This window comes from Metopolophium dirhodum, chromosome 4 (assembly GCF_019925205.1).
Source record: "Metopolophium dirhodum isolate CAU chromosome 4, ASM1992520v1, whole genome shotgun sequence".
Lineage (NCBI taxonomy): Eukaryota > Metazoa > Arthropoda > Insecta > Hemiptera > Aphididae > Metopolophium > Metopolophium dirhodum.
Window position 1 is genome coordinate 1,550,584 of NC_083563.1, and position 56,753 is coordinate 1,607,336.

The 56,753-nt window shown below is 28.9% G+C and overlaps 7 protein-coding genes across 9 annotated transcripts; 2 read left to right on the top strand and 5 right to left on the bottom strand.

Annotated features, from left to right (window-relative positions):
- Positions 1-9,516: 9,516 nt before the first annotated feature.
- On the bottom strand, positions 9,517-12,060 carry LOC132942786 (zinc finger protein 512B-like). Its single transcript, XM_061011424.1, has 3 exons — positions 11,174-12,060; positions 10,223-10,851; positions 9,517-10,161 (listed from the first exon to the last, which is right to left on the bottom strand). The coding sequence occupies exons 1-3, from the start codon at positions 11,759-11,761 to the stop codon at positions 9,873-9,875; spliced, it is 1,506 nt and encodes a 501-aa protein (XP_060867407.1). The 5' UTR covers positions 11,762-12,060; the 3' UTR covers positions 9,517-9,872.
- Positions 12,061-12,229: 169 nt separating this feature from the next.
- LOC132942382 (peptidyl-tRNA hydrolase 2, mitochondrial-like) lies at positions 12,230-14,390 on the top strand. Of its 2 annotated transcripts, XM_061010703.1 has the most exons (3): positions 12,230-12,760; positions 13,666-13,943; positions 14,103-14,390. In XM_061010703.1, exons 1-3 carry the CDS (start codon positions 12,521-12,523, stop codon positions 14,194-14,196), a joined length of 612 nt encoding a protein of 203 aa, XP_060866686.1. In that variant the 5' UTR covers positions 12,230-12,520; the 3' UTR covers positions 14,197-14,390. The 2 variants fall into 2 exon arrangements, with proteins under 2 accessions (XP_060866686.1, XP_060866687.1); XM_061010704.1 differs by lacking the exon at positions 13,666-13,943.
- Positions 14,391-14,427: 37 nt separating this feature from the next.
- LOC132942380 (transmembrane protein 161B) lies at positions 14,428-18,023 on the bottom strand. Its single transcript, XM_061010700.1, has 11 exons — positions 17,668-18,023; positions 16,736-16,839; positions 16,479-16,626; positions 16,205-16,398; positions 15,915-16,133; positions 15,730-15,846; positions 15,497-15,670; positions 15,249-15,423; positions 15,086-15,182; positions 14,897-15,012; positions 14,428-14,837 (listed from the first exon to the last, which is right to left on the bottom strand). The coding sequence occupies exons 1-11, from the start codon at positions 17,671-17,673 to the stop codon at positions 14,718-14,720; spliced, it is 1,470 nt and encodes a 489-aa protein (XP_060866683.1). The 5' UTR covers positions 17,674-18,023; the 3' UTR covers positions 14,428-14,717.
- Positions 18,024-18,183: 160 nt separating this feature from the next.
- On the top strand, positions 18,184-20,737 carry LOC132942383 (MKI67 FHA domain-interacting nucleolar phosphoprotein-like). Of its 2 annotated transcripts, none has more exons than XM_061010705.1 (6): positions 18,184-18,341; positions 18,533-18,694; positions 18,782-18,893; positions 18,960-19,177; positions 20,076-20,135; positions 20,581-20,737. In XM_061010705.1, the coding sequence occupies exons 1-5, from the start codon at positions 18,318-18,320 to the stop codon at positions 20,085-20,087; spliced, it is 528 nt and encodes a 175-aa protein (XP_060866688.1). In that variant the 5' UTR covers positions 18,184-18,317; the 3' UTR covers positions 20,088-20,135; positions 20,581-20,737. The 2 variants fall into 2 exon arrangements, with proteins under 2 accessions (XP_060866688.1, XP_060866689.1); XM_061010706.1 differs by having other exon boundaries at positions 20,076-20,130.
- Positions 20,738-21,766: 1,029 nt separating this feature from the next.
- LOC132942381 (uncharacterized) lies at positions 21,767-39,782 on the bottom strand. The gene is made up of 7 exons (XM_061010701.1): positions 39,543-39,782; positions 35,591-35,790; positions 28,656-28,748; positions 25,270-25,417; positions 25,058-25,191; positions 24,773-24,904; positions 21,767-22,240 (listed from the first exon to the last, which is right to left on the bottom strand). Exons 2-7 carry the CDS (start codon positions 35,769-35,771, stop codon positions 22,092-22,094), a joined length of 837 nt encoding a protein of 278 aa, XP_060866684.1. The 5' UTR covers positions 35,772-35,790; positions 39,543-39,782; the 3' UTR covers positions 21,767-22,091.
- A 1,767-nt stretch (positions 39,783-41,549) lies between these two features.
- LOC132942813 (thioredoxin domain-containing protein) lies at positions 41,550-44,234 on the bottom strand. Its single transcript, XM_061011463.1, has 6 exons — positions 43,715-44,234; positions 43,445-43,636; positions 43,244-43,382; positions 42,185-42,346; positions 41,978-42,103; positions 41,550-41,909 (listed from the first exon to the last, which is right to left on the bottom strand). Exons 1-6 carry the CDS (start codon positions 43,860-43,862, stop codon positions 41,729-41,731), a joined length of 948 nt encoding a protein of 315 aa, XP_060867446.1. The 5' UTR covers positions 43,863-44,234; the 3' UTR covers positions 41,550-41,728.
- Positions 44,235-49,828: 5,594 nt separating this feature from the next.
- Positions 49,829-54,449, bottom strand: LOC132943160 (uncharacterized). Its single transcript, XM_061012006.1, has 6 exons — positions 53,668-54,449; positions 51,840-51,936; positions 51,614-51,773; positions 51,371-51,526; positions 51,108-51,283; positions 49,829-51,037 (listed from the first exon to the last, which is right to left on the bottom strand). Exons 1-6 carry the CDS (start codon positions 53,802-53,804, stop codon positions 50,774-50,776), a joined length of 990 nt encoding a protein of 329 aa, XP_060867989.1. The 5' UTR covers positions 53,805-54,449; the 3' UTR covers positions 49,829-50,773.
- Between the last annotated feature and the right edge of the window lie 2,304 nt (positions 54,450-56,753).

The following is a 56,753-nucleotide window of genomic DNA, read 5'->3' on the forward strand; positions in this document are numbered from 1 at the left end:
CACTGCCCAAGAGTGGATGCGGGTACAGCCGTATAGGACGTATAGGACCCAGCCCACTGTCTCTGCAGATATTATAACGGTGGCCCTGTCTTAACTTTTTTAAATGTTATTATGTCAATTTCAGTTTATTACATACAGTACACACAAATAGATGCATACACGAAGGATATTAGGTTGGTATATTCCCCAAAAAATGTATACCTACTTGTAGTAGGTACTTAATAGAAATAGGCAGGAACTTTAGGGAAAATATAAGAATAAAAATAAAAATATTTCAGTTCAAGAGAATAAAATGGTTGTAAATGTAAATAGGTTCTCTGAGATTTAAAATCTTTTCTCTCTTTATTTACAAGGGTTATATAGGTAATTTGTCTCATTATAAATACCAATAACTACAGTTTCATATAAATTGTATTTATGACATCAATAATAGGTAGGTACTATAGGAGGTATAACTGTGTAGTGTGTACTAATATTTACCGTTAATACTTAATACCAACAAATAAAAATTATATTTTCATAATTAAATTTAATTATACTCTCGACTCTGATACACTGATTTGAAAGTAATTTTATAATAATATTACAATTGAATATTGTGTAAAATAATCGATATAAACGTAGATAAAACAAAAGTAGGAATATTACAGTAATTTAAGATTTTATTCTAAACTTATACTTATGATAGCAAACTGCAGGTTTCTAAAATTCTCGAATTTTTTTAATCAATTGGACAAAGTCGGGGGTTGCGGGAAGGTTAAATGCTAATACGTTGTATATAATATGTAAAATACGTAATATTTTATTGACTTTTTGTAAATTCTAAAAACCAATTTGCAAAAAATTGGCATATTTTTCGGATTGATTGATCGAAGTCAAGAAGACAACTTTACGGAAATGTATATCAGACTTTTTCTTCATAATATAACCGCATTGCAATATGCCTCATGCCTCCACGGTGTATATATTATGCTGTATAGCACATTAGATTTGACATTTTATCCATTACTATTCTATGATTACATTTTAAGGTAATTTACATAATATGGTCAAATTACAAGAATACCTACTTTATAGATATTATGTTATTATTATTATAGAAAATCCAGCATTTATATTAAAGATGTTGCTTGGGTCCTGCAGGTCGAGAGATTCTGCAGAGATGTGTCTGGGAGTTGGGACGATGTGTATGAGATATGTTCCAATTCTCTTCTCCTGGGATGCCATTTGATGGAGGTGGAAGCTGGCAGGGTGTGTTTATCTCTTGGTGCTCTTTTCTGTGTTTTATTGGCATACAATATTTACGAATTAAGCGCCGATAACCAATGGACAAAAGTTAAAATATAGGTATTGGGTGATGTGTAAACCAAAATGCGCATATATAGTACTAGCTATTACTACCAACGACCTACGCCATAATCTACCTACAAGGCTATAACCTAATGTACACCTAAAATATATTTTATCATAATATTATGTATTTATACATGCATTACAAAAGCCATTTCCAACCTGACCAGATATATCGTAGGTATAATAAAATTATGTATACTCATATATTATAATTTATAAGTACCTACCTATTATAAATATTGTAATACTATAATGTCGTTATTATATCTAGGTATAGTCACGCTGCTACGAAAACTGGCCAGCAATTTTTTTCCTTATATTTGAGTATATAATAATCATGATTATTTCAATGCAAATAATGTTTATTCAATTAGGTATAGGTATACCGATACAAATTTTTATACCTACGAACTACCACCACTAATCACTACACATATTCTAAAACGATTGTGTTGAACATTTTATCTCAATTATTTACTATTGCAAAATCATTATCTTCTTAAATATAAAAATATGAATACAAACATCAGTAACCCACTTCATGCGCAATGTGTGCTATGCGGAAACGTTAAAAGTATAGATAATAATATTTAATATTATAATATATTACATTACAATAATAATGCAAATATTTAAGTATTTTTTCTTATAACGAAAACAGAAAATTATATAGATACCAACCTACAAAATCTAACTAAAATCTTTAGACAAAAAAAATCATTATTTTCCGTCAAACATCCAATTTCGTCAAAATTTGAATTTAAAACTCTTTTAAGAAACTAGAAACTGTGCTAATGTATTTTCAATATTAATTTAATTTACACACACGTCTTCATATGCGTTCCATCGCACAATGATCATAACTGTAAACCCATACTTTTGTAAATGTCTAATTTTAAATTCAATTTTAATTAGAATAATTTCTAAATTCCTCCAAGAACAAACTTTTGAGAAGCCTTGTATTACATTTTCAAGCTTTTAGAACAAAAACCCATGTTTTGACAACATAAAAAATTTTAATTTAAAAAATGTTAAATGTCTATAAATAGGTAACTTAAAAGACCCAAAATATTTTGAAAATTATATGTATTTTTAATATTTTCCAACTGCTATTATTATAACTTTTTTTTTTTTTTTATTTTATTGAACAAAACATAATATTCACAATCTGTATTTACAAGTTATACAATAAGTAAATGTGATGGAAATTGATTTACAGGAGGGGGAAGTTGCCCATTGGCGACACCCCGTGGGAAAATTATTATAACTTAAATTCGAATTTCAGATAAAAGTATAGAAACATTTTGTACCTATTGATATTTAAAGAAAATAAATTTAAAAAATTTAAAATGTTTATAAATAATTCAAAACGAGTCAAAATTCTATAATACGAGTATATAGAAAATTATAAAATAAACAATTGGTAAAAATGACAAGTTATTCGTTTTTTAACTACGACAAAATATGATGAAAACGGTTGGATGAGAATTCGTTAGTTTACGGGAGAATATCCGTAATAAAACTTCAAACGCTCATAAAAAATCAATTTGACTTTCATGTAAACTTTTTTTTTTTTTGAAGAGTAAGAAAACTTATGGGGATATATTATGAATATTCAAATTTGAGATATACAATTTTTTACGTATTTCTACCTCAAAATAGTTTTTCACATTTTCATGATTTTGAGGAGTTTTATCAAAATACTTACTCTGCTGTACAATAGGTTAAATAAGTGGGTCTAGTGATGGGCAAATTCCCGGGAATATAGTTTCGGGAATTTCCCGTGAATATAATAAGTTTTTTAAATATTGATCATAGATTTCAGTTTTAAATTAAACTTATGGTTGTAAATGATCCGAATGACAGCTCTTTATTGATATTATGTCAGTTTAGATATTTATCCTTTATAGATAATTTAATTTTTTTAAAACTACTAAATGGTCAATGATCACAAAATAAACGATCTAACTTTCATTTATCTATATAGAAAAAATAAAAATAAACATACTGAAATTGAAATACTGAATAACTTTTACTTATACATATAATGAACAACATATATTTATACATAACTATAGGTACTTCAGTCTCTTTATTAATAAAAATAAAAGCAAAACTGTACTCTTAATTAATACTTTTATAATAATAATCTATTATGATTTATGAACTTATGGTAAAAAACTTAAAATATGATAAAAAAAATAATGTTAAAAAAAAGAAAACAATTAATAAAGTATCCAAACTACTACTTTGTATTGAAATACGTTGTGAAAATAAACATACCAACTAAATAACTTTTTATTTATACATGTAATGTATAAAATACAAATATAACTAGACTTCAGTCTTTTTGTTTAAATAACTTTAAAATAAAAGTAAAACAGTACTCTTAATTTATACTTTTGAACAAAATATACTAGTATAGACTGTTGTTCTATTCCAACTCGATTTTTATTTTTTTTTTTCAATATTCCCCAAGGAAATATCCTGAGAGGTTGGGGAATATTCCCAATGACACATCACTAAGTGAGTCACTTTAATGGATGAAATTTGAATTAAATTTGAATTCAATGTTATAATATCATTGTATACGAAAAACGATTCTTTAAGAAAATATAAACCTTATAATAAATATTATACAATAACATAATTTGTAACTTTAAAATTTTGAATAATTACAAATTGTGTGTTGGTGTATGAACTTGATCTAAAATTGTTTTAAGTAATATCACTGTATATAATACTAGTATTTATAATCAATGGTAATATGGTGGTGGGTGGCTTAGTGTGGGTCTTTCTGTCATTCAATTATTCAATATCGATACCTATATTATAATAAACATTACCGTACAAAATTACAAAACATAAGCTTAATATTTATTGTAGGAAATATAATAAGAGAATGCGAGTTATGACAGGACTAAAACAATATTAGTTTTAAAATATTAACCGATCGGGGCAATACCCCCCTCCCCTAAATACGGCCCTGAATTTATTCCTAATCCAAAACGTGATGACACAAAAAATAAAAAAATATACATTGTAAAATCAATTCATGCTACACTCCGTTCAGAATATAAAATGAAAACGATCAATGTCAATATTAAAAAATATTCAAGTGTGAAGTTTTTAATATTATGCTCTGTTATTTCAATGCCGATCTTGGATTAAATTATATTATTTTCGATTAGACTCGCCAATCACCCAATGTGTTTTAAAATACAATTGATAAGACCATGAGTACACAATAATTGTATGCAGCCTAAATGTCTAATATATTAATATGTAATATGTACACATTCGAACAAGTCGAATAAAATTGCGTAACAAAAATTATAATAATATATGTAGGTACCTACGTCTTACAATTTATCTCTGTCTTGCCTCGTGTCTGTTCATGCTAATATTTTTTTTCTTGGACATTTTTTTTATCTGTAGTTATTGATTGGTTGTATAATTTATCACAACTTTTAACCGTGTAAATTATTTATCCGGGAACCTATTTTCCTACCTAATTTTTCTAAGAGTAAAGCTAATTTACTTTTATTAAACTAATTTAATTTATTGAAAAAAAAGTGGGGCTAAAAGAAAATGCATAGTATTTTTCGAAATAATCTAGAAAAACAAACAAAAATTAGAAAAAAAACGGGAATATTTATACAAAACCAGTTTTTGATAAAATCAATTACAATAATTCTTATTGAAATTTATGAATTTATAAATATTCATATTACCATTTACTAGACATGATATAATTTTCAAAATATTTTGAATCATTTTTGGTATTTTTAGTTAATAAAAATTCGTGATCCTACCCAACGCACGTTTTTTTTAATTTTTAATTTTTACACCTAGGTAATGTTAGAAATTTCAACACAAGATTCCTCATAAAAGCCATAAGTTATTTCTAAAAATCATAACGTTAATATTTATAATTTGTAAAATGCATTGCAGTATTGAGAAATGAGAGTGGATAATTTTCTCTTTGTTAGTATAACCATACTATTGGCATTTTGCGCAACCATAGGTTAGGTTAGGTGCCAAGAGGATGTAAGTACCTATCTACTCTGAAGATAAATTATAAACCTACTTTGTTAAGCTAAATCTATTTGTTTTACTAATATTGTTTATATTTAAATAAAGTTAATAGGTACCATAGAAAAGTTATGCCTACATAGTACATATAAATAGCCTTAGCACCTATATAGGCACTTACATAAACATAAATATAGAATTTAAACATGTTGTTATTACTTATTATAACGAATATGAAAGATTGGGAGGGGGCAAAGCTCACTTGGACCTGTGAATTCTTCACAATTTGTCCACCCCAAAAATATTGATCAAAAAAAAAATTATTACACCCATGGTAACCATAAGTCGTAACTATACCTTTATTAATAACAAATAATTGCTAATAACACTTCTTATGTATAAGTAAGTAAATATATCATTTACTGGTACTTAAGAAAATATATCATTCATAGAAAAAAAGGTGGGTAAGTGGATGTCGCTCTGCTGTACAGTAGGTTACAAGTGGATCACTGTAATGGATGGTGTTAAATTTGAATACAATGATATAATATCATTGTATGAGAAAAACGATTCTGAGCGACAACCGTCAGTCAGCCTATGATATTACCAAGTATATTTGATAATATAATTGTGAATAAAGTAATTTATATATAACCTATTTACGTGGAGCCTAAGAGCCTTGTGTTCAATTTACAATCTTTAGCTATAAAAGTTGAAAATTTTATAAATTTTTAACTACAAAATAATTATTAAATTATAAATTTGATAAATGTTGTCAAAATTCGATCTTTAAATGCTTATAAAAAAAAATTGTGCCTATGTATTTTTAATATTTTTCAACTGATATTGTATTAATATATCAGGAGCCTTGTATTAAATTTTTACACTTTTTGGCCCAACAGATAAAACTTTATTGATATTTATTGAAAAAAAAACTAAAAAAAATTGAAAACTGAAAATGTCCGTAAACAACTCAAAAAGATTCAAAATATTTTCAAAATTGTATGGTGTATAGAAAATGCTAATATAAACATTCAGTGAAATTTTCAAGTATCTAAATTCGTTCGTTTTTGAATTACAACAAAATAAGGAAATCGCTACATGAGAAATCGAGTGAATATCCAATGTTGTAAAAATTTGAATTTCAAACACTCATAAAAATTTAATTTGACTTTCTTATAGACATTTTTTTTTGTTGATAAAGGTAGACAAACTTATGAGGAATCTTGTATTACATTTTAAAACCTTAGATTTAAAAAGAAAAAATTTTACGAATTTTTAAGTCAAAATAATTTGCTAATTTTCATGATTTTTCCATATTTTGTCAATTTATGAACTTTGAATGCTTAGAAAAAAAAACTGTGACTAAGGACTTTTAATATTTTTTATCTGCCTTTGAAACAATATACTAGGAGCCTTCTACTAAATTTTCAAGCTTTTTTAGCCAACAAATAAAATTTGATTGATATCTTTAGAAAAAAAAACTAAAAAAAAATGGAAAATGAAAATGTCCCTAAACAGTTCAAAATAAATCAAAATATTTAAAAATGTTATAGTGTATAGAAAATGCAAATATAAACAACCAGTGAAAATTTCAAGTATCTACGGTCATTTGTTTTAAAGTTACACCAAAAACCAAATTCAATTTTGTGAAAAATCAATTTTGTGTAAAAATTCCAGTTTTTCCTTAATTTTTCTTTTGTTTATCTTGTCGCTTGTGAAGACTATTGGGAAATTTTCACTTTTGACCCCCCAAAGTACCAACTAGATTCACTTTCCTATCAGAAGAGGTACTGTGGAAGAAAATTGAAGCATTTTTACTGCTCTAAAAGGTGTCCTCAGACACAAAAAAAATAAAAAAATAAAAAAAAAAAAAAAAAACACCCATCATTGTAAAATCGATACATTCATCGCTCCGCTCAGAATCTAAAAACTAAAAAAATTGAAAGTTGAAAATGTCCGTAAACAGTTCAAAACGAGTCAAAATATTTTGAAATGATAAAATAGATATTTGGTGTAAATTTCAAGTATCTATACGGTTAGGTATTAGTTTTTGAATAACAACAAAATAAGAAAATCGTTGTATGAGAGCTTGTTAATTTACGGTTGAATATTTAATATCTAACTTCAAACGCTCGTAAAATGTAATTTGATTTACCGGTAATTTTATATACGGTATTTAAAAAATATAACATTTTAAGTCTTAGATATCTATTAAAATTAAAAATGTTATGTAAGCAGGTACCTATTTTGAACTACAGTATAAAAAAATGCGTAACTGTATTTTCGATGTTTTATTTATTTCTGTAAAAATGTACAACATGGATCTTAGACCCACCACCTCCTTTATTTTTATTTCAGCCCTTGTATTTATTTTGTAGTACCTACAATCTACCTAGGTATGTATTTTTTAATAGATTTTTATAATTTAATAGGTACATGTTTTTATTACCTAGAAATGCGGCCATCAAGATTTGTTAAAAATAATAGGTGGCTCGCTGCCTAACAAGGTTAAAAACTCCTAACTCCAAAAAATGTGAATGTCAAATGACTTTAAATTTCTTAAAAATAGTGAAAATATCATGACAATTATATATTTATATCAACTCTAGAAATTTCTAATATACATGAATCGCGGAAAAAATACTCACAGAAAAACTACCAAAAAATATACAGTTCATTATTAGTTTAACAATACTCCATTTCATCCTGTATATTGGCTTAAAAACTTAAACTATATGAGCCTTACGTTTCTTTTTCGTTGTTCAAGTTGTATCATACCTATGTAATGGTTTTAAGTTTAGATATTAGATACAACTATACAAGTATATACATCACAACTCCATTGTACCAAATTAAGTAAACGTCTTTATTTTTCTCAAAATTTCAAAATATTTATCAATAGTTGGGTAATAAAAATAGTATAATTGTATGGTAGGTACTCACGTAAACTTTTATTTCAGTGGGCTATTTTACCAGGGTGTGTTTATTCATTGGAGTTTTTATTCTGTTCTGGTTTTTTTTGTTTTCCGTCAACCAATATAGGTAAATAATTGGTGAAAATTGCCTGACCCTAACTACACGATTTACAATTGTAGATAAAACGGCACCTAAAAAATAAATTGACATGCAATGCCACATGCTTTTCGTAGGGTAACATACCTAACAATTTCCAATTTGTGTAATGTCTGCATCAAATCAATTGTGTATGGACGACGGACGTTATTCTGTATGTGTAAAATTGTAAAAGCATATTTTTTGTATAAATACATCGAAGTGTTAAGATTATATTGTACATTACAAAATTACACTGGAAAGCTAGTCAGAGCACTATGTGGTGGACGGTGGTAGAAATATGATTTAACAAAATGATGTGTAATTTTTTCACTGATTATATAAATAAATAAGGTACTTTCGGTTATCGCGACCCATCCATTACCTATAGACCCATCAGTGTCACTTGCTCGGAAAATTTAAATTGAAAACATACCTCCACGGTAAGGTTAGGTTAATTTAGGTCATTATGAGACCTACTCAAAATGGTTTTATATCATAAGAAATTGAGGGATGTTTTCGATTTAAGTTGTCCGAACAACCGCAGTGAGCGAGTGACACAATATCCTGGTCTGTATGTACTATGGTTGGTAGCGACTATAACAAAAAAGTACCAATAAAAAAAATTTAAATAACCACATAACATAATATTGGTATTTATGAATTTTTTCAACAATGTTTAAATTAATGAAATTCAAATAACTATAGTAAAGAAAGCTCTTACACTACCATTGGTACCAAAAAACTTGTTTGTTTTTAGTATGATTTACTAGTTATCGTTGATTGTTTATTATTAACTTTTGTGTCATCTTATCGTGATCAAATTTAATTAATTTACACAAGAAATTATAAAATTAGATCAAAATTTACTGATTTATAAATTGTATACATTCTAAATAAAATTTTTATAATTTTTACAGAATTTTAGTATTATAAATTATTTATAATACAATATAATTATTATATTTTTTTTTAATATCACAAATTAACTGTGAAAATTATTGTAATAGGTTATACAAATTACTCTGAATTTATATAGAACAATACAAAATATTTATAAATACACACAAAATGTACAATACATATTTTATTAATATGGTTTCGATAATTACAAAAGTTATGTACTAAACGATTGGTTGAAGAAACTAACATGATTCCTAACAAACAGCATAATTAGACGATTGAAGCTATAAAAAAATTAAATATATAAATCATCAAAATCTGGTTTAGTTTTTGTTTTTGAGAAGCTACAAAACTGACAAAAAAAAAATTATAATAAAATACATCAAATTAATATAAATAAGTTTAATAGTAAAATAATGGTATAATATTGAACTTTTGGCCTATATGAGATTAAATTGAACACACAATGTGCATTTACAATCTTAATGTAGGTATGTGAGAATATCAAATTGGATCAAAATTAATACTTAAAAAATTTCTTCAATTTCTTCATCATCTTCAATATTTTCTTCATTGTTATCTACTAACAAGCTATCTATATTAGAAGTATCACTACTATTATGTGATACTAATTTATGGCCATCTAAATGTTTTATAGTTTTGAAATGTCCATTGCATGCATCACAGTAGTTTGCTACTCTGTCTTCTAAATTACGATCTTTAAATGACCAGTAAACACTATCTACATGTTCATCTGAATGCTGTTTCATTTCTAACATATCCAAAGCTAAATAACTGCAATCTGCAGCAGTGCATCTAACAAAAATAAATAAATTAAAATTATTGATACAATTGATAATATTGTTTAGGTACTTACCTTATAAATTTGTTACGTAGCAATTCATCACGCCATTTAGTTAAATGGTTATAGGGTATATCGTATGACTTTCGTTTGACAGAATGTTTTTCTTCATATTCATCATCTACCTCCTCAGTTTTACGTTTTTTAGGCTCTTTATTTTCAGACTGCAACTCCAGGCCATCTTCAGTTTCAACTAATTTAAAACCACACTCCTCCTCTGTTAAGTGTTTGTAACCTTCTTCATGATGGTGCAAAAGATGTGTTTTTAGTTTATTTGATGATGTGGTCTTACCTCCACAGATTGAACATTCAAATTCATCGTCAAGATATGGTTCAAAGCATGTAGCAAAATGATCATTCATATCGTCCACATCAAATGACATGTATTTGCAAGAATTGTGATTGCAATGTACATAACCATTTTTTAAACCTATTATCCATTCTTTAATTTGAGCATCAGTTGGATTGTTAACATTTACCTCGGAACAGATAGATTCTGTATCGGCTAAATCTTCTTGCATTTTCCATTGAGAATATGTTACTATTTTGCTAGCAGGATTTGTAGTACTTGCTGTTGGATGTCCATACTGACCCATTGGGTAAGATTTAATTTTATTATCTTCATCAAAATCATCTTTACTTTCCTAAAAATAAATAATAATAAATTTCACATAAGCATATTGGTACTTTTAGATTGATTACCGTCATAGTTATTTTAATTTCAAATACAGGGAATTTTTTTTAGAAATATTCAAATTAGGTAAATGTTAGATAATTTGATCTTACAAGCGAATAAAATATGAAACACATTTCAGATTCTTTATGTTGTAGACATTTCGGGAACTAAAATAAATAGGACTATAATTTAAATTGTTATTTTTTTATTAATAAGATTGTAAATAGGACATAGGTATGTCATGTTGTAGAAGGTAGGTTGATTATAGATTAAAAAATACACAATCCTACCTGTTTTATTGGAAACAGTAAATCTTTATGGTGATTGTTTTGATGGAATTGGAGAGCTTGTTGTGACGATGTATAACCTTTACAATGACGACATAAAAACTTAGACGATGTGTCTGGATCTTCACCCAGGCACTTTTCATAGTGTTGCTCAAGCTCAGAAATTTTATAACTAATGAAATGACAATCAGGCATGAGACATTGAGTGTATCCACGAGTCTTGATATCAGTTGACCACAATGTCAATTGTATCTCAGTGAGAGTGGGTTTTATAATAATTGACATTACATCAGAATCTTTATGATTGTTTCGTTTATGATAATCAAGTGCTTCTTGCGATGTTGTTTGACCACCACACGTCGGGCACACAAAATTTCCTGCTACTTCACCCCGACATGTTTTGAAATGCTCTCTCATGTCGTCTATGCAATAAGCTATGTATCGGCAATGCTGAAGATGACACCGGACAAACCCATTTTTGTTCAACATGATGGTCCATGATTTGATGTGCACGGGTCTACTGCTTCGTTTTCTGAACAAGCCTTGTTGAACTGGAGTTGTGGGAGCAGTGATCATTACTTCTTTGGACATATTGCTCTATCTAATTTATAATATCGTTAAAAATATGAGAAATTAGAATATTATTTTAAAAACTTTTTAATATTAAAATTATTGTATTGAATATTACAACACGTAAACTAAATTGTTAAACATTTTAAACTAAACTATTAGTTACGCTGGATTAACTAAAGTAATTTCAAAAAAAAAAATTTTATTTCGCGATTTGATTACTATTGGGTGTTTACTGTTTACTATAGTTAACTACTTTACTTGGAAGTTGGAATTTGGATATCCGATTTAGGATTTGGGAAATTTGGGATATCGTTATTGATGCATTGTTACCACCGTATACCACAGTAAAACCGCTTTGGTACTCCTCCCGAGACAAGTATTATAGTATATATGTATATAAGTCTTCAAGAATATCAAACTATTTATTATTTAAGGTTATATTCTTCTGTGATAATAATGATAAATACTATCATCATAATTTTATCAACAATCGAATAATAATCACCTTTGAATTTTTGAATTTTTATAGGTTCCTAGTTCCTACCTATAATAGTTCTATGTACCTATTATTTGTATTATTGGGCGACAGCGACTAAATAATATAATTTATAATGTTCTCAACTTCTCGTTCATTTCTACATAGTTTACATTTCACGTATAATATTATTCGGTATATACTGTAGAAAAATTGAATGATATTAATAAATTATACTTAAAAAAGTTTCATATATTTACTTTAAATAAAAGTACAGGTGATATTTTTTTACTGTCTTTAAAATGACTTTTACAACTGATAAAATGTATGATGGATTAATCGTTGGTCTACTGATTGGTCTGGCTCTTAATGCGATCATTAATTATGCTTTTAAAACTAAATGTACAAGTCAAGATGCAGAAAGTGTGGGTAAAAGTCATCAACAAGAACCCAAATCGAAACCAAATATTAAAGGAGAATTCAAAATGGCATTATTGGTTCGTCACGATTTGAAAATGGGCAAAGGCAAAGTTGCAGCACAAGTGAGACAATTTGAATTAAAATATATTGTAGAATACAAGTTTTAAATTTTGTTTAAAATATATGCATTTTACTCTAATTTAGGGGGTTGTTTCTGGGGGGAGACAAATTTTGTTTTATTGTAAATTATATATAAGTAATTATTTTTTCTGATTTGCCGAGCCATACTGAAATTTTTGGTCCAATTTAAGATGTAATTTCTATGAAATCTCTGTTACACAGATACATGATCATCCATATTTCCGATTTCTCAATACTTACTAGGTACTATCAACTGCATAATATACAGAATATAAATATGTAAATGCTTAAAAATCCGGGCATTAGTAATAATCCTTTTGAGTTTATCATTTAATTATTATTTATTTGGTACATCAAATTTAAAACATTACATAGCCTCTTTGGATGACCATCTGAGTTCTTCACACTTACAGTGTTTTAGAGTTTTAGAAATCTGATATTCTATAATATGTATATATTGCATACTAATTTAAACAATTTTAATTGGTATGGTAAAAATAATGAAACATTTGTCTTTATAATAATTGATTACCGTATACTCTGTAGTGTGTTAAAAATGAGATCAGTACCGGCCACCGGACAGCCAAGTTGTGGACAAGCGTGACTTAGTCACACGACAGAACTCTACGCACCACTATAGTGAGCCAAGTACTGATCTCATTTTGAACAAAGTAGAAATCTATGCTGGGGTAAAATGGTATAAATTTATTGGTTTAATAATCAATGATAACTTGAACTAATCTAAATAATATGCTTGTCTAAGTTTAAATTTTGTTTTTTACTATTTTATAAATAATCAAACTAATAGTGTTTATCAACCACTTAACTGATATTCTACTCCTAAAACTAACAGTGTTTTACAAAGTAAAATTGTATTATTATGTAGTGCTCACATGCAATTGTGCACTGTTATGAAGAAGGCTTGAGATTAAAACCAAGCGAAATAAATAACTGGGAATCAAACAATAAACCAGTGAATATATTCAAGGTAGCAGATGAAGAAACTATGTTAGAATTCCAGCAATTGGCCATTGAAAAAGGATTCTCTACCTATGTAGTAGTAGATGCAGGCCGTACACAGGTCGCACCAAGCTCTAAAACAGTGATGGCAATAGGGCCTGTTGAAAGTGAAGAAATTGATTTATTCACTCAAAGCCTCGAAGTGTATTAACAATTATTATTATTTAACTTATGAATGTATATTTTTTTTATTTAATATAATAATTATAAAAAGATAAGTTACTGAAGTAATTTGTTTTTGAAGCGTATCTATATTTCTATATTATTAAATATATTTAATTGAATAAATTATGGTTGTTTTAGTGTGCAGTTGTATCAGTTATTGCGTACAATAAAACTAAATTGCGCAATTTACCCTCTAAATGTGCTAGAGTTGTTTTACGTGCACCAGATTTAAAAACATTAGAGTGTATTCAAAAGCAATGCAAGTTATTTGACATTCCAACAGCAACTTTTACTGAAAACGATCAAATTACAGTTTTAGCGATTGGTCCAGCTAATGAAACTTCTATAAATGCACAAGTACACAGTTTAAAATTATACTAATATTATTTAGTATTTACTATTAAAATTTGAATGGTAATATTTTTATATTATGCATTTTACTTTGTATTAAATAATAATTGAATAATGTTTCAAATTAAAATATATTGAACAAGTTACATTTTATCAAACCAATAAACGTATACATCATAAAATATATAAAAGTTTGACTTATGTTTTAAACATATACAATTAATTTAATTGTTAAATAAAAATAAAACTATTAAACTAAATATTCATAATATTGACTGACTTTCAAACTTTACATATATGTCTATTATTAAACACTTAAAATCACCTTTTTGTTTTCTTACAAAAATTATGTTTAGGAATTGTAATTACATGTTTAAAATAAAGATACTTTTAATTAGAGAATTACTTAGGTGATAAGTAAGATTGATAGAATATGCCAACTGATAAAGATAGAAACCATGAAAAACATATCCACCACGTAGCAAAGCCAAATATTCCTCGGTAGACATCTGCTGTTAATACCTAATAGATTATAATATTATAGTACTTTTTATAGTTTTAAAAATGTCAATATTGTTTACTTGTTTTAATGACTGAATAGAAAAATATGCCTGGTTAGCTTCAAGTAATGAATGTTGATTACTATTATCTATTGTCGGAGAAGAGTTCACAATAACTTCAACCCAACTGAAATTGCCTGAAAAATTGTTTTACAAAATGTTTATAATATATGAACATAATTTGTGTTATGCATATAGGCAATTGTTTACCTAATGTTTTATAAAAGAATATAAAGAACAACATCATTACGAGCGGTATGACATATTGAAGTACCACAACACACGTGTAGTAAAAAATCACAGAAACCTTGAAATTAAGTCAAACGGTAAATTTAAACAGATAGATATTTTTAAACAAAAATCAAAATTATACTTGTTTTTGTAAATCTTTATTGGTAATTCTTCCTGCTTCTTTTTTTTGTTGTTCCAAACGCTCATGAGCCATATTAAGATAAGCTTGCATAAACGTAGGCATCAAATATAATCTTTGAAAAACCACTAATACTACCATCCAACATCTTAAGCTCTCAAATTGTTCTAATGTCATTCTATAAAAAATAAAATTAAAATAACAATGAGTAATTACAGTGAAATGTTTTAATGTTTTTTTAATATATTTACAATGGTTTATTTAATCCAGATAAATTTTTTGCAGTCAATAAATCTACTGCTATTGGTTTTACCCAAAGTAGAACAAGCAAAAAATGAGTTATTAAACTAAAATTCATAAAGCCTTTGATGAAAGTTGAACTATATGAAAAATATTTGCCATGTACCTCATTGCATTCATAATATCTAAAAAAAAATTAGGTTATTATATCAATATAATCAATTATAATTTTAAATTTTATCACCTAAGACAATCCCAATGCATTTTAGCGGTTCGTATCCCCGGAAATACAAACATAGCCCCTGTAACTGCACACCATAAAGCTAGGAAAAATTTTACTATTAACTTTGATGCAGGTCCCCTAAAAAATATAAAACAGAAATATAATTAGTTAAAAAATTTTATATCTGATATTATGTTGGTAATTACTGTGAGGATAAGCCATGGTTGTTTAAAAATGCTGTTGAAGTTTCATTAAAGCTTCTGTATGCAGTATCCAACCGAACATCAAGTTTGGACTCGTCTATGACTAAAATAATCATAGCTATCACTAAATGAACACAAGCTGCAACTATTACAGTCGATCGTTCACCCGATGATTCAAAACCACCATGAAAATATTCTAGAGTCAGAGACATAAGAATTTTGCTAAAAATTTAAAAATTCAGGAAAAAAAACAATTTTTTAATATGTATGAACTTATTCATTAAAAAGGATACAATGCGAAAACAATGACAATTGAACACCATAGCATACTAAGATTAATTTCATTATCGATTGGTGAATAGTAAGAGTATATTTCAGTACTTAAATATACTAAAGCTGCATATAAAGAGAAATTTACTAGCCATTGATATTCCATAAAATATCTGAGCTGATATATTTCATGTTCTTGAATAGGTTGACTTTCTAACTAAAATATATAGTAATAATTAAACTTAAATAAGATTATTTGGATTTATTTAATATTTACTAATAAACTTAGGCACTCACTTCAATGTCTAAATTTTTGGGTATCTGAAATATATCAATATTATCATTTTGAGCATGTATAGGTCGTTTACTTAATTTTGAATCTTTTTTCTTTAGCCCTGATAACTGTCTAAGCTCTTTATCTGTAGGGTGTAAGTAACGAACAAGTCTAAAACAAAAAATATTATTAATATAAAACTATGGTGTCAAATTCTTACAGACAAAATTAATACATTTACTCTAATTGATTTTTTTTAAAAAGCTGTGATACTACTTACCCTGTGGAACATAGTGTCCATCGAGCAAATGAATAGATATGACTAAGACGATGTATTAGATTAATGGCGATCATTGTAATAATTAATTGTATACCCAATAAAGTCTAAACAAAATGATATATTTGAGTTATTGAGGGTGTTAGATGATATGCCAAAAGCTTAATAAAGATACATTAACATACATTTATTTTTTTAAACAGTTAATTAGGTTTCATTTTATATATAATTTACAGAAATCAAAATTTAAAAACAAAAATATAACAGGTCATAAGGTTCCCAACTAAACATATACATTTTAGGACTTTATTAATAGAGACTTAATTTTTCTTAGTAAATGATTTGTATTATTACAAAATAATGATTGAATGCATCAATTATTTTAAATTTGTAAAAAGTTAAGCAAGTAATTTTTTTATAATAGATACATTAGTTGTATCAGGTTGAACACCTGAACAGTTATAATTACTTGTTAGTAACCACAATGATTAATTTATTTACAATGGAATAATTTGAATTGTAAATGACGTCTTTGAATTGATTTTACAGTAAATATGTTTTTGACATAAGACTTGTCAAAAGTATAGAAGACCAAATACAGAAATACTAAAAATGATTCACATACTGTAGCATATACATTGATTAAAGATTGGATTTAGTTCTGAGGTATAAACCAAAAACTTCAATTAGTAAAACGATTAAAATTATAAAGCTCGGTTTTTTTTTTAATGTCATTATTATAATTTTCAATGTGTCATGTTCTAACAGTCAATGCTACACAAATATTTAAGTAAGTATCTATAGTGAGTATACCCATTCAGAAAATCAAAAATGGCAAACACAATAAATAGGCGACCTTTAATAAGGGACTATTTTTTATTAACATTTGCACTCATAAATATTTAAATAGTATGCCTGAATAAAATATAGTTTACCGCCATTGCGAAGGAGTCCCGAAATCGGCGAGTTGTAAATCGACGTCGCTGCAAAAACACAAGAGCTGCCTGGATCGACTATTAATAGACTGACATAAAAATGCGGGATTCAGATTTTAGGCCGGCTCGAGCCCGAATTGGTCATCAACTGTTTCGCTTAGGTCAAACGATGGTTTTCTCATGCCTAATATAATAATTGTCATCGTAAAACACTGCGTACGGTCCCATCAAGAATATGACCTATCAGATCTATAAGAAATTAGAGTCCATCGCTATTTCATCGTATTCGTATTGCATTCGTACGGGGACATGTTTCGATTTTTAAAATTTCAAACACTGTCGGTCCGTCTTATCAATAAAAAAATAATTATGTAATGTTATAAAATACATTGTATTATTTATTTACCATTCAAACAATTCGAACGCATGGTTCCTAAAGTTTGTAGATGACATGTTCCTTGAAAAATAGTAACCTAACCTAAAATAAATAATAATATTATCTTGTTACTAGCTTCCTGCAAGTCAATAAGCTGTACGATATCCGTGAATCGTCGTGATCACTGATCATCGAGGTTTACTTTACGTCTTTACTTTTTACTATATAGTTTAATTGCTAATTAGTCTATACTCTTTCGATCGAAACTTTAAATATGTTTAAAAGTGGTTTTATAAAAGTAAGTAAACATTGAAAATAATATTTTTCTTAGATCATATTATATACTATGATTTAAGATATTTATCAATAGCTATAATTTAATATACGTTTTTACAATTTTACTCATCTGAAATCTAAACGATAAATGCTTGGAATTTAAAAATAACGAATGCAATGGGTCTATGTAATAAGTTAATTTGTTTAATTTAGCTCAACAAAACCGAACCGGCTAAAGAAAAAGCCACGAAAGCATCCAATGATAGGGGTGTTGTGTATCTTGGGCATGTCCCCCACGGTTTTTACGAAAATGAAATGAAACATTATTTTGCACAATTTGGCGAAGTCACCAACATTAACATTCCTAAAAGCAAGGTAATTGTCTCACTTGTCATTTAATTCATTGGTTTGTTTAGATTTTTATTTATATTATTAATAATAATAAGTAATAACTATCTTTAGAAAACAGGCAAAGCACGAGGCTACGCATTTGTTGAGTTTTTGTACCCAGAAGTTGCCAAGGTAGTTGCAGAAACCATGAACAACTATTTGATGCATAAAAAAATTCTTGTTGGTAAGAAAACTCATTTGTAAAATAATCAATTGTAAATTTGTATTTTTATTATTTATATATTTTTAGCTAAATACCTCGCACCAAACCAAGTAAAAAGTAACACATTTTGGCGTTGCAACAAAAACAATATTCCTCTAACAATAAAAAATAGGTCGATACAAAGAAAAACAATGGAACGACCATTAGATCCTGCACAAGAAAAACAAAGTAAGGCTGCATTAAAAAGACGCATCCAATCTTTACAAAAGAAATTGAAAAGCAAAGGAATTGAATATGATGTACAAGTAAGTTCAATATTAAAAAATATTTATTAATTATAATAGCTGAGGTAGTGTCACTGACTACTTCCAATATGTCATGAAGTTTTTTTTTTACCAAATTTACTTAGGTTTTTTTTTTATTTTACATATTTATAAATATTAACGTACAAACATTTTATTGTACCAAGAAATTTCAAAATTTGAAGCTCTTAACTTTTTGGTATTACTTATTATATTGTTATTTTGAATTTTCAATACACAATAAAATTAAGCTCTGCACGGTCCGTTTTCTTATAGACCGGACTGGACCAGACTAGGCCGATAAAATAAAAATGAAGTCAGACCAAACGATTATTTTATTATGATAATGATTTTTATTTTTCAATGTAATATAAATAATATTATTAAATCAATGTTCAAAATGCAGATCACTATAGACTAATATAAATTTGAAGGCGGACCGGACCGGACCATTTTTTTTTTTTTTTTTTAGAAGAAGAGACCAAACTACATTAAATTAAAATACACAAAGACCGGACTATGGTCCGGTCCAGTCTAGACCAGACCGTACAGAGCTCTACAATACAATATTTAAACTAATTTTAAGCTATTTATACCAAAAATTACTAATATTAATATTAGTAAAAAATAAAATATCATTGGAAGTAGAGAACTCGAAATAATAGAAACCTACAGCAGAGAGCCTTCCTCATACTCTGTTCAGCAAAAGAGCACGCTGATTCTGCCCATCCCTCTGCGTCACCATGCTATTGAAACCAGTTCCCAATGACAGGGTGTTGCGTTGGGGAACCAGTTTTCATCGTTGCACGGCATAGTCTCTCGCTGAACAGAGTATAGTTTGTTTACTTGAAATAAAGTTTATTTAAACCGTGAACTAAATAATTATATTTTAATATTACAGATAGAAGTATAGAAAACCCGACTGATGCTACAAAGAGGAAAACCATTTTGAAAAAGTAAGGTAATGAATGTTCAATACACAATCTTATTTACAGTTTACGTAATATTTTGGTAATAATTAAGTGTGCGCAACACTTCAACAGCCCGCGGGTGGTTGTAAACTACAGCCTAAATGCGCAAAACAGTACCTTTATTTTGTGAGACAGTATAGTCACAGAATATATGAAATTTCATATATTCTGTGGTATAGTTATCTAACCGGTTGCAAGAATAATTCATTCCTAGCAACATCGACTGATCGCAAAAAGTAGAAATATTGTTGCATGACCATTCCTCTGTGCGAATGATCTTAAAAAGTGATAATTTTATTTAAGAACATTTCAATTTTTAACACATTTTTTGCTTAAAAACAGAATAACTGACGGTAAAATATGGTTCAAAGACCGCCTATAAAACTAAGTTAAAAGTGTGTTAGTAAAATGTTTTGTTTATTTTTTGTTCTTTAGACATACAATACAGAATCAACATTATAAAGAAGACTACATCTTTAGTTCAAATAAAATAATGATAAACAACTATTACATGTATATTTCTTGTACATAAAGATGTTTTATATAATATAAAATGATTCGTGTTATAAAATACAAGACATATGAATACACACTCCTATTGTCCTATTTTAAAGTGTATCCAATAAAAGTACCTACCTACCATTTAAAATAATTACTTTTACAAATAAATATTTCTACACCTAGTCCACAGTCAAATTTAAGTTTTATCGAGAGGTATGTGGCTTAAGCTGATAAGGAACCACTTTGTTGGATGGTTCGCTGTATAAAAAAATTACATTATTTTAAAGGCAGGACTATAGTCACAGTTATAATATTTAGAAGACTGTCTTAACACCATTTACTGATCTTTGGAAACCGTATTAAATCTTATATTTTATAACTATTGTCAAAACAGAAGTTGAATACATGAATATAATTATGTATGCAATTTTAAAATCAAATGTTCATATTTTTTTCTGTTGAACCATAACAACTGGTTTGTGAAAACCACCCCCCATTGACATTTTCTATTTGCGCCTATGATTTGACCGCACCGTTTTATTTCCTTTTATAACATATAACATATTCATTAATTATTGTACATAAAATACAGGTTGTAAATATTTTCTATTGTCAATACCAAAATCTTTGTTTTACATTTTGTGTGAAACAATTCATTAAGATTTAAAATTCAATCTGCTAAGCATAAAATATCATACAGCACTCAAGCCCTTACATTTTAATTTTTAACACTATCTTGTCAAAGGGATACCTAATGTTTCTAACAGGATTCTAAAATGATAAATAACAATGGTATAGAGACCTTTTTGAATAATTCCTTTTCCATTCCAAATAATTTTCAAGTTAATATAAATATTCATTACGCAGTATGATAATAGGCCTCTTCCTGATCATACACATTTAAAATTTGTTCCATATTGAATTATTTATATAACTATATTTATTGCACAATGTATGTAGGTGATACATTTGTATACATTATAAAAACAAAAAAAAAAACGATTGATTTATAGCATGAGGTGTACCATTTATACTTTATCGGTTACCAGAATTTTAATACTGTACAGTATTATGCACATCACATTGAAAATATCAAATCAGACAAAAATATGTAACGCAATTGAATGATTTTGTTATTCCTTATATTATAATAGATTAACATAAACTATACTACTATTACGTATATTACACTCATAAAAGTTAAAACTAAATAAAATGTATACACCTAATATAATAAAAATTAAATTAAAATATAACAAACACTAAACATTAATATGATATTGTATGATGTATGATAAATAAAATGATGATATTTTAAAATGTAACAACAAATGATGCAAATAATTATAGTTAAATGACAGAAACTATTATTTTTATAATTAAAACTATTTGTTGTCATAATGGCCAAATAATAAAATTGAAATAAAATATGACCTATAGATTATTTATGGCAGTAAGTAACTAAAATCAAAATCATTAAAAATGTCATTCCAAATTTTAGTAAAAGCTGAAGCAACAAGGTCGTTTATAAGTGGTTTCACAACTGGCAAACCGACTCTCCATGAGGCGTTTATTACTCTGTCCAAAACGTTTTCTGTTAAAAAAAAAAAAAAAATTAAAATTATATAATTTTGGAGGGACAAATATTATTAAATAATATGAACAAAGCTAAAAAAAAACATCTATAATCTTAAATATAAAAATTTGGCACTGAATTTAAATATGTTTTTGGAATTAGGATTGTGCATAACAAAATGAAACAAGTGGTACTATGAGAAAATACATTATTTGGACGTAGAATTTCAAAATTGTTAACTACTGTCTACCAACAAATCATCATATTGTATATTGTATATTTAACTTAAACGGCCAAACTGATTGTATTTTCAGGTAGGTATGGGAAGTACCTATAGTTTATAGGTCTATGGAAGTACCTCTTACTCCTTAGATGTACCGACATAATATATTTTTTTTTTCTTGGAAAGCACAATAAAAATACAATTATTTTACCAACTATATTATGAAGATTGAATGATCGTTTTGAATTTAATAAGATAAATAAATATTATTTTTAAATTTGCTTCGTGTTAATTCTATATTTGATTGACGGAATTGTAAAGTCAACCGTAAAACAATTTTAAAAGGGTCTTCACTTTGCAGTGTTGCAGCCTGCAGGTACTTACTGTAAAATTAGATTATTTTTGAATTCCTGACAAAAAAGTCATAATTGTTAAGTATTGAAACCCAAAAAAAAATGGTGTATTATAATATTATCGTGTATAGCCATCACTAGCCGTGTAGTCCGTTTAGATATTACCAATTGCGTTCCCAGGGGTGGTGGAAGGGGTTGTCACCCCCCACCACAACCACAAATATTGTTCAATAATAAAAAATTTCATTAAAAATCATTTTCAGATAAAATTTGTTTAAGTAAAATTAATTTTAACTTTATACAGCAACTTTTACAATAATATTCTACAAAACTTGATTATAATATGAAATTTGTTATAAGCTCAAATGTATATTCTTTTTAGTTTGTATTAATAGAGTTGGTCAATATACACCCGTATTTGTTGCCCCCGTCTTACAAGCGTTTAACAATTATCAGCAAATTTATGCTCAGCCGTTCACTTTTAGCTTCGTTATAGTTTAATATGTAGAGACGTAGAGTGAATCGACTTGGGATTTATGAAACTTAATGGTAAGAACATTATATTTGTTCGTATGTTGGTTTCTTATGATGATTCAATTTCCTAGAAAGCTCGAATTTAAAATGCTCATATCTCTCTTAAAAATTAATATAAATTATGAACTGTTATAAAAGCTTCAAGCATTTGATAAATTGTTAATTGAACTTTTTAAAAAAATGTTTTTAAGAAAATTCATATACCTAGATAAGCGTATGTAGGCATTTGAAATTAAGAGATGGTAGAGTCACACTAAAAATGTCGATGCTGATTAATGTTTTTTTTTGTAGTTCACCTTACATATTATAATATTGGCAAACTAAAAGGTTAGATAAATATTTAATTATAAAAAATATTGCGATTTGGTGGGGAGGAGGGGTATAACACATGATCAGCCCCCTCACAGCAACCCACCTAGTTATGCGACGTAGGTTTAGAAATGTCAAATGTGGCCTGGGTAAAACATTTTACCGGCCTGAATTTTTCTCCCAGGCCGTCCCTGATCGTATACCTATAATATATTACTATGCATATATCATTAAACTGTAATCCCACACAGCATAAAAATATTTCCTAACTATGATAAAAATATTTTAAAAAATTGCGTAAATAACTAGGAAATATTTTAGTTAATATATTCTTTGGCCAAGAAGTTCATATTTTTGAAAATATTATAATCATATATTTTCAAAAAAAAAAAACATTTTTACGGAAACTTAATATTAAGTCAACATTTTTATGCAATCATAATATAGGTAGGTAGTACAATATTTTGTTATCACGAGAAGAAAATATTTATAAAATATTCGTTATTCAAGCACTTTCAAATATTCACAAAATATTATCATTTCCCAAATGCTGTGTGGGAGTATAAGAAATAACTATACAGAGGGCTATATTAATAGCCTGTGAATGTCAAGAAAATATTAATCCTGGATAGCACCTACCCTTCTAAATTAGAACGTTCTTTAGAAATATTGTACGGCTGTGTACCTCTTTAAGATATCATTCCTAATAAATATTTTCCCGAAAAATACTGATCAATGTAGGTTTTGTTAATTATTTCCCTGGGCTATATGTAGGGCCATAGGGGTAGCCCCAGGAACACAAAGTTTACCAGTTTTACGGTGTGTTGTACAATGTACCTAAATAAGTTCAAAATGAATCATCACAACATCAAGAAATCGACAATTTTAAAACGGTATTAATTTTTATAGAATTTAATTAATTATTAGGTAGAGTGTAGATACCTATTATATTAAAATTTAAAATAATTTGTATTATCAATATAATCGGTTTGTAGGTTTTTGTTAAACATGAATATATATTTTGTTAGCTATGGGTGGGGGGACTACCCCCCCCCCCTTGGCTAAGCCCTTGTTTATAATATGTAGGTACTATGTATACTAGCCAATAAAGGTACCTATCGAACAACTTACCGACAATAACTCTTCCTCGCAAAAGATTGCTAATATGCAGTGACATATTTCCGATTTCTTCGAGCTGCACGGATACTTTAATTTGATTTGTATTTTTAGGTTTGCTTATTGTCATTGTTTGGATATAATCGTCTAAACAAATTATTTATAAGACAAAGCATGATATTATACTATTTCGTATTACCTACTATTGACATAATAAACACATTTAAAAAATATATATTTATCAAGGATCTGTTACGAAATATCATAGTAATATTATCAATTGATCATAAAAATTCTTACATAAAGTCAAATTGAATTTGCCAATCGTCGTAACTCCAGGTCGCAGTATCGTATTCTCTGCCTCGTAGTAACCTTCTAAATACTTCTCAGGGAAATAATGTGTAAGTTTGATTGTGTTCGTATTGAAGTTAGTTCTAAAAAAAAATAAATATACCTTTTAGAAAACATTATTCTCATCAGCATTTTGTTTTTACTCAATAACGACGGTTTACTTGATTTTTTTTATTTCCGAAAGTCTCCATCCGGTTTCAGTAACGTTGTATAAAGTTAACTTGTAACCAAATACACCAGCTCCTTTGCTTTGTTTAACAACACTGGCGAAAAACGGATCAAATGGAGGAATTCCTAGTTCTGGTACACCTATAGGTACCGAATTTATTTCTATTAGGTATTTAAAATTTGCGTGAATCTTAAATGTATCTATTCCTAATACAGTTTACCCAATACATGTTACATTGTGTATAATAGTGACAAAGTTTGAGAGTTATTGTGGGAGTAAAGGTTAACCAATGAAATTCGTTTGATTCGGTATAATTTTGAAAATTTAATCAAATTTAATAACTAGGTACCAACAGTGTGTTGTATCGTGTAAGTACCATACAATATACATTCATACTCATTGTCCACTCACTGTTACTTGACGTGTATATGACGTTTAGTGTTAGCCGTTAGGTAAATTACCCACTTTTTAAAAGCAAAATGTTACCTACGATGGGTTAGGTAGCCTACAGTGGCGGATAGGCCCACCGGGAATTCGGGATTTTTCCCGGTAGGCCCTATCCTGTGTTGACGTATGGGGGCCCTAGGACCATTTATCAAGTGTCACTGAACCTTGTGCGATGAAGATTGAAAATAATTTTAATAAAGATGCAAATTGACCAATTTAATATTTTTAACCACTCTACGAGAAAAATACCACGACCATTCAGCTACCTATAAACAATATTTATTTTTGTCCCCCGTATCGGCCGTATCATTGGGAATATTGAGATTTATTTTTAGATTAGAGTTACAGAAAACCGTATTTAATATCGGTAGATTATAGCCGTACTGAATAATGTACCGATGCAATGGTTATATACGCTTTTATAGTTTTTAAAATTTTTTTTTTTCAAAATGTGTGGTTTTTATCACTCATTTCGAAACGAATTGAATTTTTTTGCGGAAACCATTATTTTGGAAGTTATAGTCATCCAAAGTTGCGCACACTACTCGAATGCTGCGCGGAGGATCTCGTGTGTGGTGTTTTTTCGATTTTTTTTGTCCGAGCACAGCGCAGCAAGCTAGTGGCAACACTAGCCGATTATGTTCTTTTTAACTAGTATGTTTAATTTCGAGGCCTACTCAAAGTAGTTTTATACAGAAAATCGGGGGATATTTTCGATTTTTTTGTCCGAGCGCAGCTCAGCGAGCGAGTGGCAACGCTAGCACATTATGTATTTTTTAACAACTTTGATTAATTCTGAGGTATTTTTACACATGATTCGCAAATCGGGGGATATTTTCGATTTTTTTGTCCGAGCAATATTCAATTTTAAGTATTTTTTTAAAAAAAATTCGCGTTATACGAAAGAAATGTAGGAGTTTTTGAAGTTTTTCATCAATAACTTCAAAACCAAGTTCGTCCAGCCTTTTTTTTTACATTCTTAAAAAGCACCCTTAAATACACATTTTGAAAAAAAAAAATTTTAAAAATCGAAAAGTTGCTAAACTAGAATCGTTTCCAAATCTGTACTAAGAGTATATTACTTAGTATAATATAGTTTTGTATTGTATTGTTATATCTAAATAAAATGTCGCTCGCGTCTTATTTTTTGGGGGCCCTTATTCAAATTACTTGCCGGTAAAAAAATATAAGCCTATCCGCCACTGGTAGTCTATAGGTACCTCGTACCTCAGTGGCGGATCCAGTGATTATTTTTCGTAGGGCAAGATAGGGGGCAATTGCCCCTTTACCCCCTATAGATCCGCCACTGTCGTACCTATATATACTTACTTAAATACTAAAAAAGTAACAAATTTACATTTTAATCACAAATAAATTAATGTAATGATAAAATCGCATACCTAAGTATTAGTTATAATCATATTATATAATTTTATATGTTTTATTGATGAAAAGTAGCCGGTACAAAATACCTATATGTAGGTATAAGTACTTATTTATTTTCTTTACCAAATAAAAATAATAGTACCTATCATCATTTATGCAATTATTCACATAGGTATATTCAGTTTGGAAAAATATATACCCACATGCATGTAATGGTTTCTATAATAAAGCAAACATGTCTATAGTTAAATAGATATTTTCTCGGCATGTCGAATCAAAAAAATTTACAATTTATGTTTTTTCTGAAGAAAAGTGTATTTATTCTTATTCATAATAAACACCTATAATTAATATAGTATACAATGTATAGGTATTTATATATTTAGGTATAGGTACTCAAATACTCAATTATATGCATGTGCCACACTACCATGTACATAGAGTAATTTGATCGGTTGGTACCTATTTATAGAATATAAATATTTAATTTTCCCACCCCCAAAAATTTGGCGCCCGGGATATTCACCCAAATCCCCTCCCCTAAATGCACCACCGACACATACGATTATGTTATACTATATACCATTTACAAATCACAAATATAGGTACAGAATAATATGTTTTGTATACTACAGCTAGGGTTCTTTTGTAATGAATCGTTTCAAATTCTGATTTTTAGAACTTTTAAGTATAGGTAGGTAGGTACTTATACTTCAAAATTACCTACCTATATTATATTATTATAACTATCGAATTCTTACATTTTTTTAGAGCTTTTGATTTCCTATTCCAATACAAGTTTGGTATTTTTTTACAAATGAAAACCCCCATCTTTACTGTAAATTATATTATCACATTTTTTATGTTGGTATAGAATATTTGATAATGAATAATAATGTAGCTTGGTATATTCTATAACTTTTACTGTAAAAATATTTTAATATATTTTTAATATCCTATTTAACTATAAAAATGAAATGTAGTTTCAAAACATAGCGTCTGCCCAAGTCCACTTGTTCAAACATGTTTTGGTTTTTGTATACACCTCCGCCCAATCCTCGAATTTTTGTTATAATATAAAAACGTGAATTTTTCGTATAAAATATATGTTATATGCATATTGCATATTATACTGCATATTGTGTTAATTTTTTTTTTTAATATGATCCCGATTAATATATATGCCTCAACAACCTATATATAGGCTATAGCTGGTACCTATATACCTGTACAGTATCATATCTTATGATAAGTAATTAAATTGTGAATAACGCGTTGCTATAAAAAAAAAAAATTGAGTTCATACAACTATAAATTACCCGCCAACACGTAATTTATAAATGTAATGTTGTTACGGTATAACAAGTAGGATTAGGTACCACCTATAATGTATTCGTTACACAATACAGGCTCCATTATTATACTATGCCCAACACTGCATGTTGATACATATCAAATTTCTCTCTAAACTATATTATGTTGTCTTATAATATAAATGCAATTATATTATGTAAAATATAAAATAATTATAATATAATAAAATACCTGTTGTAAAATATGGTCTGACATTATTGATTGCGTTCTTTATACATTCGTCAAATTCAACTGTATGTGTCTGGCACTGAGAAAAATATTTACCTGTATGTAAATGTAAAACACAATTTAATTAGCTTGTTTGATCAAACCGTATAATATATTGGTACAGTTAAAAATTATAACACATCACACTTAAAACTTAAAAGTATTATTTGAAAGATTTAATGTCACTTGTCAATCGTCGAGCGCGCTAACCGCGGTAAGTATATAATATATACCTATATAAGTGAGCGTGACACTTTATTGTTGCGCAAATCGATAATGTTTGATTATAATATTATATCGGTATCCACTCCAATTATTTAAATCACGAAAATATATCGAAATTAATCTGAGTACTTAGTTAAATTTCATTTTGGTTGTATTGAAATTCATTTTTTAAAATTGACAAAGAAAGTGTTTTTTTACACCGAATTTTGGTTGTCATTTCAGTGTTCGACGCTCGTATTCAAAATAATATTTTGTAGAGATAATATAGGGGATGACATCCGGATGAGGGTGGACACAAATTAATATATCTACTTAAAATAAGTATAGAAGATATTATTTAATTGGACCTCATTATTAACCTAACCTAACCTACCTAAACCTAAATGTACTATGTGGTATGTCGGTTTATTAAAACCCTTAGATCATATTCTATGTATGGAGCCATACCCACCTGGCCTGTGTAAACAATTTGAAGCGCACTAAGCACATAATATGTTGTAGGCGAACTGTCGCATATTTAGCTGTTGTTTATATTTATATACTATATCAGTTCTGAATAATTCAGTGAATTATTCACGTGTATAAATATTATGTAACATTTCTTTTCGCGTCAGAGACTCGTAATTTATATGACGTGCTTCAAGTTATCGGGAGGTGGGTCCATCTTTAGTATGTGATCTTAAACCCAGACTGTACAGTGCCGTACACAGCTATTTATTGCTTATTTTCAATTGTGGTGGGGATTTACATGAAAAAATTAAATATGTATAAATATATAATATAATATATACACATTATACATCAATACATCAAAATAGTATGTCGTTTAACGAAGATTTATTTTTATCATAAAACACGTTTACTCTAATTTATCAAAAAATATTCATTTTTCTTTTAATTTTTATAACTTTTTAATTTTAGAACACCTAAAATCCCCCTCCCGTGTATACACCACAGAGACTGTATAATATTATAAAAAATATAAAAGTATAGATACAATATACATCCGTTTGACGACCGCGGGTACAGACCAGTGATTACAAACATTTTCAACTTTTCAAGAACAAAACAAAATAAACCTAGGTAGGTACTATAAATATTTAATGCCTAGAGGCTAGATGTCACGATCCCAGAAATGTTTCCAGGACATTGTAACTTGGGGAGGGGGGGGGGCTTAGTTTAATTTTAGAACCTCAGCTGGCAGTTGGCTAATTCAAAAATGATAAAAACTAAGAAAACATTTTCATTTATTTAATTATTAAGTAGGCATTTGTTATCACTGTTTAATCGAATGTAAATTATAATTATACTACTACTACTATTAACTTATTATTATACTTTGAAAATCTATAAGTATTACCTATAAACAACATAAATACAATGTTATAAGAACTGTACGAGAGACGACTGACGAGTGTGCATAGGTAGGTACCTAGTATTTATTAATATAAACTAATAATTAATAATGAACAAAAGGTAATTCGTATTAATCGTATTTCGTATTTAATAAATAATATGAAATAAATAATGATACGATGTTTTTATTGGCTGTTTATTTAGTAAATGTGCAAGTAATATGCCGTTTTTTTTTTTCAATGTGATTTTTAGGAGTTCATAATTCTCAATTTTGTTTCAATAATCCAAGAAAATTGCGACTACATTTTATTCTTAAACCGTCTTCATAATCCATTACATTTGATCTATTCTATTTTAATGTTGACATTTTTAACCAAGAAGTTTTAACATACCGTCATAGAAAAATCTTAAGTATTAGGTATCAAATTTATTGCTACAGACGCGTATGGTTATGTATACAATTATTGAATTATCACTAAAATATTAGAAAAAATAACACGTATTTTGTAACGTAATATTTTTTTTAAAGATTTTCACTGATTTCATGATTGATAATTGGGTAAGACTGTAAGAGGATTAACAGGTAATAAAAGGTCAGTTTGTATTATTACGTATTGTAACCTAAACTCGATTTAATCTCTGAATGTTTCAGTAAAACGGTTAAAATATACAAAAATAATGAAGAAATACTTTATTTATGTCTGAATGTATGAATACCGACTAAACTAATCTAAACATGGCTTTCTATTTTGAAGAACCGAGGTAAATAATTGTATGATGGCAGTATAACAATAACTTTGAAATAAAAAACAGAATTAGGTATATAAAAATATAGGTTATAAGAAAAAAATATTCTGCTTCGGAATATGAAATAAAAAATTTGTCATTCAAAAAAGTATAAACATAAAATAGATAACGATAAAAAATATTAGGTAAAAAATAAATTTAGAGAAATGTTGTTTTGGTATTACATCAAATTATATAAAATTAATATTTTTTAGAAACTTGAAACTTTTTGAAATAATAAATGTAGACGCTTAAATGGACCACTCTATAGTTGCGCAAAGGTTTCAGCTTTTCAATATATCGTTATAATATGTATTAAATGTAGGTTCGATAATTGAAACATGAAAAACGATTTACAGTTTAATGAAGCTTCCGAATAAAACTCAAATCAAAGTACCGAACATATTACTATCTATATCAGTATATTATGACTAGAGTTTGTAAGTTATATAGACGCTAAAAAGGGCAAAATATGCACGAAGATATTGCAAATACGCAAGAAAAATGTAATGAATACAAAAAAATCACTCATATTTTACAGAGCAATAGAGCATAAATTTAAACGAAGCTCGAAGACTATAGGTACGCCCGTCGCCCGAAAATGAAAAATATATTTGTCTATATACAGTATTTCCCAGAAGTCCCGTATCCCCCGTAGTATATCTCCATGGAAAATCAATATATTTAAATGCGGTTTATTTACAGTAATAAGTATGACAATTCTGATTGAATAGCATAAGTTTCGATTTTTTTTTTCAAAAATTCTAAAATTACCAACAATTTTATTTAGGCAATTTAGATTTTTAAATTTCCAAGATAGCCGTTTTATTTATGATATTTTTTAAAACATTTAATGAAAATCGACCAAGTTAGAGTTAATTTATTATATTGAATTTCTAAGAACAATAGTTATGACGTTACCTGTATGCATACGGCATTAGCAAAATACGATTTGCACGCTTTAATTAAAAATTGGAACGCAACGAATTTTTTTAATGAAAATCTATTAATATCTATTTATTAATGAAAGCTTTCAGTTATAAGATTAAACAATTTCAATTTTTTATAGCTGATATTTTGTATGTCAAAATTCATAATAATTCCAAAAAAAATAATTGTTTTTTATTTCAATCTGACAAAACTAATTCACAACCTAGTTAAAGTTTTGATTTTAATAGAAATACCAATAGCTGTATCTTATCGTTTACTAAACAGTTAACAAAGAAACTGGTTACCTATTTTTAAGTATTTTAATTATCATGAAGTGAACCTAAAAATATGAAATGGCACAAATAGCTGTGGTGCCCTGGTCTATGATTTTATCTTACAGTTATTAATGCAATTTATAATAATAATATTTATGCATATCATAGTTTTATAAATTTTAATTACAATTATTTACTTGTGGTCTTTTATAGCTATTACTTATTAGTATCGTAGGTTAGGTATATAGTCGTTGTACTGTCGTCTTTAGCCATAACTTTTTGTTTTGTACCAATTTTGTTAAACATTTAAAAATGACATACCTATACCTAACTATTATTCTTAGAAATTCAAAATAATATTTAGCTCTAACTTGGTAGATTTTCATTAAATTTTAATATTTTGTTTTTCCTGTTTTAAAAATACGATTAACAAAATGGCTATCTTAGAAATTTAAAAAACTTATATTCCTAAAAAAAATTGTTGGTAATTTTTGAATTTTTGAAAAAAAAATCGTAAATAATGCTATTCAATCAGAATTACTATTATACTTATTACTGTAAAAAAAAAACGGAATTTAAATATACTGATTTTCCATGGAGATACTATAAGGGTGATACGGGACTTCTTGGACATATTATACAATATATTTAAGCACATATAATATTATATGTACATAGTACATACACTATAAATAGTAAATACACTACCTATATATTATACTGAAGATAACAACATGAACATATAACTGATAACTATACAGTATACACATAGAAATCTTAATGCATAATGCATAATCAATGATTATCATTGATCATATTATTATGTAGCCGAAGGTCAGCGACTATCATAATATATAATATAGTTACCCAAGCGGCCAAGCATATTACAATCTCGACAGTAAAAAACTGTTACTTATTTGGCCATCTTTACCTTTTACGCTTTTATCTTAAGAAAAACCATAGATTTTATAAAAATATGCAACAAAAAATTATTTATATTTTAACTCGTGTGTACCTATATATATATAGTGTATAGTGCATACAGTAAAAGTAAACATAAAAATCTACAACTCCCGAGCCCTAATCATGACATATTTATTATAATTTCTAAGTTTCTAACCCACAAAATAATATTGTAATTTAAACGGCGAAGCGAGTGTTTTAAAGTGTTACGTGGTATTTTTTATTCGTCTCGTTTCGGTCCAAAACTTTTGGAGAATTGTAGAAGAATGTTTGATAAAATATTCAGCATTGAGATTGGAGATTATGGTTTTCTGGTTGTATTTTTGATCGATATTATTCTTTTGGACATAGTTAAAAATTAGGAATTCCTCAGTAGGTACTTTTCTTAATAATTGGGGAAACAAAAATATTTCACAATACCAGTTTTTAACACAGTAACATCTTCTCAACTTTATGTACATTTTTTACTCTTTTTGAAATATTTATAGACAAAATTTAAAAAAAATTTTGTTTTTTTGAATTTGTATATTGATAACAATTTTTAAAACTTGAAAATTTAATCAAGGTTCCTCAAATAAGTTCATATAATAGCAACTTTAAAACATCAAAAGTACATATTATGTTTCTTAAGACTAGGTAATTTAAAGTTACGTTTATAGTGTATAGATGTACAATGTATATTATATATATATTACAGTTTATTTATGTCAAGCGAACCTATTTCATAATATATTCCAAAACACCATTTCCACGTCAGTATTTCCTTATACGTAACATGCGTCTTGCAAGTCAATAAGCATGCGAGTTTTTTTGAAAAAAATTAGTTTAACCTACAGAATAAAGAAACAGTAATGAAAATATAAATATATATACATATAGTATAACATAAAAATATTCTTCGGCTTGCTTAGAATCGCATAGGTACCTATAATGATTTATCTTAGAATTGTAATTTAATAGATATACACATTCGTAGCAGTTATCTGCTCATCGACAGGGAAATCTCTACAGCTGACAGCAGAAGCAAGATTTCCGATTTTGTAATACATTTTAATAATTCAATTAGATTTTAATTAACAATAATTGGTCGAATGTACCTAGTCGAGAATAATAAAAATTACACATAATTACGCATAATACATGTGTATGCAATTATTTTTATTTATTTTGTTTTATGAGCGGTTTATGTACCTAATAATAATATGAAACAAACAAATAAGGAAAATGTGCTCAGTTGCGCACCGCTGCTGTAAATAGTGTAGAATGTATAAGACTCTGTAACAAGTAACAACTAACATTCTACCTGCGGTTTTGTTGCATCGGCCCAATTATATATTACATTATATCGTATGAATTATGAATTAATTTTTACAAATGCAAATGATGACATAACAACTCAAAATACATTTAATGTGATACACCGGTACTGGTCTGCCTGGTTTCTAGATTAACAAATCCGAGAACGTTTAGTGAAAGTTTACCGGTTTTTTTTTTTTACTAAAGTAGCTATAATTATACATGTAATTATATCGGTCATAAACCTCTTTAATACGTATTCATTTTTGATACTTATACTTGTTTTTGATTTTAATTAGTTCAAGAAAATTGTTATACCTACATAATATATTGTATAATTAATAATTATAAAAGTGTTTGGTACTCGCTACCAAGTATATAGGGTGGAAATCTTTAAACTTGAAATTAATGATAACATTATACTAGGAAAATTCTATAAATTTGAAGCACTATTTGTTCTAAATATTTGTTAAACCTTACTAAAGAATAGATTTTAAAGCCATTTGTTCTATTTTCATACAAAATACATCATTTTATGTCGGACCTTAAATATTACCTATTGAGAATATCGTCTTGTCTAGTCTTGACTTTAGTGAGTCGTCAAATTATACCAAGTATGTTCCATAAATCGATATTTCAATAAAAATTTTTTATTTTATAAAAAGAAAACTTTAGCAGCTGGGGTACTATTTGAAATACCTTAAAATATATACCAAGTTTATGTCTTCATAATGAGGGTAGGTAGGTAGGTACCATAAAGAAATACCTAATCAAAATTTAAATCGATTATACCTATATTATGCATGATTTATAGTCTTTTCTTCCAGTTTTCTGGACAATTATAAAAATCTTCTCGAAACCTAATCAATCAATATATGGCATATTATATAGGTTATAATTGTATATATTATAAACGGATTTGTCAAGTTATATATATATATAACTACATGCAATTACAACCTATATATCTCAAAAAGTGGATACGCATATAATATAAAAACAAGCACACTTAGTACATTTTATAATAAACAAATTGATTCTTTAGAATTGAATATACTTTATACTTACGGAATTTTGCGACAGCACCTCCGTTAGCTTTATTTGGACCAATTATCGAGTTACTATCTGGTGATTGAGCTAAGGCTACAGCAGCTAACATCAATAATAATGTAAATTTGATGGTTACACATCTTCTCACTTCGGACAAAGGCATTTTATATTCGATTGACACCCGTATACAGATATTCATTTAATTCTATCCTACATAACTGTGAACAAAAATATATATATATATATAGTTAAATAGTGGGTATCCAAAAAACCGTTTCATAAAATAAAACGTACAAGGTAATGCATCAAAAAATGCACTAAAACTTTAATTGCATTATTCATTCACTGTGTATTACTTGGTATTGTTTATTAATGATTAGGTATTGTTATTTCTATTGTATACCGTGTGTCCACGAAAACTGCATACACTCTATAACTCAGCCTACATATAACCTACATTACTCAGTGGTCAGTACCTACCCTATTATACATATTTTAGAGTTCTGTCTGCGGTAGAATAATGATACAATAGTCTAGTTTTATGTCATTCAAACTGAATTCGAAAATAAGTTAGGGTACTGAGTAATGTCAATGTGGGTAATTTAATTATACAGTGTACCCTGTTTTCTCGGACACACGGTTTACCCATATACTATATAGTATACCCACCTACACATAATAGTTTCTATGTACAAATTAGGTATAGATTATGTAAAAATATATACAACTCTGAGTCGTTATACACCCTAAACCCTCAGAAATATAATTACGAATCGTCTATTTAAAAATTGTCGACCTTTTCATTCCTCATCCTCAGGGAAATTGTCGTTCATTTGGAAAAATCTAAGGGATAATCCTATTTTTCCCCTCATCGACCGATCATCATTTTCTCACTCACCCTTGCATAAAGTATAAACCATACGAGTATACGACCAAAATTTATTATTATTTACTATAAAATGCATACAAATAATCACACGCAGTTATAGTTGTAAATTGTAATATATTATATACATTATACAGGTATTCAATTAGCTAATAGTTAATTTAAATTGATATATAGGTAGGTAGAAATTTTAATAAATTAATTATTCGTACCTACCTAGGTCAATATAATCTATAATAAATATTTTATAAAAAGTTGATGAATTATTAAAAACATACTATTATTGTCATTTATTAGTAGGTACCTAGTTGGAAATAAATAAATTATAAGGCCCCCTTTAAAAAATTCCCAGTAGGGTGATGGTGATCTGTACCTAAGTTGTTACTGAAGAGATAAATAAAAATACTATAACCTTCACAAAACAAAACCGCCTACAGTGTATTCAAATATAACAATAAACCGATTGTCCATTGTCAGTTTTTTTTTTATTTTCAATACCTACCAAATACCAATTATTATAAAAAAGTAATTTCCAATGAATACAAATAACTAGCATTAACCAATTTATCATAACATAATCTTATAGATACTACCTAATCTTATAATAAGTTATTAAGTTTTTTTTTTAAATCAAATTATTATGTAATGGGTTAATATTATGTAAATCTTGCATATATATATATATATATATATACAAACGAATTGAAACAATAAACTGAAGTAAGTACCTACTGTAATTTTGTGCGACTAGGTATTTTTATAAATATTCCAAGGTTTGATATTGTTCGTACTACCTATATGGCTATTGGCTATATATCAAAACATTCATTCTTATAAATCGTTTATATTCTTAAAATTGTCTAATAATTTAGAGTCAAAGGCACTGTTCACTATAATCCTTACTATGTTGTCGGGTAAAGTACCTATATGAAATATTTTGCTAATTGTTTACACTAAAGACTTAAAAATATTAAACATCAAAAATGAACACAATATATTATCATTTATCTATTCTGTGTATCGAACAAAATTGATTAGGATTAGTTAGATTAATTAGAATCTAACCAATTAAAAATGTTGAACCAAAAAGTTATTAGATTCAAGTATTCAACATTTCAACTAGGTAAATCATAGAACAACCCTAAAACTAAAGTTACATTTTCTGACGATATCGATAATATTATTAGATTTTAATTATCTATTGATCTCATCCTGTTTGGACAGACAGATAGTTCTATCGACGTTTCACGTAGACTAGAAACTAAAAAGGGTAGGTAGGTCGAAGGGGAGAAGTTTTTGCAGTGCAATTCCCTTTATAAGGCCCATTTCATTTAGTCACACGTGTATGATAGATCTATGCAGGCATGCAGCGTTGGTAGTGTATCTACCATAGACTAGTTTATAGGTCAAGGGCCTAAAATTTTATGCAGTAGCACACACTATGTGCAGTAGCTAATATTAAATGTGTAGTAGCAAATTTATAAGTGTGCAGTACTTATTTTCGGCTTTTATAAATTTTTATTTGATTAATATTCAATGTTGATTATTGAAAATTACTAATTAGCATATTGTATTCGTTTGAAATCCTTAATACTAAAAATAATACCGACTACGCCATATTCTAATAAGTATATTAACCCAAGCTATTTCGTTTTTAATTTTAAAATGTTTAGTCATATAGCCATATAGGTATCAAGGACTTATATAGAAGATTGTCTTAGATTGTATTTATTATAACTAATCATTAATAAATAGCAAAAAAAATTATACAATGAAGTTATATGTGGTATGTGCACACTACTAGGTCTATGTTCATTATTTTAAAATATTTTGGTGTGGAATTAGGTGTGCAATAGCAAAATATCTTAATTCTAGCCCCTGTAAAAGGTCTATGGTAGCCTAACCTACCTACTACCAGGTAGGCATTAGCACAACTAGGGGGGGGGGGTGCTTTGGGTCCTTAGCACCCCCTAAAAAATCGTTAGATGACAAAAAAACTTAGAGCTTAAGCACCCCTAGTTCAAAAGTAAATATTATACGCGTGACTACTAGAAATGGGTCTAATAACTATTATTATATAATCCGTTGCTCGCGTATGGAAAAATTTAAAAACTGTTTTAGACATCTGATTTTACAATAAGAAAATCCGAGTAAATCTCTCAAATTGTAATGGTAAAAGTTACATTTACCATACGTTCTTCAGAATCAAAAAGTTCAATAGTAATTCGGAATTCGAATGCCTTACGGTTTCCACACCAACAAGACGTTTCCCTCCAATATATAATATTTTTTATAGATAGTAAATGTATTAATTGTTGGTAAGATTTGAATTGATTTTATATTTCTGTGAAGTTTATTGTCGAGATTCTAGATATATTAGCTATTTTATCGGCTATATGCCTATATTGTAAGTTCTAACACATTCAACTTGAATAATATTTTTAAATAAACGTTCAACATGTATACCAGCTAGAGTACTAATTTTAAATATAAAATACCGAAATAAGATTTTAAGAGTAAAAAATATTTATTAAATTGATACTATCTACCAAAATTAATTATTTTCCTTACCAACATAATCAAACAAATTAATCCTTAATATGCACACAAGTACAAATCGTTTTTAAAAGATATTTGAATAGAAATTATGTAATGCTACACGCTTTTTTTTGGTAATACAGCTGTAATTTCTAAATGTTTATTTTTGAAATATTGTATAAAAGTATGATATTTAACTATTAAAAAATTATCATTGATACAATGATACTGCAGGTACCTATGCACAGAATATATATTATGAAATACATTTTGTATATCTTGTACTGCTATACGCGAATAGAACTAGGTAGGTAACCTACCTAAATAGTTTGCGTAATAATTGTGTTTACTAAACGGTCGGAGCTTATACCTAGATACTATTTTTTTTTTTTTAAATAGATGTAGGTTTACTAAATCAATAAAATGAACAGATATAGTGAACAAAACTCGAGGAAAATTATAAAATTTAATAAAAAAGCCTTTCAACGCCAGTTTAATTCATAAAATATTGTTATAATAATAGCTTATTGAAAAATTTCAACTTACCCTGATTTGTTGGTCTTGGACTTTTTAATGAGTAGGTATGTTACATGAGAACCATACAATATGAATGGCTTATTAATACCTATTTCAGTAGAGCGTATTTGATCAATAACCAACCACCAGTCGAATTGTTCGTTCTTTTTCTGTAGCCCATGAGCTAAAACAAACACACTACTATAACACAGTATACAAAACAACTGGGATCAGTGAAAGGGAATAGTTGCGAGTTACGACGATATCTTGACAGTCACCGTAATAACGGCAAGTGGTTTGGTAAGCATCCTCTGGTGTAACGCGCGAACGGGAGGAGTCTGTGACTTAATAGCTTTCCATTAGGTAGGTTAGTACTTATGTTTATACTTCATATTCAACATAATTATAAACATTTCGCCTTCTAGTAAATTCACTCATTAATAGCCCGTTTTCGCCCCAATCACACAATATCCAAAAATTCTAACGCACGTGACATATATGTAGGTTAATCATTATAAATATTAATTTATCGAAATACATTTTAAATAAAATGTTTTTTTTTCGTACAGACAATATATGCATGATTTTCTTTATATGTATGCTTAATGCTTATCTAAGATTATTTTTAAATATTTGATCCACTCTTCAGCAAAGGCAGAAATCTAGATTAAGGGGTAGGGAAAAACTCCCCCCCCCAAAAAAAAAACCGGTAACTTTTTAATTGGATGTGAAATTGTTAATTTATCATTTTTGTTAATAATGTTAGACCCCACCCCTGAAATTTTAATGGATGTCCGCCTATGTAAACAACAAGTGTTAAGATAATTTTTAAATAAAATAAGTTACCTAGATACCTCTTAGTCCTTACTTCTTAGGTTTTACCAATCTTTAATAATTATTTATAGTTTATACCTACATACTGCAAAATATGAATCTTGTTTAATCCTATAAATTAAAGTACTTCACAAGGAAATTAGAAGCACAGAATTTTTTTGTTTTGGATATACTACAAATAATTATTATGATGTGTAAGACACTATTATTTTATTAATTATAATATTAATTGATGACTTAATATTATTAAATTAATGAAAGCCTAGTATATGAGGTTTCAGTTTGATGCCCCACAATTATGTATTAATTTAAAATGAAGGTGATAAAATATAGTATATTACTTATTTACTTCAAACATTTCTTTTAATTGATACATTTATTTAGGACACTTTCGACTCTTGTACCTTTTTTAAGTTTGGGAATATCCTTTGTTTTGTTATTAAACATAATATGGAAAAAAAGTTTTTATGTTTTATACAAATAGTGTATTAATCAATACCACAGCTTACAGTTTTTTTCAATTCTTCAATTTTATTTCAGTTTCCATGCATGTATTAGTAGTCAGAGCCAATAGCCTACATCATAAATTGTTAATTAGAAAATAATCAATGGTCGGGACGTTACTAGTTTTTTGTAACACGCTAACGCTACAGCTACTCCCCCAAAAAAGTAGCTGGCTATGGCTACTTTTTTTTAAATATAGCGCGCTACTTTTTCGCTACATTTTTAAAAATGTTCTTATTGAAAACTAGTGTTTGTAGTTTGTACTGATTTGACATTTGGTCACTAAACAGGACCCAGGACAAAAACTTCACTAACATACTCATTGTTATCATAATATAAATAAACAAATATAATCAAAATTGATATTTTAACAATCACCAATCATTTGTAGGTAGCGACAAAATAATGATAATTTTTGCTACGCTAACCGGAAACGTTTAGCGTGCTATAGTATTTTGCTATCTAAGGCGTAATGTAGCGACGATATTTCAATCGCTACAAATAAAGTAGCGTCGCTTCAATTAGCGTGCTACTCCCGACCACTGAAAATAATACACAAATATTGTCATTACAAGACATGATACTTTACAAAACAAAAAAAAAACAAGATACCTAACTGGACATATTGTACAATGAAATAGAAGGATTATATATTATAAAACAGACATTAAACATAATATGGTAAAATAAAAAACACAATTAATAATTTTATATTTTTATATTTCAAACACAAAAAATTCAAATAATAACACAGAAATTATTTATAATAGTACAATTATTTATTTTATAAAAGATTTATTGAAAATATTTAAGTTACATTTAAAATGCATTTCACACATAATGAAATTATATGTGTATATAATAATATATATTTTATATTACTTGCTTTTTTTACTAGAACTTTTAGTAGACTTTTTTTTTGACTTATATTCACTTGGCTTGGATGTTGTCTTCAAAGCAGCAAGACATAGCAATATTACACTCAAAACCGTCAATCCTAATTTCCACACCAATGGGTTTTCCCTGATTATATCAAAGCACATGTGTAGAAAATCATCACTGAAAATAAGTATTATATTTTATGCATTTCAAATGTTTATTAAAATAAATATTATTAATACACTTACAATGCTGATTTTGGTTGAGGCACTTGCCCTTTAACTGTGAATTTATAATCTTCTTCAACAAATTTGAGGAATGATTCAATAGTATGATCAGTTGATGTATAAGTATACATGACTCCACGACGCAATCTAATGATAAAATGAAAGTTCAACTATACCATTCTTTGAAAGAGTGAATTTTACTCAAACAAATACAACTTTTTTACGTACAAAATAAATGTAGGAGATTGGCTTATAGCAAATCGACGAGCAGTTGTTGATCCTCCGATGTACCTGTTGACACGAGCAACATTAACACGATTTTTCAGTTTAGCACCAACTGTTTCCCAGCGAGCTTGTAATCTTTGACATTCTATACTATCTGATGAATAACTAAAAAATAAAACAGAAATTGAGTGAGTCAATAAGTATAACCAATGCATTAACACATTGACTGCCTTAGGACCACCGGTGTCCATACAGTATCAGGGTAATTATATAAACGAGTATTTTTAAGTATGCGGGACAGTCCCATGGTAGTCAACATGTAAAAAAAAAAATTGGTTCAAACTTTATGACTTAATTAGTGTATTAACTTATCAGGACCAACATGGGGCAGAGGCAAGACAGGGTGGCACTTTCTTGGTATGTAGTATGTTTATGATTACAATATACTTTATAATATAGTTTGATTTAAAGATACAAAATTCAAAACTGAGCCAATAAACAGCTTTTGTAAAATATTTTTCTATTCATATAACAATACTTTTTTCAAATGCGCCAAATAAATAATGTGGAGAACCAATTCTAAAGAAAAATCATTTTTCATTTTAAAATAAAATGGTTTTAAATATGAAATTATCTGTCAAATCGTTTCTTTACTGTTCGCCTAAACAACACCTAATCAAACCGTTACACTATTAGAGTTGGAGTCCCACAAGGAAGTGACATCGCTCCATTCCTTTACTCGATTTTCACTCATGACATACCCAAGACATTTTATACATCTTTAGGCACATAGGCTGATGACACGCTAATAACCGCCTCCCACGAAAGCCACGTCACAGCCAGTGAAATGATCCAAAACCATTTAATTATGATCAGCTTGTGGGCAAACAGATGGAAAATCAAAATAAACGAAACTAAATCTGTTCAAGTAACTTTAGTAGAAGTGTATGGGCTAGAGCATATAGGGTAGGTAAGGGGTTACAAAACGAAAGGGCGGAAAATTAGGATTTTGCCTATGTATAAATGTCATCTAGCACCGGCCCTCTAACTAATCATACTTGCAATTTAATAAACCAATCCCCTGTTGTGGCTCCTGTTGATGCCTGGGTAAGATGTTCAAAACTATTATCATTAAGTTCTTTAACAATTGGATCTCTGTTGTTCAATAACATGTCTATCAAAAACTCATCGTTAACAGCCTCTGGAATATGAAAAAAAGATATTAAGATATTAAGATATTGAATTTAAATATTTTATAGCTACCTGGCTCTGGTACTAGTAATGGTACACCATGTCGAAACATAACCAACGTTGGTTCTTTGGCAGGATTATAAATGTGTACTAAATTGCTACCTTCCACTTTTACAACCCAAGCATTTAACGAATCAACAAGTTCTTCTCTAATTTGAGTGAGAGTTTCTTCATACTTTTTACACTTTTCACATTCTTTTAATGCTATAGTATAAATACATCAAAAAATCAATAATTACAACAAGAAAATCTATTTTAAAAAGGTAGTAATCAAATACATACTAAATAAGGCAACTACTTGGTTTTCAGAACGGCATAAATCTAAGAGCTCGTTGTCAGTAACCACCTCTAATGTTTGACTCTTAATCAGATCAGTTAGTAAACCACAGTAGATGAACATCAATAATAAAAAAAAATGTTCACGAAACATATTTTCGATTTGAAATTTATCAGTTCACGGAAAAGATTAATTAATTACTAAAATATTGTACTAAACTACCAAAATGTACTGATATTAAAACGGCGAGAAAACGTTGAATATCATTTCTCAATTTACAAAAAAAAAAACCGTTTACAATGCACATTATAAACTTTTTTGTTCGTATTACAATGAAACCTTAACAAAATTATTAAGTATGAAAAACTACAGAGATGAAATTAATATTTTTTACTATACAGTAGACATTTTTATCTTTTCGAATATTGATTATTGAATGACGTATGTTTTGAATTTTAGGTATATAGGATAATATTAAGTACTAAGTTGAAACTTGGAAATTGGAATTTGGAATCGAATTTTGATTATATTATATTTTATTGCTTTCACACGTACACATAGATACTACAATCTATAGTATCTCGTTTGAGTACCAGTGTAGCCACTAAACTTTAAATATCCTACAGTTTCGGAGCGCGTTTTTATAACTTTTAAACATTATAAGAAAACATATTTACCTGAGAACTGACTAAATCAAAGCTCACCAAAGCTCCATGATTTGTCTCCAACAAAACTTCGTTCCAACCTAACGATGATTAGACCGACGAACCGACCAAAATGTACTGCTTGATATTCAATTAAAAACTCAAACCCTCTCAAACAACTCTCGAGCATCTCAAACATTTCCTGACAACCCGAACAGATGCCTATACCAGACAGGGACACTGGGTCTGACTGGAGGTAGAATATTAAAATACTAAATACTAGGTACAAATGTAAAAAATTATGTCAATTTAATTAAGGGTACTATCTCTCAACTGTGGGACTTCCCACTCAAGTATTTCTTTTAGAATCTGAGCGGAGCGATGCATGTAATTTTACAATGATGTGTGTTTTTTTTATTTTTTTAGTATTATCAATATTATGCTAGGTATTGCGTATTATATAGATTATAGTGTACACTTTACCTATTCTTTTTTTTAACAAATTTACTTATTGTTTAAAATACAATAATATATTGTAATATATTCAATAAACCGTTATTATAATAAATTATTCTAAAATAAAACATTTTTTATAAAAGTTCAAAATATGTTGACGATATTTTTCAAAATTTACGTTGACAACAATTATAACTTTAACGAGTCACCAAAATCACGAAAAATTTCAAATTATTTTGTTGCTTAAAACTTAAAAATTTTATTTACTAATAATTATACCTACACTGCTGAACAATAAAATTTTCAAAATATTTTGATTAATTGTATGCAATTTATTCCACGAGCTTATATATATTCACTCCATGCTGTGGTTCGTCGTACTGGCCACGTCACTACTCACTACATCAGCATTGAGATAGACTTATAACTTCTAAGTCGATTATACAGTCAGTCTTAGTAATAAGTATAGTGGATTGAGTAATTTCAGTTTTAAATAAAATGGAGCAAAAGTTTTGATCGCAGCCCATATACGTGGCAGTGGGTCGTGACTCGTGGTTAACCAAAAAAAAACCTTTATGCCTTTATCTCATAATAAAAATCGATGTACCTATACCTATAGGATGACTGCAGCATCGCGTAAGTTTCCACACTGCCTATATGCTTGTTAAATGACATTATATTATCATATTATCGTCCATGTTGTTTAAAAGCATGAGGTATTACACGTGGCGCGTTTTTTTTACCTTTATGCCTTTATGCGCCTTTATCTCATAATGAAACTCGATGTACCTACCTATAGGATGACTGCAGCATCGCGTAAGTTTCCACACCACCTATATGCTTGTTAAATGACATTAGGTATATCATATCGTCCATGTTGTTTAAAAGCATGAGGTAGTATTACCCGTAGCGCGTTTTTTTACCTTTATGCCTTTATGCGCCTTTATCTCATAATAAAACTCGATGTACCTATACCTATAGGATGACTGCAGCATCGCGTAAGTTTCCACACCACCTATATGCTTGTTAAATGACATTATATTATCATATTATCGTCCATGTTGTTTAAAAGCATGAGGTAGTATTACACGTGGCGCGTTTTTTTTACCTTTATGCCTTTATGCGCCTTTATGCGCCTTTATCTCATAATAAAACTCGATGTACCTATACCTATAGGATGACTGCAGCATCGAGTAAGTTTCCACACCACCTATATGCTTGTTAAATGACATTATATTATCATATTATCGTCCATGTTGTTTAAAAGCATGAGGTAGTATTACCCGTAGCGCGTTTTTTTTATTGTGGTGTACCCCGTAGGCCTAATCCACATCGCAAGCGAGAACACGCGAACGCCGGTCGACTACAATAATATTGTATTTTACATAGCGAAAACTGCACTACTGCAGTTGTATAACATTTTTTGTTATTTATACATCGATAAAACATATTTTTAATATAAATAAACAAATATCGAATTTAACGTTGAAAAGGTTTTAATTTCAAATATTTAATTTTGTCGCAACACGGCATTCGCACATTTTCGGCTAACTATAGCGTTGATTTTTAATGTGTTTCCTCTGGAAAGGCGAGCTAAGCTGCTGGTGCCGAGGGATTTATATTTGTCAGTTGTCACATTGCATTATAAGTCCAAAAGGAGTAAAAATACAGTAGTATTAAATTATTAGGATGATATCCCTCTTTTTCTCCGATTCTTATTTAAAATTCAACACTGTCCTAATATAACTATAACTACCATTATCGCCACTAGGGAGAGGGGGCTAGGCGGGGCTTAGCCCCCTGACTAAGATTTAGCCCCCCCCCCCCCCAAAAAAAATATCCTTTATTGATTTAGATATAAGCCTCCTATAGGTTATTTTTAATAAATAGTTTTGCTGGCCCCCCAGAATTTTAACCCTAGTTGCGCCTCTATGATTACTCTATATTACTATTATTATCATATTTATCATATTTTAAATTTGTATTATACACATTATAATGTATTTATTATTATTTAGAGATTACCAAAGTCCTATTTCTAAGTCTCCTACCACTCACTATTCCTATTGGACCTCTTTAACCTGTTTTAAATCTTAAATATCATGAAACTCATTCATAAATATTTTTTTACGGTCCTAGAACAAATAAGTGTTTATTTTGTGTGTGTGACGCCGGCCGGCGATAGTGGGTGATGTGTTTGGTGTGGAGATGAAATGGTGAGAGGACGAAAAATATTAAATAAATACATTTTACAAAATATTTAATACATAAAATCATCTTACTTGATTTAGGCATCTATAGTTTAGCTTACTTATGCGCCGACTAAGACTTATATCAAAATAATTCCTTATCGTCACTTGGACTAAATAACTTTTCTATAAAGCTTGACGGGTGATTAAACATTGTAGGCGGTGCATAAAAATATTTCAGTCTTCAATAATAATATATATAATATATTATGTGGCCTGAGAGATATAATCCTTCGTCAATAATTGCATTCATTGTTAATGTGTGTGCGTCTATGAATCTAAAAAGTGTAATTGTTTTATGTTGAAAAAAAGAACTTATACTTTACAAAAGAAAGTTAAAAAGTTAAAAAGAATATAGGAAAACTTTTAGAAAATAAAAATTATAACAGTAATTGGAAAAATTTAAATATTATTAACGAAAGTAAAAACTGATGTATTATATTATTTTATAAACGTATTTTGAACAAAATTAAAACGGTAATAACATTAATAAGAACATTAATAATTAAGCAGCATACTATTGAGCCAGCATATCTATTATTTATTAAAATAATAAATATGAATGACTTGTTGTCTTGTTAGTGTATGTTTGTTTGTGGCCAACACACGATACAAAAAATTAATACCAAGTAGGTATAGCTCTCCACTAAGGCTTAACGATCTAAGTCTTCTTGTTTAAAGCTATTCCAATTCTAGTTCAAATCAGTCAGAGTTAAAAAGTACCTACACAACTGAATAAAAATTATTGTAATGGTATTATTGATTGATCTATCTAAAGCCGTGGTCTGAACTGTGGTCGAAATATTATATAGTAGTCATGATTTAGTATTTTTTGTTATTGTTTCACAAATTTGAAATTATTGTTAATATCATACAGAAATTATACAGGAAATCTGGAAATCTTTATAATTTGTGCACCCCTAAAAATATTGGTCTAGTTGCGCCTATGAACGGAGTAACCTGTTTTGGGGAAGATACATATTTTTATAATGTAAAGTAAACTCTACTCTAACTAACCATTTTCGAACGTACCCTTTAGTTGACACTTTTTTTTTAAAAATATATTGTAATATCATAACAATTGTTTAAGAGACGATAATAATAATAATGAAGGCGGATATAATTACGTACCTATATTGAACACGTAACTTAACGTCTTAATACCTATCAAACAATTGTCAAAGATTTATCGATCCAACCCGACTGGCGAATACTCCCGTCCTTCATTAGACCACATGCAATTTAATTAGAAAATATTATTCAAGAGGCTTGCTATCCCATGATTTTATTCCAAATGACACCACTAAGCACTAAGCAGTGGCGTATACAAGAGGGGGGGGCGTGGGAGTCAGATCCCTTCCCAATGGCTTTGGAGTGGATAATCTATTCATGTTATGTTCATTGTTCCGTATTGTTAAATATTTTACTACCCAAGTAAAAAGTTTTGAGAGGATGGGGGATTTTCCAATTTTCCCCTCCCATTTAGCTGTCGTTTTCTCTTCTTGATTCCACCCTTTCAGAAATCATGTGTACGCCACTGCCCCTAAGTGATTACTGATTAGTACCTACCTATGTCCTACACAATATCAAATTTCCTAAAAATTATAAAAATGGTCATGTTTTTTGCCAACAACCGAGGCATTGAGCCGCTTTTAAAATCAGACAGGGGTAATGGTAAATACTGAATTCCCACTTTGCCAAATCATAGACAATTTCTTCAGACTATTTACGGTGTAGTCATAGATAATAATAAGACTTTATAAAGTCTTTATTATCTATAGGAGTAGTCCAAAAGTATTAAGTAAATAAGGCGTATAAAAGTTGCATTTGCATTGGCATCGCATATTTGTATTAGTTAACATATTATGTTATAATAGTAGGTACTTAAATTCTTAATAATAATATTATATTTTTACAATAATTGTAGCTACAATTTCCAGTAATCCATCATGTTATAATAGAGCGAAACAGTGTATACGATATGTCGATATCTTCTTATAGAGTGGGACAATAATTATAAGTTGTAACACTTTATACCACCTCTACATCATGATGACTATCAATCATTTCCAGATAATTACCAAAATTTTAAAATCATTCATATTGCATTTGTATAATATAGCTATATAGTAAATACTAAATAATAAACTAAAATGCAGAACTGAAAAAGTAAAAAAAAAATTGGGGAGGTAGGTAACTACTTTGCTATACAGTAGGTGTCAAGTGAGTAGGTCACTGCGGAAATGAATTTGTTAAATTGGTATTCAATGATAAATCATTGCACAAAAAATACCATTTCTAAACAGAGTGAGCCTATATTACTAAATATATTTTATTATATTATATTTATATTTATATTGCTATATTATAGCAATTTATTTTACTATTATTCATATTATGTTAGAAAAAATTAGTTTATTCCGATAACAATGTATTTATTAATTATTATAATAGTATATATTTATATCATATTTTATTGTTATTAATTTATGAGGCAATACTCAATACCAACTTACCGTAGAACATAGTTTTTGATATTAATTAGTGTTATATAAAAAATTAACAAAGTATTTTGTAGATCAGCTGTATTAAGTTATAATAAACCAATCAATTCAACTTCAATTAGGTTAACACATCAAAGGTAATATTGAAATTACCAATCATAAAGGCAAATTATGTTTATGTATTACATAGTTTATTTATGTTAAGACAAACTTACTGGAATATATGCATATATATGCATACATACACACAAAATAATCATGCTGCGTTATAAATAATATTTAATATATTAATAATGTACCGTTTTTTAAAACAAAAAAATACCAAAAACTATAAGATTTTACATTAAAAGTAAAAATGTTACATGTTACTAAAAAAAAATCATACAGATACAATTATTATCATTAGTGATTTTGCCCAAGTCTACAGTAAAAAAAAAATATATATAGTTTCAATTTAACGGAATGTAAATAATTGTTTGTACCATTAAAAAAAAATATAGAAGTAAATAAAACATAAAAAATTGCTAAAAGGCAGTTTTCTTATTTAAGTACATAAATTAACATTGTTGTTAATTTATTTCAATAAAAATGGTGCAGATCCGATACATTAATACTACATATTTATATACATAATAATATGTCCATTATAAATATATGTATATACTTATAATGGTTTTTATGTTCTTGAATGCAAGTCTCCCTTGACCCCCCAATATAAATCAAAATTTTCAATGAATTATGACAATTCTTAGAAAAAAATTACTTCCTAAGGTGCACTTTTATTATTATTTCATAATATTCAGACATCCCTCTATCCCGTAAATCTTAAACATTTATAATTATAATTAATTGTATTTACAGTCAAATATTTCAATCATGAAATTACTAAGTTGAATAAAACAAATTAGAATATTACAGACTTAATTTATTTTGTTGTATAAAATCTAAGTATAAAAAAAATATATTTACGAGTTTTTATGTACGAGTTAAAATAAATTAAATTGTTGTCCACTTAAAAATGGTGAAATATTTTATGTGTAAATCAAATTGTATAACTGTAAGTTATAATTACATCATTAAGTCTGATAAATATGGAGTTTTTTTTTATCAATTTATTTTGTTTCAAACAACATTTTCTCCAATATTAACTTGTCACTAAAATTATAAACTTATGGTGGTCCATTAGGCTTAATTAAAACCATTTAACCAATTTAGTTTCCATTGGCTTCTGCAGCCACTGTCTGACCTTCAGTTTTGAATTTTTTTACAGGGGGTTCATCGGGGGCAGGCAGACTAGATGAGTCCTCTGTTAAAGCTTCAGCAAGTGGTGTTTGAGCTGATTCTGATGTCGTTATAGAGTCATTGGTGATATCATCTTCAGACTTGTCACGAGAATCGTCTTCAATTGTTAATTGGTGACCATTGGACGGTGGTAATGGCTCAGGATTGCTTTCATCAGATGTTGGTTCATCCAACTGTAATAAAATATAAATATATTGAGTAAACAAATATAAATGAGTACTGAAATAACAAAATAATAAAAACCTCTGTTTGATTAACACTGCCATTAATATGAGCTTCGGTATTTGTTTGTTCACTAATTATTGGCTTCTTAATTGGTTCTGGAACACTACTTAAAAGTTCCGGTTTGAATTCATTTGCCACATAATGTGTCCACAATGCTAATTCTACTGAATGTGGATTCCATGTATTTTCACTACCTGTAACAAAATAATGATATAACAATTTAACAAAGGTACTTTAAGAAATATAAACTATTTAAATTTATAGGTAAGATTTATACTTACATTCACCATTAAGTCTTTCCACTGTTTGCTGAATATGGGCTACAAAGTTCAAATATTCTTTAGCAGTATAATCAATTCCTTCAATAGCTGGAATTGCTTTAAGACATTCGTCAGCCATAAAAGGAGCTTTGTCAGGTGCAGCTGCTGCTAACAAAGCTAAAAAAAAAAATAATAATATTGAATATTAAAATCAAACTATAATTGCATTCAAAAAACTAAATATTTAAAAGTATTTATGTATACCTGAGGCCATTGTGGTTCCAACACCTTTCAAATTACTTAATGCCGTAAGTGCAAGTCCTAAATTGGGTAATTTTTTGAAAGCTTTCTTTGTCTCAGCCATAACAGCACGCGGTGTGTTCACTTTAATTAAGTAATTCAATTGAGGGAATGTTTTTCCTCTCTGCAATAGAAAATTATTTTAAGTAATTATTCAATCAATATTTTACAAAAAAAAATTCAAGTTTACTGTTTGTTTCCATTTCATTATTTGGCAAATTTCTTCATGATTTAAATGTGCATCTTTTCCCCTTGACTTGATTTTTCCTGGTAATTCATTCTGATACCTACAAAAGAACAATATAAAAGTTAAATAGAGAATTTGTAAGACAAACTACTGTTTAAATTTTACAAACTAATCTATACAAAATGAACTAACTGATGATAATTTTTTTATGAAAAAATAGTATTAACTATAATTCAATAATTAGATATTCCTCAATGCCTGAAGATTTAAATATTTAGGCTATACTGTATCTATAAATTAATTATATAACACCAATTGTTATCTAATGTTTGTTCTAAAACATTAATTACAATTTAAAACTATAACAAAATTATATGTTTTGTATTTACATGTATATATATAATATTTAATATTGTTTCTTTTTTCTACATATCGTCCGGTTTCTGGTATAACACAGTACTTATTACATACTTAGTACATAGTACATATTACCAATAGCCAATAGGTATACCCAATATTATTATTATATCATACTTGATTTTACAATATTTTGTGAATAAATTTCATAAGAACCACAATTTATTCGTTTATTGTTATTGAAATGAAATGTTTCTTATCTCAAAAACAATGAATGAATTTGGTTAATTGACTATATTGAGTATATTGACTGATTATCAGTGACAGTACAAATACATTTATTTCTTATCACCATCCATTGATAATAATATTATATTAGTATTTAGTAATTATCTAGTCACAGTATTCAAAAAACGAAAATGTGTAATCCACATTTGATGGGATTAAAAAAAAAATCAGGAATGCGAGTTAAATAAATATAAATAATCTCGTTGGGGTTTGTTGCATCGGTTAAAATTAGCTGCAGTTGTCTGCATTACATGGTATCGCGGTGTAGTTAGAGTTTAAACAACGGATTATCATTTTATTTATTTTTACAAATTTGGCTGTTCAGTGATTTAAACTGTCTGTACGTACATTCGCCCAGAGTAGACGTATTCGGTACGATTACAAATATCGATTCGAACAGAAATTATATTATATCATTATATAACACCGCCAAGGTATGTATAAATAGTGTGCGCGAATCGTGTGTGCAGACGAAAACATGTTGTCGACCGTCGACACGGCGAGCGTCCTGTACAGAGTCATTATCATATCTTAGGTTTTTTTTTTATACGAATATTACACACCGCGCCGAGTCACAAAACACGACCCGGACCAGCGACGAGACACAACCGTCCGTGGGGATGATGAATGGCATCGATTGTCGAGGTGTACAACAAAAATGTTTACGAGAACCATAGATCGTTATTTGGGTATTACTGTGCAATAATCGAATCGTCGAACGCTTACACATCTGTATTGCATTATTATTATTACTATTATTATGTTTTATACGTTCTGTGCGTCGTACGAAGTACGCACATAACGCGCAACGGTGCGCGTTTTCTCCACAAAGAAATCGTTAACGTCATCACGGCCTCGATTGGGTACGCCGTACGCGGCGGCGGCGGCGGGGCGACCGACCGACCGACCGACCGCCTTGCCAACCTAACCGACCGCCGCCGCACGTTATACAGAGCGCGTCAAATGCGCGCGTTGCGAAACGACCGCCGAGAGACCGCCACTGCACGTCAAAAATCAAAATAATATTATACCCCGTACGCATGCGCGTGTAAAACCACATTATAAATAATATTATTATTATACAGTTATAAACGTATAATACACGTAATACATTTAACACAATATAAATACAATTAAATACATAAAATTTTAACCCCGATAAATTGTAACCTGGGAGGGCACTCACCAATTGTCCAGCTTGATGAGGTCCTCGGGCTTTTTCGTCTTGGCCTCGGCTTTGATGCGCAACGCTTGCGGGTACAGCGAGAGTACGTGCTCGAACTGATTGGCAGTGCCCTCAACGAAAAACGTAGCAGTGTCCATGTTAGGTAAGTATATTATCGTCTGCGAAACGGTACGTCGACAAAACGTTCGTAGGACGACTGAGACTGCGGCTGTTGCTGGTGTGTATAACGACGACGGCCGTTTGAAATCGGTAGTCGACGGTTCCTCCTGGTCTGTCTTCTTGTACTTCTCTGTTGCGGACTTGCGCACCAAGTTCACATAATATTTTATTCGTCGTTGTTACCGCAGTACGGAGGCAGGTTTCGTGCGGAAAAATGAGTATTAAACAGACCGTCTGAATGCGTGCTGACGGACGCGAGTCGAGTATTCGACTAGTGGCGGGGAATTCAAGAGACGGAACGAAAAATACAGTCGGGCGAGAATACAATATAATTATATAATAAATTGTATATATTGTAATGAAATGTTAAATTATTTTACGATTTTCGTATTTCGTAACGATAAATTAATATTATCATAACATGTATACTATTATTATAAAAGAACGTTTATTATCGCGGCCGCGTGTGTGTGAGGTGTATGCGGTGTATCTGTGCTGCGCCGCGGTATAAGCGGCTCGATACGACGGGAACACTGGTGGGCAAACGACGGCGGCGGCGGCGGCGGCGGCAACCGACACGAACGCGCGGCCGAGTCGGGGCCCCAAAATCCGGTGGTGGTGGGGCGGTGGTGGCGGTGCGGTCGCGGCAGTGACGACGGTGTGCTGTTGGAACGCGAACGACGGCGGCGAGGTGAAGGGGACAAAACACACACACACCGTATCAAATGACCTCCGCCGCCGCCGTGTTTGGTGGGAGTGACGGTTATCGGCGGCGGCGTCGGTGGGCAGACAACGCGCGCGGGGTCCTTTGTGCGCCGCAATATAGGGGAAAGACGACGCCACCACGCTCGTCGGCTGTCGCTCGCTACCGCCGCCGGTTGGTCGGCTATTGCACGGCCGCCGTTAGCTCGGTTCGGGTTTGGTGTGTTTCTCTCGTACAACCAACGCTCGTACGACGACGACTAAAATGTTAATAATATTTTATTTTAATGTTATAAGCACAATAACAGCAACAACGTGGGATTATTATTATTTCTGTAGAACATAGCCCCCCCCCCCCCAAAACCCGGCCATCTAGAGTTGGAGTATCTGCCGCCGTTCTGGTTTCTGGCGGATAGTCTATAAGTACCTGCTTTCAGGGGCCGCGCGACCGATCCGGGATACACGTTACAGATAAATGATAAATGACGTGCATTGCGCCCCGGTGTTTTCATGATAGATCGCGAAATTATTTCCATGATTACATAACCGTGCCAGGAGTGGTTCCCAAATTTAGCCGGGAATTTTTTTTTAAAGATTTTGGATGATGACCGCATTAGTTACTTATCATTTTTTCGATTAGATGTTAGTGGTCACCACTTACCAACAACAATTGATGAATATTATGTATACATGTATTCTTTAGTTTTTTTTATAATGAAATATGCAAATATTTTATGAAATGAAAAATCCATCTATAGATTCATTTATGCATGGATAAAGTGTCAACTTATAAGATGAAACACGAAAAAAATTTCATAATATCGTGCCAAATTGCCAATAATGCATTAATAATTAATATTATATTCCACGCGATGCGCTTGATGAAAAATTATTACACAAGTGATGGCTCTATACTTAGTAAATGGTAAATGTGTTATTCCATCAATAAATATTGCACTAAGTTATTTAATCTAATGATTTAAACATTCTAAACAACAATTTTGGTCAACAATATAATTCAATAAAATCAATTCAAATAAACTTTTAGAAATGTAGAATATCTACAATATGGCAATATGTAGGTTAGTATAATATTATACTATATTATTACTGCAGTCTGCAAACGTTGGACGTATAAAGTAAAATTGGGTGCATTACAAAATGTGCAACATTAAAATGTATTTAAGTGTAAGACGTAATCTAATTAAGAAATTCAAAAATATAAAGTGTTATTTTATTTTAAGTATTTTGAATTGTCTTAAGAATAGCATATTAACATTTTACATACCCACTAATGTAGCAGGTAATATAATAACTTATGCTATATTATATAACTATTAACTTATATCAATACACTACAATATTTTAAAAATTCGGGACCTGTCTGAGACTAACCGAGTGCTACCTAGTATAGCTGGTATACCTCGTCTACATGTCTGCCGTGTAACAGTCATATACAGAATATAATATGTATTATATAATAATATGTAATGCAATTATAGAGGTGTATAATAAATATATCGTAAGTCTGTTTGTAACTATTATTCAAGTTTTAAATGTTAAAGGTAATAATATGTTTTTAGAAATATTGAAAAATGAATACATTTGTCATTCTATGTTTAATATAACAACTATAATAATACAATTTATAGATTGGGTATTTAGAGTTTTAGATTTTATTTTCCGGTATTCTAATAAATTACAGATACACTAATAAACAAATATTAAAATATATTATATATATTTAGACAATAATTAGGTACGTTAAATACGCAATTATATGCTTAAAGTATAACTATACTTATACCTACGTATTATAAGGTCGTACATTCGTACAACAGATTATTATAACCAATATAATTCCATATTATAATAATTTAATAACATATAGCCATGTAGGTAATGGAATCATTATTCTTTTAATTTATCAATTTTAAGTGATATAATAATACGACTTTAATGTGATATTTTAATGATATTAGTATAACAATTGTATTCGAAAATATGTTTTTAGAAGAAGATCTTTATTCGTAAAATAAATAATAATTGTGTTTAAAGTACAGTTTTTACTTTTTTGACAAAATTCTTATCGTGATCAATACTTTTTGTTTAAAATGACTTATTGTCTATATTATCTTCTTCGTCTTGACAAAATAATATATATAAATATAATGACCGTGAAATCATTACCAGAAGGGCAAGGGTCTATTTCCGTATTGGGTACA

Coding starts and splice junctions, on each gene's coding strand:
- LOC132942383 (XM_061010705.1), top strand. CDS start 18,318: ATGTTTAAAAGTGGTTTTATAAAA. Junction 18,342..18,532: donor TTAAAAGTGGTTTTATAAAA/GTAAGTAAACAT, acceptor TGTTTAATTTAG/CTCAACAAAACCGAACCGGC. Junction 18,894..18,959: donor GCATAAAAAAATTCTTGTTG/GTAAGAAAACTC, acceptor ATATATTTTTAG/CTAAATACCTCGCACCAAAC.
- LOC132942380 (XM_061010700.1), bottom strand. Junction 16,399..16,478: donor CCAAAAATTTAGACATTGAA/GTGAGTGCCTAA, acceptor TATATATTTTAG/TTAGAAAGTCAACCTATTCA. Junction 15,183..15,248: donor ATAAAGATTTACAAAAACAA/GTATAATTTTGA, acceptor CTTAATTTCAAG/GTTTCTGTGATTTTTTACTA.
- LOC132942786 (XM_061011424.1), bottom strand. CDS start 11,761: ATGTCCAAAGAAGTAATGATCACTGCTCCCACAACTCCAGTTCAACAA. Junction 10,852..11,173: donor TACTGTTTCCAATAAAACAG/GTAGGATTGTGT, acceptor ATTTATTTTTAG/GAAAGTAAAGATGATTTTGA. Junction 10,162..10,222: donor CTACGTAACAAATTTATAAG/GTAAGTACCTAA, acceptor TATTTTTGTTAG/ATGCACTGCTGCAGATTGCA.
- LOC132942382 (XM_061010703.1), top strand. CDS start 12,521: ATGACTTTTACAACTGATAAAATGTATGATGGATTAATCGTTGGTCTA. Junction 12,761..13,665: donor AAGGCAAAGTTGCAGCACAA/GTGAGACAATTT, acceptor ATTATTATGTAG/TGCTCACATGCAATTGTGCA. Junction 13,944..14,102: donor TTCACTCAAAGCCTCGAAGT/GTATTAACAATT, acceptor TGGTTGTTTTAG/TGTGCAGTTGTATCAGTTAT.
- LOC132943160 (XM_061012006.1), bottom strand. CDS start 53,804: ATGGACACTGCTACGTTTTTCGTTGAGGGCACTGCCAATCAGTTCGAG. Junction 51,527..51,613: donor TGGAACCACAATGGCCTCAG/GTATACATAAAT, acceptor TTTTTTTTTTAG/CTTTGTTAGCAGCAGCTGCA. Junction 51,284..51,370: donor GGAAAGACTTAATGGTGAAT/GTAAGTATAAAT, acceptor ATTTTGTTACAG/GTAGTGAAAATACATGGAAT.
- LOC132942813 (XM_061011463.1), bottom strand. CDS start 43,862: ATGTTTCGTGAACATTTTTTTTTATTATTGATGTTCATCTACTGTGGT. Junction 42,347..43,243: donor GGGGATTGGTTTATTAAATT/GCAAGTATGATT, acceptor TTTATTTTTTAG/TTATTCATCAGATAGTATAG. Junction 42,104..42,184: donor CAATCTCCTACATTTATTTT/GTACGTAAAAAA, acceptor TTTTATCATTAG/ATTGCGTCGTGGAGTCATGT.
- LOC132942381 (XM_061010701.1), bottom strand. CDS start 35,771: ATGAATATCTGTATACGGGTGTCAATCGAATATAAAATGCCTTTGTCC. Junction 25,418..28,655: donor CAGACCATATTTTACAACAG/GTATTTTATTAT, acceptor CGGTACCTATAG/GTGTACCAGAACTAGGAATT. Junction 22,241..24,772: donor GCGAGGAAGAGTTATTGTCG/GTAAGTTGTTCG, acceptor TTTTTTTAACAG/AAAACGTTTTGGACAGAGTA.